A 72,089-nucleotide genomic window follows, 5' to 3' on the forward strand; every position below is an offset into this window, starting at 1 on the left:
CAGATGATGCCCCGCTTGCATATAACGTTATAAAGGGACATAACTCAAGAACGGTTTAAGTGATGCTACCCAAGTTCGAACTTGATCTGTGTTTTGTGGTAATAAGCATTGTGTATAAGATTCATTACATTTGGTTGAGGCAAAATTAACTTAAGTTAGAGAATGGAAATGAAAATTTCAGCAATTTTTTATACGACCACAAAAAGTTTGCATTCGTATAATGCTTTCATGTCGTCGTTGTCGTCCGAAGACCCATTTGGTTTCCGGACAATAACTTTAGTTTAAAGGGGCACTAGCTGTCAAATTCATGTGCACCGATTTGACTCAAATTCTCATATTTGATTAATAACAATGTAAAACATTTATCCAAATTATTAAAAGTCTAAAATAAACAATTTACAGAGCATGGGCTCGATAATATGTAGCTTCGTTTCGTGTGTATCTTAGTCTAGACGTCATCTAATTAACTATCGAGTTTACCTCCGAAAACCCCCGATGGCCATATAAGGTATATACACATAAATATAGATATCAATAGATTAAGCTAACTAGTGCAATTGGATTTTTCTAGGTCTATTTAATTTCATATTATAGATTAAAAATATATGTTAATCATAGTTTTTACCTGTATAAGAATGATTTTTTTGTCGATCGAATCAGTCAATCAAATGATTTACCTTTGTTTCACTTTCAATGTTGACATTCTTTTCCTTTAAATTACTATGTGTCACGCACGATTCATGCGTTATCCATCTCTAGCTATGGGTTAAATTGAAGTTCACATGAATACGGATTCAATGAGGTCAAATTATTCACTTGCAAGTGAATAATTAATCTTCAATGTTTCTTAGCTTATTTTTTCAAAATTGAACCATACTTGCTGCTAAAAGCGAATTATTATTTCACTATTTCACTTTCATTAATGATTGAACAAAAAAAATCCTATTTTAGATTTTTTATATATCTCGTAGCTTGTGCCCCTTTAAGTGAAATTTTACCAGAAGGTTCAATACCACAAAAGGATTTTGGTAACAACAGTTTAGGAATTAGGGGCCAAAAACAAGCATTTTTGTAGTTTTCGGACAATTACTTGTGTGTAAGTGTATGGATCTCTCTGAAATTGTACCACAAGGTTCCATATCACAAAGGGAAGGCTAGGTTTGAGTTTGGGGGTAATTGCCCCAAACCTTCAGGAATTAAGAGCAAAAGAGGGGCCAAAAACAAGCATTTTCTAGTTTCCAGACAATAACTTGTGTTAAAGTTTATGGAACTTTCTGAAATGGTACATTTTTCCTGAAAAGGAAATAATCTTCAAAATTTATTTTTGGGGGTTCATACTTTTTCAAGATTTTTCAAAATTTCAATTTTTTTCAAAATTTTTTTTTTGGGGGGGGGACAAATTTTTTGGGGGGATTTTGGGTTTTTTTTCCCCAAAGTTTTCCATTTTTACAATGGTTATACTGATATGGCAGGAGAATAAATTAATATATATAAGAGATTAAGTAAGATTAACAGTATACAAAACACAACCATCAGTATACAAAACACAACCATCAGTATACAAAACACAACCATCAATATACAAAACAGAACCATCAGTATACAAAATACAACCATTGGTATACAAAACACAACCATCAGTATACAAAACACAACCATCAGTATACAAAATACAACCATCGGTATACAAAACACAACCATCAGTATACAAAATACAACCATCAGTATACAAAACACAACCATCAGTATACAAAACACAACCATCAGTATACAAAATACAAAACACAACCATCAGTATACAAAACACAACCATCAGTATACAAAATACAACCATCAGTATACAAAACACAACCATCAGTATACAAAACACAAAACACAACCATCAGTATACAAAACACAACATAGACAACTATATATAGATTTAGCAACACGAACCGTATCAAAAAACAGAGAGTGATCTCAGATGCTCAGGAAGGGTATACAAATCCGGCTCCACATGTGGCACCCGTCGTGTTGCTCATCAAACATACAAATATTAATAGATTGAAACAATCAGAAATACTATTTTATTAATCATAAACAATATCATAAATAATTTAGTAACATTTATTACAAGTTTCAATTAAATACATTGTTTTCATTGCATTTGTATATTTATTTTTTGTTGTGTTTGCTGTCTCAGAGAAAGAAAGCACACACAACTGTTTTCAGTTTTGGTATTGTGTCACTATCAGAAATAAATCATCAACAGAATCAATTTAATTATTTTTACTAAAACCATCACGATTTGTCTGTAAAAATATTGCATTTTTTTTTTTTTTAATAATTCTCTTTCTGGTTAATAACTAATGCTGTATCTCTTGAGAAACCTCACTTATAAAACTATTTTTATCAATTGATGCCCAAATCTTATAAATAAAACATTGTTTATAACACCTTAATTTATCCCCAAGTATTTAATAATTATTCATTTAATATACCTTGGAGACTAGGACAAAATGTTTAAAAGATGATTGCTTCAAATATTATAATTATATAACATGCATATCATAACATTATACTGTTTAAACAAAAACATCTTAACAACCCTTCATATTTCTAGGTACAAAAGACACAACATATTTTTTCTGTGCCTTTACAAAGATCTATTTACTATGATCATGTAAAATCTAACTATCATGTAGCATCAACTTCATAAAAATTTAATTAAGATGGTACATAATGCTACAGGGAGATAACTCTATAAAAATCAGCTGAACGTTTTAATCACATTCTATTGTTAAGGAAATATTAAGCTTCTCTATGATCAAAACTAGTGTTTGTCAAACTACTATATATCCTATGAAATTTTTCTGATAAAATGTGTGGTTCAAGTTTTTAGAAATTTTTATATTTTTGTTAAAGGGTCAAAGTAAATATTTTGTCAAAATTTTATGAAAATTAAACGAGCCAAATTATTTTTAGTCAAGGTGTTTGGTACCACCTTAATAAATAAAAGAAATATTCTTGTAGCAGTTTTGAACCAACACCACCAAAGATTGACTTACTTGACATATATAATCAAGATAAATAATTAAATATTCATTTTAAAAGTCTAGATGGTCTATGTATTAACAATTAATGTACAAACTATTTTGATTTGAAATGTCATTATTTACACCAAAGAGTATAAGTGTAAATGAGTCTTACAGCAAAATGACTTCTATCTGTCGGACTAGTCTACTCTTTAAGGAGGGTAGTATACCTAACCTAATAATGAATTCACGGTTCAGCTAGCAAGCAAGCTAACTAAAGATATTACCTTTACCTACACACTCAAGTCATTTTGCTGTAATGATGCAAAGACAACCCTTTATTAGACAACATGCAAAATTCTATTTGTCAATTATAAATTTAAATCTGTTATTACACACTTTGAAAACCCTTTGGCAATTGTAAACTGGTCTTTCACTAGACAAAATGGGCCCACGCAAATATATATATAGCTGTCTTAACCAATTTTCAATAAGAAATAAGTATTGATATCAAAAGTTTTAAGCTTAACAAAAGATTAAATGCAGTTAAAAGATTTGAAAAACCTTTTCACACAGATAAATTTGCTCTTCCTGCTAGCTCTTCATTGTCAGTGAAAGTTTATTTCTTTCCCAAGGGAAACAATTGATACAAATGGATCTCTAATTACAAGGTCAATTACAGAATTTGTAAGTAAACTATTATAGTTCAAATTTGTGTGGGTTTTTGTATCATTTAACCTCATATCATGCAGGAAGTATTAGACAAATCTATAATATGCAATTTATTTGACTGAATCCAACTATTGTACTTAAAAACAAAGTAGTTAGATTGCAAAATACAAAGCACCTGGAAATAGCAGAAATCAAACAAAAAGAAAATTTAGTTTGCCTTTACTGATCGTTTTCACTATCTATGTGAGTTTCTACTAAACAATTCATCTAACACTTTTTTTAAAATGATGTTCTTTTTTGGCTTTGTGTTTAAGTTCAATGTCAAAATACTCAATAAGCAATGAATGATTGAAATTGACATCACAAACATCCTAAATATAGAAATACGAATGCGGTGTGATTGTCAAGGAGACAACACTCCACCAAGAGACCAAATGATGTAGAAGTTAACAACTATAGGTCTCTGTACAACCTTCAACAATTAGCAAAACCAATACCGCTTATCAAGCTATATTAGGCCCCTAAATGACAAGTGTAAAACAATCCAAACAAGAAAACTTACAGCCTGATTTATATACAAAACAAAAAACGAAAAACAAATATGATATAAAGCAACAATCGACAACCCCTGACTTTCTAATCCACTGTTTTTGGTGCATTTTGTTATATGAATCTAAATACTTTATGACCAGCCACAGTTTATCTGACTAGGTAGCCCAAATACTTTCATAATATTAACCCTTACTTTTTCATGGTTCATGCGAGCTCAGGCTTAAATTTAGTCAATTATATGGCCAATACTACCAAACAAAGTAAATATCATAAAATCTCCAAATAACTATCTGCTTCTCAAATATGTAAAGAATTCCCAAAAAGATGGGTGGCACTGTATATTATCATATACTAGCGTGAAGGTTTAAATGAATCACTCTATACATAAACACTTACTGCACATCAAAAATATACTATGTATTGGTGGTTTATTGAAAAATACCCACCTTTTAATATCTCTTAACACTTTTTGAGGAACATCCAAGGTTAAAACATCAAAGTAAAACCATGAGCTTATGTCGTGACACTTAAATAAAAATCCTACATTTCCAAATACCGATTTTATCAGCTGTCAGCTACCATATGATTTGAAGTTAACAAGATGCACTTCTTCAACATGATATGATTAATGGACAGACATGTCTGGGACACAGACAAACTTCTAATGCTATGATAAAATGTTTTATAATATTAAAAATGACAGACTGTAAAAGTTTATTGTTTGTAGGGTACCAGTTTTCATGGATATCCTGGTTCCCCCCAACCACTAAATTAGGTACCCATTCAATACAATTTTGAATCTGGAATGTGTTTATCTTTAAACCTTGAACTAAACACTCCAGGAGGCTCAACCATAAAAAAATGGTTGTAAGAATTATAAGAAAAAAGAAAATTTTCTGTTGTGGTTGTTTAGGGTCCAAACACAAGTGCCCCTTTCTGGTTTTAATTTTGGAACAGCCCTGATGCAATCAAATGATATTTTTTTAATTTATTTACTTTGTTGTACTTTTCTTCCAAGTATCTTGGACAAGTTGAATATATGAGGCCCACAAACTTCTCATCATATGATTCCCAACACCACTTCTAATTTTTTACTATTAAAGCTTTAACTGAATATAAGAACTTGTGTGGCTTTCTTGGGCCTGTACAAGCTCTGAATCATTAGACATTCTTGTCGTTAATTGTTTTGTCTGATTCCACAACTATTCATTTCCTTCAAGATTTCAATCTTGACTTTCGTTTTTATCTTCTCCCTCAATAGGCCCCTCCTCTTCCTCCTCAGGTTCCTCCTCTACAACCTCATCCTCATCCTCATCATCAGATATCCCTAATTTGTCTAAAGCAGCAGCACGTTCTTTTTGAGATTTTTCAAAAAAATAGTCAAATGCATATTCTTTTGTTAGTGTCATTTGATGAGCAAGAAGTTCTTCATTTTTCTCCTTTTGGAACCTCTGTACTTGAGCAACAAATTCTAGACCTTCTCCCGGAATGTCTAGACCGGTAATGTCATTAAATAACTCTTCTGGTGTAGGAACTCCATGCACATCTCTGCTTTGGAAAAACTAGCAAAAAAGAAGGTATGAATGATATTAACAACTTCACAAATATAGTGAGACTTAATCATATACACTAGGGGCAGAAGTGTTGAAATCAATTATTGCTTTGATTCTATGATTTCAGTTTTACTAATAATTCATGATTATTCATTGAATACTAATTTTTGTGGATTTCAATAGTTAAACCCAAAATTTAATATTCAACAAGGGACTTGGCACTTGAAACATTTTAAGGATGTTCACTTCTCTTGTCCTCTGGTTTTATCCATGTAGTGCCAATAAAAATTTTGCCCACTAACCTTTACTTTAAATTTTCTTTTCATAATTTTATTTCATACAGTTTAAAAAGCCATTTTTCTAAATCTTATAAAATCAAAGTAATTTTTCATCGTTTTTCAAAGAAAAAAGGTGCCAATGTTAAATGTATGAAAATTCTAGAAAGAATATTTTTCTCAGGGCGGAAGGGTGCTAGTTGTCTGAAAGGGCACTTTAGCGTTATAACCCAGATTTTAAGGGCACTGTTGGACAGTGTATAAATTACCTTGAATATTGCTAGGCTCAGCTGGAGAACATTATATTTAAACCATATTCAGAAATTAATGTGTTCTTGATATTGGTTCCAGTAAGAATTTTTTTTTTTATCAAATTATCATACCATGAAGCAAAGCATATCATTTTGATGTTAATCTAAACAAACTTGTACATTTGGTAAGAAAAATATAATCATCAGAAATTTCAATGTTTTATAACTTATACCAGTCGATAATAAAATGCTCCGCTGGGGCGCAGCTTGATACGACCGCAGAGGTCGAACCCTGAACAGTTGGGGCAAGTATGGACACAACATTCAAGCTTGATACAGCACTGAATTTGGATTGTAATTAAATATTTGACACAGCATAGGTTTCTGACACAGAATTAATGTGGTCTAAGAACTTAAAAAAATTTAATTTACCTATTCAAACCATATCATTATTATTTGCTTTTAAATATAAATCAGAAATAACCAATTTAAAATGGAAAATTTTAAAGAAAAAAAAGGAAAAAAAATCCCCCCCAAAATTTGTTGAACCCCCTTATGATTCATCACCCCCAAACTCAATCCCAGCCTTCCCTTTGTGGTATGGTACCTTGCAGTACAATTTCAGAGAGATCCATACACTTGAACACAAGTTATTGTCTGGAAACTAGAAAAATGCTTGTTTTTTGGCCCCTTTTGGCCCCAAATTCCTAAACGTTTAGGGCAATTACCCCCAAAATCAATCCAAGCCTTCCCTTTGTGGTATGGTACCTTGCAGTACAATTTCAGAGAGATCCATACACTTGAACACAAGTTATTGTCTGGAAACTAGAACAATGCTTATTTTTGGCCCCTTTTTCCTAAATGTTTTGGGCAATTACCCCCAAACTCAATTCCAGCTTTCCCTTTGTGATATGGAACCTTGCAGTACATTTCATAAAGATCCATACACTTACACACAAGTTATTGTCCTGAAACTAGAAAAATGCTTGTTTTTTGCCCCTTTTTTGGCCCCTAATTCCTAAAATTTTGAGGAAATTACCCCCAAAATCAATCCCAGCATTCCCTTTGTGATATGGAACCTTGTGATACAATGTCAGAGAGATCCATAGACTTACACACAAGTTATTGTCATGAAACTAGAAAAATGCTTGTTTTTTGCCCTTTTTGGCCCCTAATTCCTAAAATTTGGAGGCAATTACCCCCAAAATCAATCCTAGCATTCCCTTTGTGATATTGAACCTTGTGGTACAATGTCAGAGAGATCCATACACTTACACACAAGTTATGTCTGGAAGTTACAAAAATGCTTATATTTGGCCACTTTTTGGCCCCTAATTCCTTAACTGTTGGTACCATAACCCCCAAAATCAATCCCTACCTTCCTTTTGTGTTATTGAACCGTATGGTAAAATTTCATTGAGATCCATTCACTTAAACTAAAGTTAGAGTGCGAAAACTAATGTGTCTTCAGACAACGACGACGACGACGCCAACGTCATACCAATATACGACCACAAAAATTTTTTTGCGGTCGTATAAAAATAAACAAGTAGTTTTGAAAGATGGAGTTATACATGCAAAATTGAATGTTTAATGTAATTAAATTATCTACATTTAAATTACTTGTTCAAACATATAGTATATATATATATATATGTTATTGAGAGTTATTTATTATCATTTGAATTGTTACAAAAAAGTATTTTTAAGTGCACACCAAAGTGCTCCTCAGTAAGGAGTTTTATAAATATAACAGGTGAGACAGGAGATGATCATATTATATTGATGCAATAATATATTGCAGAAGGTATAAACAGTTACTTTTTTCTCCATCATTGTTAAAAATAAACTTGTTGAGTGCTCCTATGTCAGGAGGATTATAAAATACAAGAAGTAAAACAGGAAGTGAATCTTGTTACATGTATGTTCAAAGTACAAATTTCTTTGATTCTTTAAATTTCATACTCATGGTTATGAAACAAAACATTTTTTACCAATTAAGTCAAAACTATGTATGCCTTTAAAATTGTTTAAAATTCTATTTTTTATGTTATGCCTACTGAAATAAATTTTTTCAGGTGTACATGCTGTACATAAACATTACAAATGGATAACATGTGGACATTTCAATTTTTATTCTATATTAAATATCTAGTATTTGTTCAATTATCTTAAATCCACTAATTAGCAGTAGACAATCATTAACAAAGGTGATAAAACTGCCAAAGCATTAGGTATTGAACTTAATCCCATTGTCAGTTAATTAGTGTTACACAATCAGGTAACAATTTTACCGCAAACGCCGGTAGGCATGAAATTTGGAAATTTTATTTTTTTGAAAAGGCAGAGGGGTGCATTCTTTTACTTTGGTGGGCAGAAGGGCGGGGGTAAGGGCACCAAGGGCGGGCCGCCCTTCTATTTAGGGCAGGCGGGAACACTGTATATGTTAAAACTTACAGATGTCATAGTTTTACAGTCTCTAAACAGGAATTCTAACGCAGCAGGATGCATTACTTCTACAGCCTGGCTAACATCTATGATCCATATTTTATCCTCATACCATAAAATGTTAAATTCACTAAGATCAGCATGCACTAGTTTACAGTCTCTATGCATGGTCTTCATTATCTGAAATCATATTCAACTAATAACTGATGTGTTCTCTATGATTTGATTTTATAACAATTTTTTGTTTGACATTTGAAAAATAAAATGCTCCGCTGGGCGCAGCTTGATACGACCGCAGAGGTCGAACCCTGAACAGTTGTGGCAAGTATGGACACAACATTCAAGCTTGATACAGCTCTGAATATGGATTGTGATTAAATATTTAACACAGCATAGGTTTCTGACACAGAATGAATGTGGTCTAAGAACTTAAAAAATTTTAATTTACCTATTATGGTCCAATATCCAAAATCTTAATACATGGTTAGATTCAGCATATCAAAGAATCCAAAGAATTCAATTTTTGATGAAATCAAACAAAGTTTAATTTTGGACCCTTTTGACCTCAATGTGGAACAATTTGATAAAGGGCCAAAAAATCAAAATACATGGTTAGATTCAGCATATCAAAGAACCCCATATATTCAATTTTTGTTGAAATCAAATAAAGTTTAATTTTGGACATCAAATTGGACCAACTTGAAAACTGGGCCCATAATCAAAAATCTAAACACATGTTTAGACTCAGCATATCAAAGAACCCCATATATTCAATTTTTGTTAAAATCAAACTAAGTTTAATTTTGGACCCTTTGGACCTTAATGCAGACCAATTCGAAAACTGGACCCAAAATTAAAAATCTAAATACACGGTTAGATTTGGCATATCAAAGAACCCCAATAATTCAATTTTTGATGAAATAAAACAAAGTTTAATTTTGGACCCTTTTGACCTCAATATTAACCAACTTGAAAACTGGGCCCAAAATCAAAAATCTAAATACATGTTTAGATTCAGCATATCAAAGAACCCCATATATTCAATTTTTGTTAAAATCAAACTAAGTTTAATTTTGGACCCTTTGGACCTTAATGTAGACCAATTTGAAAACTGGACCCAAAATTAAAAATCTAAATACACGGTCAGAATTGGCATAACAAATAAATAAATGTGGTCAAAGATTTTACAAATCTAATGTGCCATACTGTGCAATTAAAGATTACTTCTTGAAATTTTTCAATATTTGAAATTTGAAAAAAAAAATAATATTTGAAGAATAATTCTTTTTAATTTCTGAAATCTGAAATGAGAAAAAATTGACCCCCACAATTACTTTTTAACCCCCTCCCCTTTTTCCCCCAAAAAATTCTTTCCCTCAAGATATGGTCATAATCTCAATTCAAATTTCCAATGAATTTGCAACCATAATTACCCATTTAAATTTACCATAGTGCTAACTTAATCTATTTTATAATAGAATTTAAAATATGGTGTCAAATCTTTCATATGGATTTTTTTGTAAAAAAAAAAGATGCAACATTTGCAGATATTTTTACTGGTCTTCCTTTATAATAATGCATTTCTTTAAACATAATTTAAAAGCAGTGTAAGGGAAGTAATCAAAACATTGTATGTGGATTACCTCCCTTACACTGTTTTAAATTGTCTTAATTGTTCATTAACCATTACTTTATACATAATTTAAAAGCAGTGTAAGGGAGGTAATTCAAATGATGTATTTGATTTATCTCCCGTACACTGCTTTAAATTATGTTTTGTACTAAAGTATTTGTCCATATAAAAATGCTTGTTTTTTGCCCGTTTTTTGACCCCTAATTCCTAAAATTTTGAGGCAATTACCCCTAAAATCAATCCCAGCATTCCCTTTGTGATATGGAACCTTGTGGAACAATGTCAGAGAGATCCATAAACTAACACACAAGTTATGTCTGGAAGTTACAACAATGCTTATTTTTGGCCCCTAATTCCTTAACTGTTGGTACCATAACGTGGTAATGTACCTTATGGTAAAATTTCATAGAGATCCATTCACTTAAACTAAAGTTAGAGTGTGAAAACCAATGTGTCTTCGGACGACGACAACGCCAACGTCATACCAATATACGATCGCAAAATTTTTTTGCGGTCGTATAATAAATGGGGAATGTGACCATGGGACACACATGATGCCCCCTGCTTGCATATCATATAAAGTTATAAAGGGACATAACTGAAGAAAGGTAAAAGTGACACTACCCAAATTTGTACTTGATCTAAGTTTTGTGGTAATAAGTATTGGGTATAAGTTTCATAACATTTGGTTGAGGCAAACTAAAGTTAGAGACCGGAACCAAAAATTCAGCAATTTTTCCTTTTGTAAAGGGCCATAACTCTAGAACGGTTAAAGTGACGCCACCAAAATTCAAACTTGATCTGTGTTTTGTGGTAATAAGCATTGTGTATAAGTTTCATACCATTTGGTTGAGGCAAACTAAAGTTAGAGAACGGAAACCAACTTTGGGACGTACGGACGGACAAGGGTAAAACTTAATGCCTCTCCGCTACGGTGGGGGCATAAAAAATTGAGGGCAAGTAAGCATGAGATTATAACAAGCTTTTGTGAATATGAACAAATCACTTTTTAACTTTCGTCACAAATAATTTTCAGACATGAATTTTACTATAGAAACATCTTTCTTTGGCAGGGAAACTGACGATCCTTGTCAATAAATATTAGAGTTGAATGCACCTTGCCATTAGTGAGGTTCAAACTTGCAACTTCACTGTTGATGAACTACTTAGACTATCCAACTCCCTCCCTAAAATTCAGTTTTTGGTAACCTTAGGATTAAAGCTACCTTTATTGTCTGTTCAAATGCATCCTGCATATCTTGTGTTGAGAGTTTGACATTTTTTAGTTTGGGTGCTGGTTGCATATCCTTTCCTATAAAACTCATTACTAAGACATGTTTCTTTAACACTTGGACATGTGGACAGGGAACTCCAAATTTCTTCATTCTGGAAATACAAACATGAATAAATTTTAAGATAATTATTCAAAACTTGATAAAATAACTAAATTTGCAACACATTCATCTTAGGGCTGTCCCAGAACTTTTCTTTTTGGGGGTTGGAATGCACTTCTATTAAAACAATGGGTGTTGATTATTTAAGAAAGACAAATAATTATTGGAAGTATTCAATATAAATTTTAAGCGTAAAATAAAAATTCCTTCTTACAGCTTTCCCTCCTTTAAAATTTACTTCTTGAACAGCCCTGATTATATCAAACCAGTTCTCTCATGTAATTTGGGAGACACTACTATATGTCTGATATTGGAATGAATTGGGTTATATTGCTCCTAATGTATTTTTAAGGATGTTCGCTCCTCTTGCTTTTGAATTTTTGCCAGATATTCTGAATCTTCTGATTTTATCCATGTAGTGCCATTAAAAATTTTGCCAACTAAACCCTACTTTTCTTTCTATAATTTGATTACATATAGTTTAAAATGTCATCTTTGAAATCTTATAATAAAATCCTTGTTATTTTTTCATCGTTTTTCAAAAAAAAGGTGTCAATGTTAAATGTATGAAAAATCTAGAGAGAATCATTTCCCGCCAAATTTTCAGTAGCTTATATCTTGAAAACAAGCACACAGACCCTTCATTTTTTTCTGCTTTTATAGTTCCTTTATTAATATACAACTAATTTATAACAGTCTTTTAAAAAGCTTGTTATTTTGAAACAGAGTAGCGAACATCCTTAACTTTAACTATTAAGTTTTCAGCTCTGGGCATTCCTCAGGACTGTGTCATAAATGCAGTAAATTGGGCAGGGGTTCAAATTAACATTTGGTATTGGAAGGTCCAGGACCTTTGACACTCCAAACTGAAAGGTCCACAACCTAAATTCCAGGTCCGACTTTTACTTGAAATATTTCCTAACATAGTAAGATACAAGTAACAAAATTAATGTGCTGTTGGTGTTAGGTCAACTTGTTTCATTGTCAAAGTCACTGTTGTATAAAATATTTAATAACAATTGTAATTGTCTTGTATATCATAAATTCAGATAATCTTTTTTTGTTGTTATTGAGGAGGGTGTCACCATGGGTGGGTGTGTTGTCTCAACTATTGGTAATTCATTACCACTTATACCATTTTATAAAACAGTTCAAATTCAAAGCTGTTTAAGCAGAGACGTATATACATGTATAAATATGTCTCTGGTTTAAGTGTATCATATCTAGTTGCACTATTATAATGCAGAAGTTCCTCTGTGAAAATAAGATAAGAAACTTACTGGTCCTTTAAAATTGAGAAGACATTACCTCTTGGAATTGTAGTATTACGTTTACACTATACAAAAATCTACATGTAATATCAATATTTATTAATGATAAAGAAAATTACTGTCACATTTTTTTGGATTTTGAGATGAAAATTTATGAACTAAAAGTAATTTTGAGTTTCTGTAAAAAAATATTTCCTACTTTTTCTTTCTTTTCAATATATCTTTTGGTTTTCAATTCTAGTGTTTATATTTTATCATCATACATGTATTTTGTCAACTGCCTGGGATTATCATTTTTTCATTGTATTTGATCGGCAAACCCGGAATTACCCTTATCCGCTCCGGAATCGCATCCGTTTTTTGTTATTTTCTTCATTTCCGGTTTATGGCATCCAATGTTTTTCAATGTTGTTTTGTCAGTCAGATACGATTTTACTCGGATTTACACATTATTAGTTGGCAATTTTCGGTATAAAGGTAGCGGTTGAACAAAATGAACATCGCTGTCATGAATAATAATGATGAAAATAAATTTTGAGATTGTTTGGAAATTTTAGTTTAAAAAGGTCGGCAAAGTTTATTTTATTTTCTTTCAAACCGAAGGTCCGTCCGGCGTAGCTTGTAACCAAAACAAGAGTCCGACTTCAAAAATTGAAGGTCGCGGACCTCTGACCACCGCTAATTTGAACCCCTGTTGGGTTAATTTTTCTTGGATCATGTATTGAAACAAAAGCAAAAGGACAAGACTGACATAATTGTTTATTATTCATTTTTTCTAAGGTTACAACATTCAGCAATGAGTATACAATCTAAAAATTGTACAGATTTTTATAGTTATGGTAGACAAATTTTCACAAAACAAAATCATTGTTTTAATTTAAAACATTCTAAACAAATTGAGTTAATATGACTGGAGTTCACATCCATAATTGCATTTTCTTTTTTGAATTCCTTAATATATCAATCTCACCTATTAAGATTTGCTGTTTCTTTCTCTCCCCAGATTCTGATTATTTTCCGTGGATTTTGTTTCTTATAATCATCTCTTGAAAATCTGTGATCACCATCGACATACTTTCCTCTGTTTTTAAATTCATTCAGTGTTGTCTTATATACCTTTAGTGCACATTCCTTTGGCAGCGTCTCACCATTCAGTCTGAAAATATTATATTTCAAAATTATTCTTCATAATTATTTACAACAAACATACAGCATGCAGAAAAATGATGTATGGTGTAAGGGAGACAACTCTTTTTCACAGTTTGGGGCAAAATTCTGAGAACAAATGCTAGCATTTCAGCTAAGAAACCTGACTTTTTTAGTGCATATGTTTTGAAGAAGCACTATTAAGGTAAGACTGTTTCTCTTCCACAAACCAGTTCAAACTTTCTGAAAAATAAAACTATTTGTTCACCTACAGATCCTTAAACATGTTGGCAGAAACAAAACACAGGAATTATTTTTTTGAAAATATATATTTTGCATGGTATATATATATATATATATATATATAGATTGCCTAACAATGTAATTTTAACACACTATTTAGTATGTAAATATAAGAATGTTTAAAATATTTACAAAATGATGAAAATAAACGCAATATTTCGCTAGACTAACTAGCTTTATCAAGCGTGCATCTATCCAGGTGAAATCGGATGTAGATGATAAGAAACTTTTGCAGCTCAATGTATATGTTGCACTTGAATTTAGCTGCCTTGAAAATAATACATAATTTGGATGAAGTTCAAGATTTTTACAAAATTGGTAGTTGAAGTTAGCAACGTCCATTGGCCAATATTACAGGATAAAAAGGACGATGCTGTGTACTAAATTATTCTTTATCTTTCCTGTATCTTTTCTCATCTTTTTCGTTAAGACCATCAGGTTCTAAAGTGTGGAGTTGGTGGATCCAAAAATTTTCTCTTCTCCTTCTCGCCGTGGTGTCCCACTCGGTGTTGACTTCTATGATTTGGAAGGTAACATTATCAAAAGAATGTTTCGTTGAACGAAGATGTCTTGTGAGAGGACAGTTTTTGTTTGTTTTGTACCATGAACGATGGTTATTGAGCCGAATATTAAATTTGTCCATTGTTTCTCCCACATACTGAATGCCACATGTGTCACATGTTAATATATAAATTGAGTTCTCCGTTTTACAGTTGGAATTTGAGTAGATGGTATAATTTTGTTTAGTAACGGAGCTGATGAAAGAACTGCTTGTAAAATTACAATTTTACAAGCAGTTCTTTCATCAGCTCCGTTACTAAACAAAATTATACCATCTACTCAAATTCCAACTGTAAAACGGAGAACTCAATTTATATATTAACATGTGACACATGTGGCATTCAGTATGTGGGAGAAACAATGGACAAATTTAATATTCGGCTCAATAACCATCGTTCATGGTACAAAACAAACAAAAACTGTCCTCTCACAAGACATCTTCGTTCAACGAAACATTCTTTTGATAATGTTACCTTCCAAATCATAGAAGTCAACACCGAGTGGGACACCACGGCGAGAAGGAGAAGAGAAAATTTTTGGATCCACCAACTCCACACTTTAGAACCTGATGGTCTTAACGAAAAAGATGAGAAAAGATACAGGAAAGATAAAGAATAATTTAGTACACAGCATCGTCCTTTTTATCCTGTAATATTGGCCAATGGACGTTGCTAACTTCAACTACCAATTTTGTAAAAATCTTGAACTTCATCCAAATTATGTATTATTTTCAAGGCAGCTAAATTCAAGTGCAACATATACATTGAGCTGCAAAAGTTTCTTATCATCTACATCCGATTTCACCTGGATAGATGCACGCTTGATAAAGCTAGTTAGTCTAGCGAAATATTGCGTTTATTTTCATCATTTTGTAAATATTTTAAACATTCTTATATTTACATACTAAATAGTGTGTTAAAATTACATTGTTAGGCAATCTATAATTTTATTTGTGTAATTGAATTAATCTCTGTACTGATTAATCCACACTCCCATAGATTTGTATGTCATGTGCTGCTATTTATAGGCACTTATATATATATATATATATATATATATATATGAACATGTGTGAGACCCAAGGAAGGCAACTTGAATTTGCCACTATGGGTGGGTGTAGGCAGGTCTTTAAAATGGCTTTTATAGTGGTTACCCTATTTCTTAAGTGCACTAATATTGTGTGCTAGCCTTTAGTTATGATTTTAGAGAATAGTATGTTGCAATACGATAATGTTAACTTACTCTCCACCATAAGCATGGAATACAACCGACTCTTTCCCTGTACTGATACTACCACTAATAGAGTCTAATACTCCATTGTTTACTAGTTTATACAAAATCAATCTTGTCCTTGCATCCATTACTTGTCCCTGAAAAAAAGATACATACATTACTTTATATAACTTGTCAACATATTTTATAGGAGTAACACATTGGGTATCACTTGTGAAGCAGGATCTGCTAACCCTTCCAGAGCCAGTTTTGGCGGGGTTCCTGTTTCTCAGTGACAGTCTTTATTTTTCTATGCCGTGTTTTGTACACATACTGTTGTTTGTCTTTTTGTTGGTTTTTTTTGCCATGGCGTTGTCAGTTTGTTATTTACTTATAAGTTTGAATATACCTTTGGTATCTTCCGCCTCTTTTTACTAGTGTATGTAATTTTATTTTTCATTATCCATTACTTTGTCCAATGAAAGTTCCTTAACAAAATATTTATTGGGTTTCCATTTAGTACAAAACGAATTTTTTTACTGTTTTATGCCATCTTTTTCCATGCCAAACATAAGTTTAATGAATACATATTTTGTCTGTATTCAAAATTCCAAGATATTGGCGATCCAATTACCGGTAAAATGCGAAATGATTGCAACATAACATAACTTTGTCCTTGTCCCAAACCATACTTACTGCAGTTGAGTGTTCCTTCTTCTCGTGTAGTTTTTGATGTCGTTTATTTTCTGCATCTGAATGACGTTTCAGTTTATTGTAAATTTTATTACTGAGCTGCATGTCCATACTTTCCCCATCACCAGAATGGAACTCTGGGGGAAACTGAAAATAGTAAAATTATCATCAGTATACATGTTTGCACCAAGATGGAGGTTGCAGTCTGTGGCAAACACTTCAATCCTACTAGGCCAAAAGCTCATTTCAAGAAAATATTAATACATGTCTTCCTAATTTTTTTATAATTTACACTAGCCCAAACATTGTTTTACTTATCACAGACTGAGTTACTTAGAGGGATTCACTTAAGTTTCTTTTTACATATAGAAATGGGACCATTCCTTTGGAAAACTATCATTTTGATGTATTTGCTATGTATGTTTAAATTCTGATTTACTTGAAAAATTCTAATTTATCAAGTTTTTTCTCAATACTTTGTTTGACTTAAGATTTTCTTACCATAATGCTAAATATTGCCTTCAAATTATAGATACAACTTCCAAAATCAATAAGTGTACTCCCAAAATAGCCATCTGGCCTTTGTTAGTCTTGTATGTTTTTTAAATTTAGTTCATTTATATGTTTTGGAGTTTAGCATGACGTCCATCTTCACTGAACTAGTACACATTTTTATTTAGGGGCCAGCTGAGGATCACCTCCTGGTGGGGGATTTTCTCGCTGCGTTGAAGACCCATTGGTGGCCTTCAGCTGTTAACTGCTCTTTGTCCGGGTTGTTATCTCTTTGAAATATTCCCTATTTCCATTCTCAATTTAGTATCTACAGTACTTGAATTGATAACTATAAGTATTTACAAGTAGTTTGGTTTTTCTTATTTAGTTTGCAGGGGTCTGTTTCACAAAAAAACTTACGACTAAGATTGACTGTAATTATACTGAATTGTTCACGACTTACGATAAGTTTTTTTGTGAAACCAACTCTAGTATTTAAATCTAAGGAGGTTAAATTCAATTTACTTATGTCAGAAAATCAATTGATTTCAAAATTAGAGGTACCCTTTTTGTAGTAATGGTCATATTTTGTTATTCTGACTACAAACCTTCACAAATTATTTAAAACATATTTAGGAGTCTTCAAATATACCTGACATTTAATGACTGACCACTATATATATGCACAGCAGTTTCCATGTCAGGGCCTCTTATAGCTGACTATACAATATTGGTTTTTCTCATTATTGAAGGCTGTACATGGCCTATAAATGCTTATATCTCTCATTGGCAATCTTACCACATCTCCTTATTTTTTTCTATCAAAGGTATTAGTATGGAATCCAAAATACAAGGGGAGCTAAATAAATAAAAGTGGCCTTAAAAGAATCAACAAATCTATCAACAGGCATCTATTTTGCAAAATGGGAAAATTATCAGATGACGAAATAAATGTTCGCAGATGTTGAAACATGGACTACCAAATAAACTTACATCCATCAATTTAGAAGCATTTTTTCGTCCACATATAACCTTGTCATGTTTTGTTATGATATTTTTACCACTACCAGTTGTTCCGTTCTTTTTAAATGATGGTGATTTCTTGTCTGAAAAATAGATGCATGTGTTTGAAAAAAGACTTCACACCCTTTGAAAATTCCACTGATATTTTATTTGTAATATGTTAACATGTGTGAATATCCACAAAAATCGGTACCCATAAAAATAATTGAACCCACAGTAATATTTACCACAGAACTTAACCAAAAGTTAGTGTGCTACATGTATATTCTACTATATTGCACTACTGCAAATATGGCAAATATATGTTTGGTTGAGTTCTTGTCTTTGACACATTCCCCGTTCCCATTCTCTATTCTACTTCAAATTATCAATGTCATCAGTGACAAATGTATGTTTTAAACAGTTTTTCTGGCTTTTCTATACATTCAAGGGGTGGAACCTAGTGCAATATAAAAATCTTCTGACAATTTTCACCATTAATGATGCAATAACTATATATAATTAGTACATGTACATATTTGTTGATTAAGAGAAGATGAAAATTTAAGTTTAAAGTATTTGGTTTGACTCAACCATGGACTAATCCTACTTCTGTCACCACTTGATGCACTGAAAGCATGCTACCATGAAACCAGAGGTTGTGAGGTGGTGAGATGGCTGGGAAAAAATGATGCAATTTGTGTATCTATCTCATTTTTAAGTATGGCTGTTTAGGTGTACATGTGGAAAAGTGGAAAAAGTCAAACCCTTTCTACCAAATGTTTTTATGCAAATTAGAAAGTCAATCTTAAATCATGTTAGAGTTATCTCCCCTTGACATACCCCATGGTGATTTTGGTGGTTGGTAGTCATCATCCTCTTCTTCTTTATCTTCATCATCTCTGTATGCTGGGTGTACACTTCTGTAGTTCTCAAATGAGATAGAAACTAAAAATAGAAGTTTAAATATTTGAAGACTTAAGTTTATATGATTTAAACTTTCAAATTATTGGTTATTAAAACTGACCACACAACATAAATTACAAACATTCAATATCATAATGAAAATCATTTGTGAACCACTATGAACTATAGTGGTATGTATTACATGCTTTGTCAGGACTATGAAAAAAGTATGTTTTTGTGCTGAGAAATGGGAAGTTGACAATTGGAAACTTGAAATTATCAGATTTGTAATAGATTCTAGTTTGAAGTCGTCTTTCTGTATCTATGGATTTAGTCTTAAACAAATAGCACTGTATCAAATGCAAAGTGTAGCTGTCTCCCATGTCATGATCTTACTTGTAAACATATTTTCTTTACTTATTCATGTAATTCTTATTAATATGTCTACCAAGTATCCTTACATGTATATGTGTAGCAGCCTTGTAGTATACAGTGCACATAGCAATTCAGCAGAAAACTCACTCTAACTGAAATCAGGTGATTGCTATTAATTGATTGATTGCCACTTTCAGCACTATTGGCTGTTTTGAGGCAGTCAGTTTTTATTGGTGGAAGAAGCAGGAGTGCTCGGAGAAAACATGACCTTCAGCAGGAAAAATGACAATCCTTGTCAATTAAGTTTGGAGTCGAGCAACCTGCTTTGTGCTGGGTTCAAACTCACAATCTCAGTGTTGACAGGTTAGTAATACACTAGTTGAACTACTTAGACTACTCGAACACTGAGGCCTGCTATTAATTGAAGATGATAACATTTCGTTAAATGATCAAAATTTTTTAACCTTTATGATGTTTATTCAAGAGTTTTTCCTTTGCTAACAATTCCTCATCGTTCTGTTTATCATATTCCAGCTGTAACATCCTAGCCATAAGTTCATCGTCAGCAGTTTCATCAGCACCAGCGACAGCCATTAATGTATCAATATCCACTCCCTTGTTCTCACTGAAATTAAATTGATAAAAAATGCAGCTAATCAAAAATAGACGCCTACATGTATGACCTTTGAAATATTCCAAAACTACAATGTAAATGAATACATCTATGTTAATAGTCTACATTTTGTACTTTCAATATTAGAATAAGAAGATGTGGTATGATTGTAAATGAAACAACTCTCCACCAGACATTACTTTCCAAAGTAAGTCTCTGATAGCATAGGTTGTCTTATTTTTCTGTTCATGATTGGGATACTGTGCAGAGATATTTTTTGTATGTTTTACTTAAAATCATGATGTTGTTCAGATTTTAGAGCAAACATAGAAATCAGCATTTGTTATATAGCCAATCATCAACAATTGATAATGATGCAAAATTAATGTGGTTGGGTCTTGTTAATACACTAAAATACTATGTTCTTAATCAAAAATGATCATATTGAGGTTGAATAATTGCAATGTTAACCAGGCTGTTACATTTTATGCATAAATAAAATCTTTGTATCATTTATGTTTTTTTTTATTTTAGCTATAACATATTTTTGATTTCACATAATAATCGACAAAAGAATGAAAGAAATTGTTGGTTGTTAGTCATGTTTGAACAAATGTATGATCGATAAAATCATGATTTACTGATGATACATGTACATGTATAATATTCAAAGCTGAGAAAACATATATATCTCCAAATTTAGTTACCCCTAAGTCATTGTAAGTACAGTCATGACCAGTTATGTTGGCTTATTCTGTTTATTTGATAAATTTGTACATATAATGCTTGGAAATTAAAACATACAGACTGATCTGATTAGTCAGACTTGATAAGCGTATTGTTGTAAAAAAAAAATTGTTCCGACATGACATTTTCTCCATAGGAAATATGCTCCAGCGGAATTTATATCACAAAAAATTTATACCTGGAATATATATTATAAGGAAATATGTTCCAGCACTGTGAAATTTGTTACGGAACTAATTTTTTTACTAAATGTGAAATAAGTTCTAGGTATTATAGATTAACATGATGCATTAACTTTATATCAAGCAAAACATTCTATAGTTGTACCTGACAAATTTAAAATACTCATCATTGAAGTCTTTAAACAACACAAGAACATTTAAAATAAAGTAAATCATTTAGAAATTCAAACTAAGTCAGCATATATATTGTACGTAGATAATTTGATTAAAAAAAAAATGCACAACTAAGATTAACAACTGTGATAAATATTTAATACACACTATTTCATTTTTCTACAAACTCTGAGATGAAGTAACATATGTTTAATTGCAACATTCATGATATTCATAAATAAATGATTGATCTATAGAAAAATTCTGAATGATTTTTCTTATTCTTCTCTTTCATTCTTTTCTGTCTCATTAATGTCATTTGGGTAGTTTTTTTTTATCAAGAATGTAATTTAACATTTTGCTATACTCCACAGGATCCATATTGGATGTTTACACTTTTTCTTTCTTACATTATCAATATAATACATGTTTTTATAATGTACTTGAATGAAAACTTTAAACTCACTGATAATGATACTCAGCATAAACGATAACTTGTATAACCAGTGGAACATATTTCACCAGGTAAGGAAAAAATCTCACAAACCCAGAACTTATTTCACTAGGTACATGTATTAGGAACCCAGAATTTTTTTCACCAGGTAAATTGTGGAACTTATTTTATAGAGATGGAACAAATTATTTAGAAACTATCTGTGAAAAAAGTTCTCCCAGAATATATTTCCTGTGATACTTATTGCACTGGAACTTTTTTCACAGGAACAAATTTTGGCTCACATTTACACATCTGGCATTTAGCTGAATTTTGTCTCTGAATGACCCTAGATCTGCTCTGAATAACCTTCGGACGTCACGCAACAATCACTTTTTAATTGTGACGTCAAATTTTTTATTGTGATGTCAAATTTTACGGGAACTTGTGTGATTTTATGTAATAGTAGACCAATTTGCATACAAGTGTAAATACATTTGTAACTCTATTGTATAATTGTACAATTCTTGAATATTCATGATATTTGCTTAAACATTTTTTTCAACTTGAAAATGTCATGAATGTCATGCATGAAATTGATAAGTCCAAATAATTATGAAGTTTTGTAGAGCTTTTTGATATTTATTTTTGGGACGCCTTCTGCTTTGGGAGGGTTAACAGCAAAACTCAAAAATAGCCTTCCTAGACGTCATAAGTATTTGGACTAGAAATTTCATTTTTACTATAATATATACCTTTCAAAAGTGTCAAACACATTTTTCTGTTCCTTTCCAATAAATTCTTCACTCAACTGTTCATTCATTACATCTTGTAGGCAGCTTGGTATTGGAGTTGATTGTTGTGGAGGTTTGCCCCAGGGCGATGGCTTCGGTACACTGTCCATTTTCGTCTGGTTTATCAATGTTGTCTGTTCTTCCATGGGCTTGGGAATGGTATTGCTGTGTCTGTAACTGAAAACAATTACAGGTCCTTCCATGAAGTTTTTATTTCTAGTATAAGCGATTTCTATTTTAGACGAAATAATTATTTAGCTAACTGTAACTTGTAAATGAGATTCTTTAGTTTGTATTTCCAGTACGTTTTATCAGTTTCGGTTTGAATTGAAACACTGCACGTATGAGGTAGCTCTTATATGTTTTAGTTGTTTATTAATAGCAAAATTAAACAATCAATTCAAAAATAGATAAATTTCTAAATGTTGTGAAATACTTGCAATTTCCTCCTACTGGTTATTCCCCTTGTTAACTTCCGTTTTGTAACTATGGGTGCGTTTGGATATCCATCTATAAGGGAGCTATCATTTGATTTCTAGGATGAAAAATTTGGTCCTGCATTTTTTTTATTTGTAATCTCCTTCCTGCCTTTTTATTTTTCACCCTATTCGGTCCTGCCCTTTTTTATTAGTTTATCCTGATTTTTTTTACATAAATTGTCATCCTGCCTTTCAAGTTTTTTGCAAAGTTGCTCATCCTGCCTTTTTTTTATACTCAAAACTCCTGTCCTGCCTTTTTTTTCAAATTCCATCCTATTTAAAGTCAGTACATATAAATTTTAAGTAACAAAAGCTTTGTAGAGCTGTCAACCAAAATACCTAATAAAAATACAATGCATGCACAATAAGGTTAATTACGATTAATTTTGCAAGTGGCAAGTAAGAACACTGTCAGTATATCAACTACAGTAAAGCATAGGTAAAAAACACTAGATTGGGGCGCACATACTCGCCGGGGACACACTTTCGCCGTTTTATGATTTTGAGGTGTAGAAACTTCAAAGGATTGCTGAAATGGAAGAAATATGCCGGTAAATTATATTTTTATAACAAATATGATTATTTTTTAAACTTAGAAAAAATTTCGGCACTTACCGCAAAGGACCGAAAAACGGACAACGATTTTCGGCCAATTTCCTGAATGAAAAAAAAGATTTCAAAGAAGTATTTCTTAGTAATTCTTAGACCGATTGCCCTAAATTTCAGTTCTTTACACCTTTGAAATGTCTGCTATTCATCTATAATGAAATTGATTTGATAAATATTGTTTAAAGCTGCAGTTATTTGGTTTTAAATAGATGTGTAAAAACGGCGAATATGTATCCCCCTATGAGAAAACATCAGAAAATTTCAAATAGCCTTTAATCTAATTTTTAAGATGAATTTTTGTCAGAGAAACACGTTTTCAAGCTAAGAATATTTTGCTTTTGATGTTATCTTCATGTAAAAATATCAGTATACTTCAAAAACTTAAAAGTCTGAACCTAAACTGCAGAAAACATGGAAAGTTATGGCGAAAATGAGCACCCTACTCTATATAAGCACTTAAATCAATACTTGTTGAGGTGACTAAATCAAACTCTTTTCTTTAAGATTTCCACAGCCAATCACATGGTTCTTAAATGAAATAAACCACTTTATAAGTTTCATGCATCAGAAGCGTTTTTTTATGGATTTAAATTACTTTCATAACCAAGAACACTCGGACCTAAACATTTGAAAGCAACAAAAGGGCTTACGCAGTATGCCAAATTCATCTATATTTTTGTAATTAGGGAGCGGCCATTTGACTTTTTTGGGGGTGGGGGGCTAGGATGAAAATTTTTGTCCTGCATTTTTTTTTAGTTGTAATCTCTGTCCTGCCTTTTTATTTTTCACTCTATTCGGTCCTGTTTTTTTGTTTTTTTTTTTGTTTATCCTGACTTTTTTTACATAAATTGTCATCCTGCCCTTTTTTTTTTGGCAAAGTGTCTCATCCTGCCTTTTTTTTACTCAAAACTCCTGTCCTGCCTATTTTTTTCAAATTTCATTCTAGCCCCCCCCCCCCCCCCCCCCCCCCATAAAAATCAAATGGTAGCTCCCTTATAAACTTTGCATGCTGATAATATTCGTGTCATTTTTCAGTGCGCATGGGATCTTTAGACTATACACGATACATGGACATCGAAGACACACTTTTCCTGTGAAAATGTATCTATCTCTATATGGTAAGGTATAGTAAGTTGGAAAACGAACCGTTAATTAAAACTTTTAAAACTTTTACATGATTTCGTATATATACATTCCTTTTGTTTTCAAACAAATAATTGACAAATTAAGCTGGCTAAATGTTTTCCGTTGTAGAAGTACTAGTGGTGTATTATTTCTTTTTTCGAAAGCAAAAAATCAATTTGATCATGCGGTATAGATATTTTAGTCAAATTCCGGTTTAGAGATTATTATGAACAGCGGGAAAACACTATAGCCGAATTCAAAAAAATAATTTCTTTTAATAAAAATATGATCTGTGTATGAGTCCTCGATCTCATTTAACAATAATTTTAATATTAAAGATTGCTTTCTTCATTTTATCCATTTTCGTTCGATAGATATACTCTTATTATTTGCTTTCCATCGTGTAAAATGAAAGACAAAAAAACATTTGAGATGTAAACTAAGAAAGAATTGACAAGACATGGCGGTATCAGGAAAGTATTGCTATATATTGGAAAAAAGTATTAAAAAAACAACAAAAGAATGAAAAAGAAAATAAAAAAGCATTCGTCCATTATGTGTCTTCTACATGCTGCAAAAAACCCTATTACATTTCTGAACAAATAGTTCGCCATAAAAGTTAAACGATCAATTTGAATCTTATACTTAAATGCGGACAGCTGCAGGAATGATTTGATATAATTTATATACGTTATATGTGTGTTACTTGGTTTTGAATTCGAATGGAAGCATTTTGGACTGTCACTTAATTTATCGTCATGACATATGTTGAAATCACATTTTTGAAATGATAATAGACATGATACAGTTATATATATAAAGAAAAACTAATGTAGACTATGTATGTTCTATTTTTGGTTAAAATTAAGGAATTTGCATCATATTAAAACTTCATCACCGATTCGAAGCTGGCCAATTTCCTTCAATAATTTTTATTGAACACTAGATTTAAAAATGAATTTCAAGCTTTTCATTAATCATTGTCCCCAGCATTGTCCTTGTAGCCCAACGCTAATGTGAATTTACGGACAACTAGCGAGACAAATCACGAGTTCGAACCTCACAGTCGGAAGGGGTGATATGCACTATATTGAATATAGCTTAGCTTAACTTTTAAAAAAGTTAACTAAATACATGCGAAAATAATATTAATCATGTTAACGGAAGTTTGTGTTTTTAAATTTTTTGAAATGTTGTTTTCTGTGCCTAACTTCACCAACAACGCCTTTTGCTACATTGCCGCACAATGATATGCATGCTTTCAATGTTTCCCCTACCATAAATCGAAGTTTTGTATTTTAAGTCACAGTAAGTGTTTACTTATAAAAGCGTGTTTTCTAATTTACTCTGTAATTAAATATGCGATGAGAAAGAGTCCTTTTTGTATCCCTTTGTACATAAGGTTGAAAGAAAACGAGCCATGAAAAATTAGCAAAAAGGGGAAAGATTTTTTAGCAGACCCTAATTGCTTCATGACCTATTTATAGGAGTAAACCATCATTTGATTTTGAAAAAGTACAAGGAACATTCATGTTTCATCAATGCTTTATACGATATTCGTGTTATTAGGGAAACTTAGACCAATACAAGTGTCAGTGACCAGTCAATGACTAAGTTAAGATAGGCGAATAGTTTAAAAATGTTTTAACCTCTGTTACTATCTTGACTATGTAATATAGGGTGTCATTATATATATCTCTTTATCTAAGTATTACCTTACAGATATACCAAGATCTTCCGAATATGTAATAGTATAGATTTATGTATCTCGAAACTTTTGATAATAAAAAAACTATGTAACTTGTTTTATTATTTCCCTATGACATATATTTTATATCTATCTTTTTTTTTATAAAATCGATCTAATTTCACCACACACTTAATACTATTACCATAACATCCTATATTGCTCATGATGAATATTTAATGTTATTGTGTGATTTCATTGAAAATTTCAATTCTCACATGTTTTATAAGAACTATCATTTATTAACAATTGTAGTATGATGTAGATGTATCTTGCATGACAAGGGCTCATGATTGGTAAGTAAAAAAGGTCTATTGTCAGATCTAACGCACTCGGAAAGTTAGTATTTGAATTTTTTTAAAAAGTACAAAAGAGTACATACATGTACATAATTAACTAACTCTAGTATTACACCATCTTCGCTAGCCAAAGGTTACGATCCAGAGGAGGAAAGTGGATCGTAACTCTTGGCTAGCGAAGATGGTATTACACTGATAATTCACAAAATTTAACGTTTATTATTACCAAAACATGTGATAAAACTGACAGAATGAAATTCCCCAAGCATAAAAAGGGGAAATAATACAGTCTATAGGTATCTGTGACAGTGCATGCATATCCAGAAAAAAGAACAAATCAAGAATAATATAAATATGGCTATAACGAGAGAAAGGGCTGATAATTATAATTGCCCCTGAAAACCAACATAAACATTGTAACCACCGGTAGTTCCGAACCAATATAAACAAATGATGATGGGATTTGATTGTCAATACGACAAATATCCATCAGAGTCCAAATGACATGGTATAAGCAACTATAGACCACCGTACGACCTTCAACAATTAGCAATCCCATAACATATAGTCAGCTTTAAAGCCTTGATATGACAAAATGTGAAACAATCCAAACGAGAAAACCAACGGCTGGATTTAAAACAACTAAAACAAATAACAAACAACAAATATGACAGACAGTAACCCATGACAACCATTGAACTACAGTCTCTAGACTTGGGACAGGCAATTAAAGAATTTGGTGGGATTAGATAACCGTGTTTTTAGAATAAAAAAATCTTAAATTATCAGAAAGACATTTAACTACATTGACTGCACCATCATCGACAGCATGTTTCATTACAAGAAAAAAAAAGATCGGAGCTTAAAAAAAAAACCAAAAACAAAACAGATGAACTTACATTCCAAAAAATAAACTGTTCGGATTACAAAACTTTAGCTAACCAAGGAAGAACGTTTATCCCTATGTTTAATGTTAAACAAATACTAACATAGAACAGCGTATTCTAGAAATTTTCTACCCTGGGCAAGTTGTAATACACGACCAAGCTATATATTCATGTTATTTACAAGATATTAGTTGATTTATCATGGAAGCGTTTTACATATGATTTCAAACTAACATCCATTATCGCATAGAATGTTTTTCTTAAACGTACAAATTTGATATTTTGTAATTTTTTTATAAATAGAATTTGAGAATAATTGTCAGTATATCTTCTTTAAAATTGTCAATGTAATTTCAGTACGGGACGAAAATTTAGAAACATACCCATTTAGTACCCCTTTACACAGTTGTTACAAGAAATACACGCTTACATTTATATCTCAAGACAGGAAACATGGGGAAAATTTGTATTTATATTTCTATAATTTTAATATTTATGACAAAGGAAATCCGATGTCAATTTAACAAAACCAAAGCTGGACTAGACAAAGAACCAGCCGTTATAATTGAAACAGTAACCAGAGCGCCGTTTTGTGACAAGAATCTTATTTCAAACGATACTGGAATTTTCGATTTCGACATTTTTTACCATACTGAGGATACACTTATACAAAGGTTAGTGCGTTTATTTCATTTTATTATATACTTAGTAGTAAATACAGATAAATTGTATGTGCAATACAATCATTGGCAAGCGTGCTGTATCAGCCACCCGTGATGATATCGATATCAGCACGGTTGCAAAGGCTTTATCACACCTTTAATATGTATGACGTCACGTCATCGATTGCAGTCACTGTTGCAAAGGCTTTATCAAACCCCTAATCTGTATGACGTAATGTCAAACCTATAATCTGTATGACGTCATTTCAAACCTCCTTATCTGTAAGACGTCATGTCACAAAAAAACATCTACGTGAGGGATATATGTATATAATAAAGTGTATATGATAAGGCTTTTTCAATATCACACACCGTATCAACCCTCAACCAATATAATCCCTCGAGCAGAGCTCTTGGGATTATATTGGTGTCTCGGGTTGATACGGATGTGATATTGAAAAAGCCATATGATATTCTCTAGTTATTTTAACACATCTTGAATCTTTTTTTTTATAACACTTGAATTATAAAATTGCAATATAGACGAAATCTCACCAATGCACATAAGCGTGATGTTGATCGTACCATGCACTTAGGAGATAACTGTATCGCATTTGACAATTTGCGGGCATCAATTGATGATTTGATGTTCGCAAATTGAGTTTACTGGCGACGCGTTATCAGTAACTGCATTAGAATCACATATGACTTTTAATACATGTCAATACGTTTCTCATTGATATTTATAAATACCTGAATACTACAGAAACCGAATTCTTCTCAATTTTTTAACCTGTATCGAAAAGGCGTTTGCTTGGTTTCATCACAAAAAGAGTCATTTTCCGGTTGAATCATAACCAGGACAATTGAAATACTTCCCCGTAAAGCAGGAATAAAAAGTTGATTTACACATTTATATATTACATGATATATGAAACAGGGGCAGATCCAGCCATTTTTAAAAGGGGGAGTTCCCAACCCAGGATAAAGGGGGGTTACAACCATATGTCCCCATTCACAAGCATTGGTCGTAAAAGAAAGGGGTGGTTCCAACAAGTACAAGTTATTATTTAGATACTTATTTATGCAAAATTTACAGTCAAATATACACAGGGACTGGTCGTTTTCTTTATTTGGGGGCACTTGGGAGGAAACATTGTAATTTCTCTTATTTCTGTCATGTCTCCACCTTGAAAAAATTGAAGACCCCTTCTAAAGATTTGAAAATTTCATCCCCTTCCCAACGTTTGTCCATACTTTTATTCTTTATAACTAAAATACATGCATACAATTCCTAATTATATCATCATTGTTCAATAAAATATTGCATCAGTAGTGGATTAACTTTAGATGTTCAGGTGGTGGAAGTTGTTTGTGACTTCAGGAAACTTTATTTGGATATATATATAAGGATGAGGGGATGTGGTATGATTGCCAATGAGACATCTATCCAACAGAATTGAAATGAAGTGGTAGTAGGCAATTGTATGCCTTCAACACTAAGAAAACCTCATACTGTACAGTCGGCTGTAAAAGGCCCCGACATGAAAATTGCTAAACAATTCAAACGAAATTAACGAAAAACAAATATGACAAACCTGGACCAACGACAATCATTGCAATACAGGCTCCTGACTTGAGACAGGCACTTGCAGAATGTTGCGGTGTTAAACATGTTTGTGAGAGCTCAACCCTTCCCTAACCTGACTACGGTGTTACAACACAACATAAGAACAAACAGTAAAAATCAATTGCAATTTGCTTAACTCAAAAGATCAGTTCGAGACACAAAAACAACTAACACAAAAACAAAAGACACTAAGCACCGAACAAAAGAGTACTCACTCAAAGCCAATACAACTAATAAATAAATAATGTTTTCCCAGACATTTAGTCCATTGTGATAAATTTTTAATGTAACCCCGTGATTTTACGATTGATTTTAATGAGACTTAATGAAAGTTGAGTATCTGAAAGAAATTCATGATAGACCAAACTTTTCGAGTAATATGTAGGCAAATGTTCGAAGAATACTTAAAAGGAGAAATTGTATTTTCATTCCAAAAGGGGTAAATGGGGGTTATGAATATGATTTGTTGCGTTTCTTTTTGCACTCAGTATACAGTGTATATAAAGTGCGAATCCAGTTAGTTCATTTTCACCGTTGTATGCGAGTATGTCTATTGTAGAATAAAGGATGATGGGAAAAACTGCGTTTGTTTACTTTTTGAAAATAAAAAATAATTGATTTGAATGTATGTTTTAACACAATTTCATTAGAATATAACTTTTTAATGTATAATAACAGGATTAAAGTCCAAAAAAGTGTAAATAAAGCAGTAGAATCCATAATATTAATTACTTAATGCGATTCATTTTAACTATAGATGCGATGAATTATCACTGTAAGTGCAATCATTTCTGATGTGGAATTTTTTTAGGTGCGATGAGTTTTCATTGTTATTTTATGTTAACTAGACATGCAACATCTGAAAATAGTTTTTAAATGACTTTGATGATATTTACAATTTGACATGCAAGCTAGTCGTAGCAGTATACACGGGTACAACTACGCTCATATCATGCATATTCAAATATAGTTGGTGAGTTTGCTATTAGCTTGTCTTGGATCCGAAAGTTTACTGGAGCAGAACATCCATGAATATAAAGTATTTCTACGGCGAATTTTCCTTTAACGTTTAGAACTCGCTTAAAAAAGCTTTGAAATTTTGTCACGCCGTGACATACATATTTCTACCATATTGATAGGCTTTTGAACAACGAATAGTACAAGAATGTACAACGAACGGTGCAAAAGAAAGTACACAAACTACAAAGAGAATGAATCGTACAGTGTCAAAATTCCGAAGTCAGTTTTTCAGGCCAATGTCTTCAAAAATAATTAAAAATACGGGTTTCTCATTCGCATTATGTATTTTAACAACAACAAATCACAAAATACACGGTCGCATTTAGTGAAAAAGCCAGCCAACTATGCTATATTTGTAGTTTAATTAAGTTTGAGTTACACAGAGTGTTTGTTTCGCGATGTTTACCATAAATTCACAGACCTGTCTATTAAAAATAGTCATATGGTGTTCATGTAATATAAATGATATACAATGCTGCCAGGATCAGTAAACTTGGTTTTCGTTAACATTGAATACTTAACTGAACAGTGCATCAATTAGTCTTTTCTGAAAATATAAGAACGGTCTATCTACCAACATCTCGAAAATTAATTCCGGAATCAACTGTACTTGGTATAGAACCAGTTAAACATGTAACAATAAACAGTTTTCAATATTTCCTTGTAATCTTACAATTGCGTATTTGCTTATTTGTAAAACCGACTTATTAGAAATTAAAACATAAATTAATGTGACTCGACTGTTGCTCGAACTTTTTTTTTACTTTATCCGATGTATCACAATACACAATAGCATGATAAATATCAATTAGCCAGTCATCCAAGTGTCAATTGTTTGTGCAAGATGAAAACGCTTCCACTCATTCAATCGTGAAATGAAGATCGTTTTGTGAATGTTTTTTTTAATCTAAAATCATCAATTAGGGCGATTTTCCTAATGCTTGTAGTTTAAAGGTTTGGGTGGCTTGCTTGCGTTGTTTGTATAAATGTTTGCTCAATCTTAATTACAATGCTTAAGCAAACATTTAAACAAACAAAGCAAGCAAGCAAATCATACCTTTTAACTACAAGCATTAGGAAAATAGCTCTAATAACGTTTAATTTATTAGTATGCGATGTAGATTTAGACCGAAACAGAAACTTTGCTTTTTCGGTGACGTTGATTGGCTTAACTGTCCAAGATATATGTATTTAATGATGGCGTATCATAGGAATAGATACATTTTATCCTACATATTGATCTGGATCTGGACAAATTATTAGAGAGAATAGAATTGACTATATTAACAATAAATGCAATTTTTAAGGAATATATTGATAAATTACCACAGACTTTCACTCACTAAGTATGTATATATAATCAATCCTTCTGACACCATAAATTTTGTTAGAGAGTCGGCTGAATTATGACTTTATATAATGCAAAATTAATTAATTTCCTTCTGTGAAAAATGCATCGCATGTACAATAAAAATGTATCACCCATATAGTGAAAATGAAAGTCTAGTATCATTATTCGACAGGAAACATGAATCGCATAACGAAAACAGCATAGTGGAATTTGATTCAATATCAACAAGCTGAATAACAAAACCTGTTTTAAGTCATACAACATTAATAATTATGTTAAAAGGAACATTTTTCTGCAAATGAAACTTAACTGCTAATTTTAAATATCTTGCACTATCTGTTCGTGAACTATTCTTAACATTTATCTATTTGTTTATCAAATTTGCACCTGGATGGCTGTAGACGCGATGAAAACCCGTCCGCATCTCATACCTATATCATGAATTTATAAAAACAGTACACATTATACATTTTTTATTATTTTATTAAAAAAGCATGACTTTGTCGTCTGTTTATTTATCATTCTACATCAGAAATTCATCACGGATACAGTAAAAAAAATGACATTTCAGGATTCGCACATTACATACACTGGTATATTATATAAAATGTGTTTTACCTTTGAGAAGGTAAGATAACGACAACCTGTGAGTCACAATTAAAGTTTAGAGCAATAATGATAAAAGATAACAAACGACTGAGAATCAGCTAGATGAACAATAAGCCCAGATGTTATTCAAAACAGACAATGTATGAAATCCATGTGGAAATTTATTTTGGGCATGCGTGAAATGAGGTTTAAAAACTTTTGTCGCAGGTTTGAGATATAGTATAAGTTAAAAAAAATCATTTGCATATTCTACCATATAACGACAGTATAAGAACTGTAATAACATGCACATCTTCGATCATAATGGATATACAATAAGATCGGTTACAAGAAACATGTGACCATTGTGTGGTTAAGAAAGGAATAATATTATAAACGGCGATGAGTTGGCCTTAATCTCAATGTTTGACGGATATTAACATAAAAGGCATAAAAACAAGAACAATTATTAAATAATACATCGTCTTAATCAGTGAAATAATGCATTATTGAGTTAACTTTCTCACTTAGTAAAACAGGTAAAGAGAGGGAACCAATGACTATTCGTCTGGGAAAAAATCAAATACTGAAAGCATTAGAGAACGCCATGATTGGGATGTGCCCTGGAGAGTATCGGAAAATAACTGTACCCGCTAACCATGCCTACGGCAATACAGTGATCAAGATTCCTGATGGTCAGTACATTTTATACAGATTAATTCATGGCCTTTTCCATATCGCCCCCGGTATCATCCCGAGACCCCTATATCAGCCTGAGACGTTCAGTGGCGGATCCAGAAATTTTCATAAGGGGGGGCCCACTGACTGCCATAAGAGGGGGCCCGCTTAGTCATGCTTCAGTAATTCCCTAAATAATCAACCAAATTTTTCCCACGAAAGGGGAGCCCCGGGCACCCTGCCCCTCTAAATCCGCCTCTGACGTTATGGATGATACCCGGGCCGATATGGAAAAGAGAGTGTAAAATATTTTTTTATCATATACTACCGATGTACAAACGCCCCTAGCTTGTAACCCCTTTTCATATGAGTCCAAAACATAGTGACCAGAAGGAGTGAGTAGTTAGCACAAAAATGAAAGACCGACTGTTGGTTAAAACATCAATCCACCAAACTCAAAGCATATAGGTATAGCTCATTGATTTATCGTCATTTTCAGATAGAAGGATTTCCTCTGTTTAAGCAATTGCAATACCGATAATTACCTCGTTGAATGAATATTCGAAATTTGAAATATTCACAAAGCAGCAATACATTTGATATGATTATGTGTAGCTCATAGTTTAAGTTTAAAGATTCAGACTCCCAGTACTGTACCACCTCTAAGGTATAAACAACAACCTAACGACACAAAAAAGTAGCACTTATACAAATTTAAATATAAAGTAGACGGTTGTATGCCTCAGTAACATGACTGTGTAGTTCAAGTAATACTTGTACAAATTTAAATATATAGTAGACGGTTGCATGCCTTATAGTAACGTGTGTATCTCATGTAACACTTATACAAATTTGAATATAAAGTAGACAGTCGAAGGCCTCAGTAACACGTGTAACTCAAGTAACACCTATACAAATTTAAATATAAAGCAGACGGTTTCATGCCTCAGTAACACGTGTAGCTCAAGTAACACTTACACAAATTTAAATATAAAGTAGACGATTGCATGCCTCAGTAACATGATTGTGTAGCTCAAGTAACACGTATGCAAATTTAAATATACAGTAGACGGCTGCATGCCTCAGTAACACGTGTACCTCAAGTAACACTTATACAAATTTAAATATAAAGCAGACGGTTTCATGCCTCAGTAACACGTGTATCTCATGCAACACTTATATAAATTTAGATATAAAGTAGACGATTGCATGCCTCAGTAACATGATTGTGGAGCTCAAGTAACACTTATAAAAATTTAAATGTACAGTAGACGATTGCATGCTTCAGTAACATGGTTGTGTAGCTCAAGTAACACTTATAATACAAATTTAGATAGAAATTATACAGCAGACGGTTGCATGCCTCATTAATACGTGTAGCTCAAGTAACACTTATACATTTAATGGCCTATATCTGTACTCGACCAGTCTGAATTGGTCTGAAATTTACTTGATATTACTCGACTGTAGTCTGACCTGTACTTAACAGTCTGAACTTGTGCTCGACCTTTACTCGACCAGTACTTAACCATTTTATACGAGTCTGAACCATACTCGACTTAGTCTTAACCATTCTCCACCAAGTCTGAACCATGCTCGACCTAGTCTGAACCATACTCGACCAAGTCTTAACCAACTTAGACCTGTTTTTGTATCTATCTATTGTATTTCATCAATTTAGGAACTGTTATACATACATATATATATACAATGTATATCACATTTAAAATAAAAATAAAACAAGATGATCAAAGGAAGTAATTTCTGGTTGGATTAAAAAATATCATGTAATAAATTAAGTTTTCGTTAAACGAATTTTTATATAAATGATATCATGTTCACATTGCTTTATGTACATAAAAAATACTAGAACTTTCAACCATTATTCAAATATCTCAAATGTTATTCAATTTTTTTTTTTATCAAAATATATATAAAATAGTATATAAAGCAACTTAATAAATGTTAACATTGACACCTTTGTTTTGTAAAAACCAAGAATTTAATATAATAATAATGATAAAACTTTCGTAGCAATCCTTGATAACCTTTTAAAAAAGGAAATGTATTCCAAAGTTGCAGTAGAAATTTAAATTAATTAAATTTAAATACATTTTTTAAAAATTAAAGACTTGGCATACAAGAAGCACTTAAATCCGGTTTAATTACCTTAGTACAGGTGTGTTTTACAGGTAAAAAGAAACTAATGTTTTTCTTAAACTTGTGTATTACTTATCTAGTGATTCAGAATTCAAAAGGCCTTGTGATTTCAGTTTTACAGGATGTTGTAATTTTCAATGGATGTTATTTAAAAAAAATTACTCTCTGACCAGATGTGATCTTTTTAATCAATGTGACCCAAGCAGGTGTATTACTTTATAATTTAACCCTAATCAGAAGAAAAAAATTATTCATTATTTTAATTTTTTATCCCTTTTTAAAATATATATATATATCTCAAATTATAATGAGAATAGATATATTTTTGATATAAAGTTAAACATTGTCAGTGATTTTGTTGGCTGTTGTTACCTCATTAAATAGATAGTTTTAACTATTGTATGTAACCATGAAACCTATGTAGTTTTTATTAAGGAATTTAGGAAAATCAAGTTTTGTTTAAAAAAAAAACACATGCCAAACAAAAAAACACCTGAACAAGGTTTTATTACCCTCAGTATAGGTGTGGTTTTCAGATAAAAAAAAAAGTCTTTTTATTTAACAAGACTCAGTCTTTAAAATTAGATAATTTAACTACATTTTTGTATCTCGATTTGATAAATCTGAGAATAATGTAAGGATGTAAAAATCTTTTTATATATTATATATCTTTATTTTATTGTGGCTGTTGTCATATCAGTTAAAAAGAAAGTTATTTTAACAATCAAAATTATAAAAAGTAGAGGTTTTTTGATCGAGTATAGTTCAGACTGGTCGAGTACTGTTCAGATCTTTGGTCGAGTATGGTTCAGACTGAAAAAATAGGTCGAGAGCTAGTCAAGTATTGGTCGAGTACAGGTCGAGAACGGGTTAAGACTGTTTCAGACCGGTACGTCTAAAAACCGCTCAGGACCTTCTGAGTGCACTCAGGACATAAAAAGTGCTATCAGAACATGAACTAGATGTTTTAGTGAGCGTTGAGGGTATGCTTTCGATAGTTTAATTTTTGATCTTGTAATTTTTGTTTTGATAAAATTAATTCAATATTTGAGAAGTTATTTAAGTTTTTCTCGGCACGATCCGTTATTTGGGATATGTTATGCATGACCGATGATCATATTCAATACCAGTTATCATGTTGATTAGGTCCTTTGATCTTAAATAATTAGGAGTGATTAATGATGGTAATAATCACATACAAATAAACTTGGCAAACAAACGAAAATTCTTTCCTTTAAAAAAAAAACATAAACATATATTGTTTTTGCAAAAATGTTGAAACCAATTGAGAAATTTTCTCAAAGTCGGGAAATTTTCATCAATTCATTTCATTTGAAAACGTTATAAAATATAGATCGAATTCATTGCAAAATGTGGCGTCCTTGGGGATCAAACCCCCTTTTAACAGCGTTTGTTTACTTATTTGTCCATTGCGGAACATTTTTAAACACAATGAAACTCGTCTCCAACATCACCGGAATTACATAAAATATAAATACAAATTTACAAAAGTAGGCTTCGAAAATTAGACTGGTTTTTGCATAGTCTCTACTCATTTTTCCATAAATTTCTTGAAACTCCTGATACAGTTCAACATTATTAAAAGACAGCTTCTTTAAAAAAAATATTTCGCCATTAAAACTCATTCTTGTCCATTAATAAATTTCTTGAACGAGTATGGCAATGTATTGGTTGCAAAAATTTGATATTTTTCATTTAAATGCAATATTTCCTATTTAATTGGTATATTTCTTCGTTTAAATGCAATATTTTTTTATTTGAATGGTATATTTTTTTCATTTAAAGGCAATATTTTTTATTCAGATGGTATAATTTTTCATTCAATGGTATAATTTTTCATTCAAATGGTATAATTTTCGTTCAAATGCAATATTTTTTATTCAATTGGTATAAAATGTCATTTGAATGCAATATTTTTTATTCAATTGGTATAGTAGTTTTTTTTATTTATATGCAATAATTGCATTATGGGAAATTCTTTGACGTCATAAGGTCAAATTTGCAACAACGTTTGTGATTGGTCGGTAATTGTTTGGATTTCTCCCCTTTCTTTCTAAATTTGAGTGACCAAGAATTAAAAAACGCGTCAGAATATGGCCCCTCTAACTAAATTTGGCGTTCGTGCGAATTCGTGCACTGGCTGTTAATGCCAATAATGGCCAGGACGAGCAAAAAATGCGAGTGACAAGTAATAATAATTAATTTGACACACAACTTGTTCATCGATAGAAACAGATGCCTGCGTGCATGGCAAAAACACCTCCAGTGAAAATCTTTTCTGAAGAAACTCCTATAGTCTACACATTGAAATAAAAAAAAAATACATAGCTAGCCCCCCTCCCCCTTCTAAGTCCAGATACATGTAATCATGACGTTCTTTAGTGCTATATCATTTTTTACTTTTCTTGATCCTCAGAGACGTTGCAGGAAGGCACACATGAAAAAAGAATAAAAAGCATCCAGGACGTTACAATTATTTGGACTAAGCTCCCTCTTTTTTACTACATGTAGAAAAAAAATCACCTAATTACGACAGCAGAACCAGAAACCCACAAGTAGAGACATAAGCTGTAAAATATAAATACTCCGGAACTAATTCTTTAATAAAGACAATTCAGGATAAATTGGAACCAGTTACTAACCCATGTTACAAGAATAGTCCTATGACATAGGACTTCACTATATGAGGCGTGAACTTCATATTTAATACTATCTATAATATGTGCTCTCATGTCTTATGCTGCAAATCATTTTACATTTAGGATTCGTTGCTGAGCTTTTTTTTTTACTGTTCTCGTCTCCAAATCCCTTAAATAGATTTTTTTTCAAGCCCCACAGTAGTTCAATAATTACTATATGTCTTTGCATAAATAAGTATGCAGGGCATATTTCAAAACATATTTTATCTTCAGGACTTTTAAATGATTTACTTTTCAATACTGCATTGGGAAGGGGGGTATGCAAGTTTATTTTGTGACACGTTATATAATATAATTAGGTATCCAACAAATTATATGATTGTACGTTTAGCTATTATCTAGACCCGTACAAAATGTATATAATTAGACACATTTAACAGGGGCGGATCCAAAACCTCGGTGTCTAGAGGAGGGGGGGGGGTAGGTTCAAATTTAGATATAGAGATGTATATATGTGAGTATTGGCAGTAATGGTTATGGTGTGTGTGTGAGGGTAGGGGTTTCAGATCAAAGATCGTTTCTATAATTCTATATCTTTTAGTTTTTACCATTTCACTCTATTCTTTATCCTTTGATCTCTATTATATTTGTCCTAAACATGCGTGACATATTTGCCACTGGACATAAGGCAACCAAAAGTCAATCAACGTATTCTGTATATTTCATCATTTCTTTATTATGTTATCTATAGGTTTGGTCCCGCCCCTTATCTATTTTTTTGCACATTAGGGACGACATCAAAAGTTCAATGTAGGATAAAAAAAAACTTAATTCATATAGTTTTTTTTCACTGACCCCCTACTCCCCCCCCCCCCCCCCCCACCCATCTTAACTTAATTTGGGAAAAATTGATTGACCAATAAGGATATATATAAAATCGATGTTAATTAAACAAAACTTGCAGCAATTTTGACCCTTCCGAAAACTATTTGAATTAAGTTTTTTATCCTTCATTGATTTTCTGATGTCGTTCCTTATCCTCTCTATGTAAACCCAATTCATGTCCTGATAAATGGTGACTCATGCATAGCATCATATGTGGTTATTAAAACAAGAAACATATTCATATTATAATAATTAATGTATGCTAGGACTTATAGATAGATGTCATTAGTCCCAGGTCATGTAATAAAGTAGGGCTTATAAAAATACAATACCATTTTAATTTTGATGATTATATATATGTTTATATATTTAATAATGCCATTTTGTTTGGAAAAAAGGGTGCAAGGCGTTTTTAAAACATACCAATGGGGCGCGTTTTTTTTTTTTGTTCTTCGGAAGTGAGCCAGAAGAAGTCCATTTCTGTTTTTTTTTTGCATTGGGAAGATCTTCTCGCTCTCTTCCACCTCTTCTTTTTTGATAGGTTGACGGCAGAGGCATATAACAAACATGGCGTCGTTTAGTCTAAATGAAATTAATATATTTATGAATGCAGATATATTAGAATGTGAGCTGTTTTATACACGTTTTTATGGTATGACAGCCTTAGTAGGACATCCCTGTAGGAAGATAAGCTGGATGAATATAAGAACTACACGGACAATAACAGTTAAGGGACGATTATTTGATATTCTAGGGAAGGGATTTTGATTGATTGGTGTTTGACGCTACTTTCAACACTATTGGGCTATTCCGTGGTGGTCAGTTTAAATTTATAGATGAAGGATGGGGAAGGGAAGAGAGGGCATTATCATTCATTTCAATTTGTCGCTAATAATGCCTATTTTTCAGCTCTTACCAGACAACCATATTCATATATGAAATCCTTCTGTCCCCCACCCCAACAAATAAATAAATATCAAATGGTTTTCCTCTTATTTAACACAAGTTTAAATTGATTGATTGTTTGTTGCTAATTTTAACGCCCAGTGAAAATTATTTCATGCTTTTTCAGGAAAACACGAGTTTAGAAGTCACGTATCTATAATACTAAAATAACGAGGTCCAATTTGTTAGCCGGCATGACGTGAAAACGACGAATCAAAGAATTTAACTTTATATATAACTAATATAGGACAATGGTGGTGATTAAAACTTACACCATTCAAGGCCCTTTTGATTTCCACATAATTAAAATAACCGATAATTAATAAGTTCCGGGTCGAATCCGATACCGATACCGATACCAATTGTATATGTCACCTGTTACCTAATCTGTACGTTCCGCCCCTGTCAGGCGCACCACCCAACAGTGTATATGGGATTTGCTATATATACGGGTCATAACCACATATGAACTTCGTCAATATACAGGGATTAATACTACTAAATTCAATCATTGTCACATGAAGTTTCCGGTTGTGGTAAGAAAACCAGGACGGGTTCAAACAGAAAGATTTTGAAATCAGAAATTTAAACTATGCACCTTATAATCAGCACGACTTTATCAGATGACAATACGAATACGGTACTAAAATCCAGGCTTAAAATAAGGCGTAGGTACTTTAATTCAGTCACGGATCCGCGATGTCGCGGGTGTGTTCTAGTATAATATAACTAGAGGCTCTCAAGAGCCTGTGTCGCTCACCTGATTCTACTTTGGTTTTGGAAATCATGTAAAAATAGATTAAAATCATAACAGATACCCTAATAATGAGTGAGGCCAAATTTGGTTTAATATTGGTCCTGTAATTTAATAAAAAATCCTGGTGGCCATCTTGAACAGTAAATCGGAAACAAAGTAGCAACACTTAATCAGCACCTCATAAGAAACATTTATGCCATGTTTTGGTTTCATTCCATTCAGTGCACATCTAGAAGAAGCATTTGTATGTATTTCCCATAGGGTCTTATGTTAAAGGAAGTCCCCCCATTGGCGGCCATCATGGATGAAGGATCAGCTTCAAAGTAACAAAACTTAGTCAGCACCTCATAAGGAACATTGATGCCATGTTTGGTTTCAATCCATTCAGTATGTGGTTCTCTAAAAGAAGACATTTGTATGTATTTCTCATAGGGTCCCATGTTAAACTAAGTCCCCTGCTGGCGGCCATCTTGGATTATGGATCGGCTTCAAAGTAACAACACTCGGTCAGCACCTCATAAGAAACATTCATGCCATGTTTGGTTTCATTCCATTCAGTGGTTCTCTAAAAGAAGACATTTGTATGTATTTCCCATAGGGTCCAATGTTAAAATAAGTCCCCTGCTGGCGGCCATCTTGGATTATGGATCGGCTTCATAGTAACAACACTTGGTCAGGACCTCATAAGGAACATTCATACCATGTTTGGTTTCATTCCATTCAGTGGTTCTCTAAAAGAAGACATTTGTATGTATTTCCCATAGGGTCCTATGTTAAACTAAGTCCCCCGCTGGCGGCCATCATGGATTATCGATCGGCTTCAACGTTACAACACTTGGCCAGCACCTCATAAGGAACATTCATGTCATGTTTGGTTTCATTGCATTCAGTGGTTCTCTAAAAGAAGACATTTGTATGTATTTCCAATAGGGTCCAATGTTAAACTAAGTCCTCTGCTGGCGGCCATCTTAGATTATGGATCGGCTTCATAGAAACAACACTTGGCCAGCACCTCATAAGGAACATTCATGTCATGTTTGGTTTCATTGCATTCAGTGGTTCTCTAAAAGAAGACATTTGTATGTATTTCCAATAGGGTCCAATGTTAAATTAAGTCCCCTGCTGGCGGCCATCTTGGATGATGGATCAGCTTCAAAGTAACAACACTTGGTCAGCACCTCATAAGGAACATTCTTGCCATGTTTGGTTTCATTCCATTCAGTAGTTCTCTAAAAGAAGACGTTTGTAAGTATTTCCGATAGGGTCCCATGTTAAACTAAGTCCCCCGCTGGCGGCCATCTTGTATTATGGATCAGCTTCAAAGTAACAACACTCGGTCAGCACCTCATAAGGAACATTCATACCATGTTTGGTTTCATTCCATTCAGTGGTTCTCTAAAAGAAAACATTTGTATGTATTTCCCATAGGGTCCTATGTTAAACTAAGTCCCCCGCTGGCGGCCATCTTGGATAATGGATCGGCTTCAAAGTAACAACACTTGGTCAGCACCTCATAAGAAACATTCATGCCATGTTTGGTTTCATTCCAATCAGTGGTTCTCTAAAAGAAGACATTTGTATGTATTTCCCATAGGGTCCTATGTTAAACTAAGTCCTCCGCTGGCGGCCATCTTGGATGATGGATCCGCTACAAAGTAACAACACTTGGTCAGCACCTCATAAGAAACATTCATGCCATGTTTCGTTTCATTCCATTCAGTGGTTCTCTAGAAGAAGTTCAAAATGTAAAAAGTTAACGACGACGACGGACGACGACGGACGACGCCGGACGACGACGGACGACGACGGACGACGGACGCCAAGTGATGAGAAAAGCTCACTTGGCCCTTCGGGCCAGGTGAGCTAAAAATGAAGAGATGGAATATGATTGCTAATATGGCAACTATCCACCGGAGTTCAAATATGAAGTGGATGTAAGCAATTATAGATAAGATAAGATAAGATAAGAAAAATTTATTTTAAGTCGGGTTACATGAAATACTACAAACATAAGCTCTGTAGAGCTTTTTGCCGTCATGTACACAAATGCTTTTTGTAGAAAATCATAAGGCCTTCAACAATGACAAAAACCTGATACTGTAGACATGAAAAGTGTGAACAATTCAAACGAAAAAACTATCAGCCTAATTATACATAACAAAACAATTTACAAAATATCAAATATGAGTCGAGACAGGAACCAACGACAACCACTAAACTACAGGCTCCATCCCTGGGACAGGCACATAAAGAATATGGCAGGGTGGACATAAAAACGAAGATGTGGTATGATTGCAAATGAGACAACTCTCCACAAGAGATCAAATGACACAGAAATCAACAGCTATAAGTCACCGTACGGCCTTCGACAATAAGCAAAGCCTACACCGCATAGTCAGCTATAAAAGGCCCCGAAATCAAAAATGTAAAACAATTCAATCGAGAAAACTAACGGCCGAATTAATGTACAAAAAAATGAACGAAACACAATATGTATAACAAAGCAACAAACGGCAACCACTGAATTACAGGCTCCTGACTTGGGACAAGCACATACATACAGAATGTGGCGGGGTTAAACATGTTAGCGGGATCCCAATGCTCCCCCTAATCTGGGACAGCGATGTAACAATACAACAACATGTTTGTGAGCAACCCATCCCGAAGCAGTGGGACAGTGGTTTAACATTTCAATAAAATAACAACCTGCACAAATCAGCAAATTAACTCAAAAGATCGGTACGAGACACACAAAAAAAACTAATATTAAGACAATAGACACAAAGCACCGACATAAGAGTATTTGCAATTACTGGATGTTTGCTCAAACCTAATTACAACTGGTACTGAAATAAATCTTGTTCTCCCAGACTGAGTTATCAATCAGTACACAACGCGCGGCAAAGGATTTATTAAAAAAAGAAAACAGTCTGAGAAACGTCTGGTTTACGTTGTATATAGATAGAAGAAGATGTGGTATGAGTGCCGATGAGACAACTCTATGGCGTACGGAAAGGGTCAAAAGTAAATTATTTCGCATATGCTACAGTTAATACAGCATATGCTATATAAACTACACCGTAAGCTATAATTTATGTACCCTATGCTGTAATTAATGTCGCTTAGGCTATAATTCCTGCACAGTGCTTGGTTGCAGGTTTTAATCAGGTTAACCATGGTACAGCAACCTATAAATCAATAGGTAGACCTTTGTATAATAAAATGATCTCTAAACTTCAAGAAAAAATAAAAAATAAGGAGTTTATTGATATGTCAGACATCCTAGTTGACCACCATCCTGTTGAACTAAATTTTCATTTAGAAAATCTGAAGTGACAAATGCCAAAGTAAATATCTGTCAAATTTGAACTTTTTATCTTAAATATATCGAGAATATAAAAATGATTTCCTTCAACAATAATGAACGAATATAAAACAAAAATACTTTTAATCAATACTGCAGTTTCGAAATGGACTTTAAATAAATAAAATATCTTAAACTTATTCCTTTTTGCTGAAAACTAAATTTTCACAAAAATATAAAATGAGGTCTAAAATGACTCTATGACACTATTGTCTTGTTATTCCGTTCGCATGTACTGTTTGTTTGGGGTCTGTAACTACTTGTATTTGTCTTTTGGATTTCGAAGATATTGCAAACCACTTTCAATATATTCGACATGAAGTTTTGTCCTTTGTCTGTCAGGATCGCATCAGGCGCTGAATAACGGCATATCCACTGATTATAAAAAAGGTCAGCTACATCTTTCGCGCCTGTATTTTTCATAGGGAGTATTTCCATAAATTTTGTGAATGAATCGACTATTAGTAGAACGTGTGTGTAGTCGCCGGAACTTTTTCTAAATGGTCCTAAGATGTCCATGTGTACTCTTCTAAATACGTCCAGCACAGGAAGTGGCTGCAGTGGTGTTGGGCGCTTATGGGCGTCCGGTTTAGCTCTTTGACACTGCATACACGTCTGTACGTACTGTTGAATGTCGTTGTACATACCAGGCCAATAGTACTTATATCGTATTGTATGGTAAGTACGTTCAATGCCATTGTGTCCACCGAGTAAGCTGTCATGGTATGACTTCAGGATATCGTCTCTTAGGGTTGATGGTACTGCCAATCGTTTAACTATCCTATCCGCTCTGTGACCTTTTCCCTTCGGGTAGTATAAATGAAATAATACGTCATCGTCTATAATATAATCCTGGGATTCAATAACAGTTTTTCTCGCTTGTCTGGTCTTGTCGGGTAGTTCTTTATCTAATATGTATTTAATGACATCTTTGAAATGTTCATCTGTCCGTTGATCATTTACGACTTTTTCTTTTGGACTTGTGGTTATTTCGCAAATGGACGCATATGGGTCTAACTCGATGAAAGTGGCTTCTGTCTGTGTTGAGGATTCGACTGTAGCTGTTGTAATAGTAACTATTTCGGTGCCATATGGTCTTCTACTTAACGCGTCAGCGTTACCATTAGCCGTTCCCTTTTTGTAGATTATTTCATAATCATAGCTTTGTAGGAACATAGCCCATCTTGCAAGTCGGCCTGTGCTTTTCTCCTTCGTAAGCTTCTGGATGTGTAGAAGTGCTTCGTGATCTGTATATATTCTAAATTTTCGGCTAGCCAAATAAACATGATATTGCTTTACTCCTTCAACTAAAGCTAAATATTCCCTGATACAATAGTTCTTTTCGGCTCCTCGTAATGATCGTCCCCCATAAGCAATGACTTGTTCTCTGCCTGTATGATCTTTTTGTCCAAGTATGTAACCAATAGCGATCTGTGAAGCGTCCGTATAGAGGATAAAATCTTTTGAAAAGTCTGGAAACGCGAGTATTGGAGCTGAGATTAAAAGTGTCTTTATTTCATCAAATGAATTTTGACAATCATTGTCCCATATAAATTTGGCCCCTTTAACAAGTTGTCTGTGTAATGGGCTAGCTATTTTGGAAAAACCTTTCACGAATTTTCTGTAATAGTTTGCGAGTCCTAAAAATGCTCGGACGTCTGTTATATTTTGTGGAACTGGAAATGTTTTTACAGCATCTATCTTTGTTGTGTCGACTGCTATGCCATCTTTTGACAGGACATGTCCCAAAAACTTAACTTCTTTTGCGGCGAAAGTGCATTTTGTTGGTTTCAATTTAAGGTTGACTTCCCGTAGTTTTTGAAATAAAATTGTTAAGTGATGTAGATGTTCTTCGAAAGTTTTTGAAAATATTAATACATCATCCATATATACCAGTGCGCTTTTCCAGTTTATACCGCGTAAGGCTTCAGACATTACTAATTGAAAAGTATGAGGACTATTTGACAGACCAAACGGTAATCTGTTAAACTCAAAGACTCCTTCATGACAGGTGAAAGCTGTTTTATGTTTAGTTTCTGGATCAAGCTTTATTTGATGGTATCATCCGAAATGAATTTTGTTGGTTGCGCCGAAAAATGTTTTTGTTTTGATCTACACATTTTTGCTTTGTGGCCTATGGATTTGCATTTATTACACTTTATTCTAATAAAGCGACATTGAGATGGAATATGGTCACACTCACCGCATCTGTAGCATGGGTTACGTCTGCGTTGTCGTCTTGGCGTTCTGGTTCGCTGTTGAACTTTGGTCTTGCAATCCTCATCCGAATTAAGAAGTGGATACATCATTGTAGGGCTGATTGTAAGTTGTTTTATTGCATTGCTGTTAACGGCACTGATTTGTTGAAACATCCTATCTATTTTAGGTTTCAGGTCTGACATGATTATGTTTGCCGTATCTTTCTTCTCACTTTTTTCTAAATAGTGAAAGTTTGCTTCTACGGAACGCAAGCGCACTTCTGCCTCGTCAACTGTCTCCGGCCATTTACCTAGGAACATAAGTCTAACAAGTTCTGGTTTACATCTATATTGCAGTTTCGTCAATTTGAATTCTTGTCCCACATCTTGGTCCTCAGACAAAGCGTTAACTCGGTTTATATATTCTGCAACAGATTCTGTTTCGTGTTGTCTTAAGTCCATAAATTCCGTAAGTTTTTGAAAGTTCTGTCCGTGTGAAATTTGATACTTCTTCAAAAATTCGCTTTTTAAATTTTCACGAGTGTTTGTTATTTCATCCGGTAATCCATTAAACCATATTTGAGCATTTTCTTCAAGAAATAGGGGGAAAGCATTGCATAATTTGGATTCTTCGTAATATAAAGAAACGAAGTTTTCGAAAATAACTTCCACCAACGACTTGGGTTTTCTGTAAAATCACCTTTGAATTTCGCTAATATTTTCGTAGGGTCCATTTTGAAATTAGTTGTATAGATCTAGATTATATAATTAAAAGTTTAGCATAGTTATATTAAGAATAAAATTATGTCCAAAGTAAACGAATAACACATTTTTCTCTTCTTCCGTCGTTTCATTTCTCTCGCTGTAATTTTGTCCTATAGCACTTATAACGAAATACTGTTAATATTTAAAGTACATTTTGTCACTCGCTTGGCTTTTGAGGTACTCTTCTGAGAACACGGGTCGTAATCCACCACATATGACCCGGTTGTTGGTCACCTCTGTCATATTAATTAGTTTCGGGGGAAACTAGCGGTAGTTTAGATAAAGTCCAAGTCGCTGGAAAGTTTACATATTTATTTCGCATCCATATATTTCAATCATAAAAACATAACTGAATAACAACATAAAAACATATATAAAATACAATTTCAAAAGACTGATTGACATGCGTAAAATGAACCAATCAAAATATCTTTTTATAAAATATTATAAATCGCGTTTTGCCGAAAGCGGGGATTACGGATTAAAAACATGTTTCGTATAAGTTTGTGAAGAATGGCTTTCGGCAGTTATCACTTAGTGTCAATTTATCTATATTCTTCGTTACACAATCTTTTATCATAAAGACGGATATAAATCTTTGATAATTAATTTAAATGAAAGGATTATAGTTAAGTGTAAATTACAAGTAACTTTTGAATAGTGTACTATACAATGAACTATTGAATTATTAAAAACCAATGACGACTCGGAATGATAATAAAAAGCATGAATTATAAAAATATACAAAATCCTAAAAGTGAACTTTGAACGAACAATTGTCGGGTCATATTACCATAATACACAGATCATGTGCTAATTTGGATGGCGTCACTTTTATCGATTTTGAGTAATGACCCTTTATAATGCTATATATATGCAAGCGGGCCATTATTTATGTCCCATGGACACATTCTCTATTTTATTCATTTGGTTAGATTCAGAAGTTTACAGAAGCTCTGAGTAAAATCAGACATTTAAGATATCTACGTCGAAATAAAACAGTTGGATTTGTAGGCAATGTGGTTAGTCCTCCAGAATGTCAGGTTAATAGCTGTGAAGTACCTTGAAAAGGGCGTAGAAGACGAACAAAAAGTCGTAGACAGCAACGTGCGCCAAAGAATCTAGGTGAGACAGAGGTTGACACGACGACAGCTGTATGGGCAAATGAAAGACTTGCAGGAGTTCAACAAAGAAGACCCCAAATGTTTATAAAATAGTCCTCAAAGTAGAGTAGGAAGCTGATATGTTATGGTAGCTTTCGTTGCTCTTTTCTTGAAAATGACATCATGAAATGAGATTTGTCCTCATATTGGTACTTATGTTAGATAACAATATACATAAATTTTACCAGCCCTTTTTCTTTCCTTTCTTACAAATTAAGCCTACTGTTTGTGTCATATTTGTGTATATGTATGTAATCAGTATTTTGTATAGATTTGATATCCAGAAGTTGAAAGGTTAAAGCCTTAATGTATTTTTGACGTATCCATGGCACAAACCTACATGTTTTTGCTAAAAGTGGTGTAAAGGTGTCACACATTTCCTCAAAATTTGGTCAAAAGTTGAAATTTCAATCCCTTGGAGTGATACCTTTTCTCAAACTGTTGACATATATCCATCAAGAGATCAAATAAAAATCATTTGACTTTCGTCTCATTTTTTTTGTAAAGTTGCGTCAAAAAGATCGTGTGAAAAATAAATTTTGTAAACATTTGGCCCCGCTGCATGTTTGTGCCTCTCCCAAGTCAGGGGCCTCTTCAATGAATTAGTACACATTTTCTTTTAGGGGCCAGATGTAGCCCGCCACCGGGTGCGAAATTTTCTCCCCGTGTTGAAACATATACATTTTGTACTCGGAAATTTCTGGATCTAAGGAAAATACGGACTGTCAAAAAGAAAATAACCCATAAAACGAGTGAAAAATAATCTTGATGTTCATATAAACAAACTTTGAAGGCTTTCTAAAAAAGAATGTTTTTGCACAATTACTTTCATATTTGAAAAAAAAAATCCTCCGTGGCCAAAATGCAGGATCTAATTTCCTTTCGGTGCATCTGAGATCATCCCAGTTTTTAAATGGGTTTCGTGTTGCTAAGTTTTTTGTTTTCTATGCTGTGATATGTTGGCTGCTGTTTGTCTTCTCGTCGGTTTTCGTTTTTCGCCATGGCTGTGTCGGTTTGTTTTCGACCTTTGAATTTGATTGTTCCTTTGGTATCGTTTGCCTCTCTTTTTAAATATTAACCCTCCTTGTAGAAGTACAAACAAGTACTGTACTTGGAGTAATGTTTGCGTAGTTAATCATTTGTTTAGTTCAAATTATTGGACAATGACAAAATATTTTTGCAGTAGCAAAGTTATGAAAGTTAATCAGATCTGCATATCTAGATTAAATTATAGATTCGTTTCGTCTAGCAAATAATTATAACTCCTTATTAAAGTTCACTTATGAAATCTCAAACGATAAAATGTCGTTCTTAGATGTTGATGTAATCAAAGGTCAAAGATTTACTACACATGGCATGCTTGACCTTGACTACATTTTAAAGAAACCAATTCTTATCTGTTTCTGCACAGATATAGCTGTCACTCACAGCATGTATTCAGAGGATTTATTAAAGGTGAAGCAATACGGCAAATTAGAAACACAAGTGACCATAAGAAATTAATAAACAATCTAACTAATTTCAAAGTGAAATTATTAGATAGGGGTTATGATAACGTGGAAATAGATGATAGTATTACTAATGCTTTATCAATTGACACTACTGAATTACTACAACAAAACAAATCAAAAGAAAAACAAAATATTCCATTAGTTTTAATAACTAAATATAATCCATATATACGTAAAATAAAGAAACGTATTATGAAACACGGGCATTTATTACAGTTAGACGAAGATTGTGTACAAATATTCAATACAGCACCAATTGTTGCGTATAGCAAACACAAGAGTGTTGGAGATATGCTTAGTAGATCAAAGTTAAAGACTTTAACATAAAATTGACAGTTGGACCCCTGATGATGGCAGATCTGTCATAATAACTAGATCTATTGAAGAAGAATTAAAATATAAATATATCAATATATATGTTGTGTACAAGTTGTAATGTTGTACAAATTATAATTTGTACAGATTTTTTGTACAAGTTATCAGTGTTTTATAATCCGCTTAATACAAATGGATGATGCAAGCACACAGTCTTTTGTTTCGCATATTTCTGTCATATTTCCACAACTACATAATACAGTCTAATACTGAGCATTAATACAAAAACATTATAAGAACACAAAAAGACTTTTTATGGATATGATTTTGGTATAAGGAGAAAAATAAAATTAGAATTTAAACCATTCAGGTATCCTCATTTCCAGTTTGAAGACAAAGAGAATAGCACTAAATGTTAGGTTGAAGTATATAAATTTGAATTTAAGACAAACACTAAATAAAAGTAGTGTCGGGTCCTATCATGCAATATGGGATACGTGGTTGCATGGGTGTTTTATTATAACAAAACATACACGAACTTTTTCACTTATGAGATATATTAATTTTTCCCCATGTTTCTGGATTCTGTCCGGCTAAAAACTTCAAAATTGTGTAATATAGAATTATGACCTCTTGCTCTCGCTCAAAAGCTGAAATTCTGTTTTATTGCTCGTGCTGATTTTCAAGGAAATAGTTAATTCATTCTGTTCTGGTTTTTTGTGTTCTTTATTTGTCTATGGATGTTACAGAGAGCTCTGAATATTTCCAAAAACTATAGAATTATGTATGATAAAACGTAGATTTTGGTATCATTTCAAAAAAGAAAGTAAGTTTCCTGGATGCAATTTTTCTAGAATTAATTTAAGGAATAGCTCGTTAAGACTCTTTTCTATATTTCTTGTTCAAATTAAGAACTTGGCGTCGGCAGCTGAAGAGTAGTCCCCAAAATGTTCCTGTAAATGTCTTATTAAGAGCAGTACTATAGCCAGTGAATATTTTTAAAAACTTAAAAAAATGTTTTATGAAATTATGAACTTAGTCCCACTTTAAAGCTGAAATCAAATTCTCCTGCTGCATGTACGTACTTTTTTGTCACTGGCATATCTGTTCGTGTTTCGGCCTGAGCCAAAAGTTCAAGGATTATTTGGACAATGTCTTCAACAGTCTTGATAATTTTATTATCAGGTTTTGAAAATTTTATTTAAGAATTGAATGCTTCTTTGTGTAAATTCAAAGGGTTGACCGAATAACATTTTGTATGAAGCGCGGTCAACGCTAATACATGTACAACCCTATGAAATTACTTAAAGAAGCATTCATTACTATACTTAAACCTATTGATCTGAACATTTACTAAATGATACTGCAGGTACTTAAGGGCATACGTTACAGTTACAGGGGAGGTAATGACGTTGCTAACGTAAAATGTTATTTTCGCGATGTCAAACTGTGACATATCGGGAAGGATGCATTTTTCGACTGATTTTTATCATTCAAACTGATTTAACTTTTAAACGAGTTCATGGACCCCTCTTTTTTAAAATGACATTCGGTCTGATTACGTATTAAGATTATTTGTACCAAATTTCATGAAAAAGTCAATGATGCAATTTTTTTAAATTTGATAAATAATACAGCAAAAAATTATGTTTTTTTCTACATTCATGAACCTTTGGTATATGTACAAAATGGCCCGTTTCTGTTATTCATTATTTTTGTTGTTTTAATACTATTGCAGTTTGAAAATTTCGTAATTCACATGGCTTCAGAAGGGGTCATAAACCTTAATAAGTCCACTGTTTAAATACAAATAGATAAAAAAAAATTCCAATTTTTTCCAAGTTTGAAATATTAAATACTTATAATCACATTTCTCTATTGTAGTTAATTTGAGAATATCAAATATTCATCTTTTAAAACAACATGCACATTTAGGTGCACATTTTCGCTGGGTTAGTCATTTTCTCACCCAGCGCTAAACTCGTGAGACAAACGTCGCCTCGGTTGTCTTGTGGAGGCGTCTTCACCTCGAGTGTCAGATGTCGTGGGTTCTGACCCCGGCCGGGTCAAACCAAAGACTTTAAAATTGGTATTTGCTGATTTTCCGTATCACGTTACATTAAGGGGCAAGATCAAAGACTAGTTGGGTCGGAGTCAGAATATATAGTGTCCAGTTAGGGTGATATGTCAGCACATTAAAAATAGTGACACAAACAACCCATGCATTAACACGATGTCCAGTAGTCAGCACTTCTGTGTAAACATGAATTCTCATTGATATGGTCAAATTAATAAATAAACTGTTGAGTAAAACTTTGAATTGATTGACAAACTACGAATTTTATATTCAGGAATAGATAACCTGATCTGTATTTGGCAAAACGTTCCGGAATCTTGGGCTTTTTATGATCTAATGACTTTTTTAATCGACCTTTTGTACAAAAACATCTCCGGTCCGCAGTTCGTTTAAATATTTCGATGATTCAATGAAAACTGACGATTTTTTTTCACCTTTTTTTAATTTTTAACTATGAGCGTACCTACGGCCCACTAAGATATTTGAACTGCATCAACATTTATAATCAAGGAATGTTAGGTTTAAATATTATCGTGGGCCGTAGGTACGCTCATAGTTTAAAATGCAGATAAAGATTTGGAAACTGCCATTTATCTGCCGTTTTCGCGAATCTTGAGGTGTTTACAGCAACAAAGCATGAATAATATCAGCTCAAGTTGACAAATCTATTGATGTTTACAAAAATATAGGTTTTAAACTTTAAAAATATAGTACTATAATTTATGGCATATCACTTTTAATTGGAATCGAAATCGGGGGCCGTTCTTTGATGCTTATCGTACCTAGCTTGTCCTTTTAGTTATTTCTAAACAAAATATTTCATAAATTTATAGGATACTGATATAAAAGAGAACTTATAAATAATTTAACAAAAAAACAGCTTGTGTTTATCTGTTTATCTTTTAAAACAAAAAAGTTATGCACATCTGTCGGGAGGAAAAATACGTCCACAAATCCAAATTTTGAGCAAATATCTGAAATTTTGACCTCATTTTACTCAAAAAGTAGCACATGAAGGTATATTTTTTATTACATATTTGATTTAAGCAGGTAAAAAATAGTCTATATATCTTAAAGGGAAAAATTCTCACCGTCAGAAATAAACTGTTGGATATGCCCTTAATTGCCACGGCAGGGACGTACATGTGAATATTTGTTAGCGAAAAGGCTCTGCTGGGTACATAATTAATACATCACCCGAGACAGAGATGATATAAGAAAATTATTGTTCATGTATGCCGCGTTTCCATTCCACTTGTTTTAAAGTTACCCCGCGGAGCCAGTGTGATAAAATCCACTAATATACCAGGCAAAACATATGAATATATAAAATGTAATAATATTAAAAAATGATTTGTTTTTCAATAAACTCGGATCATTAAAAAAGTTTGTTTTTTTTTTTTTCAAATTATCGCATTATACATTTCATTTCTATAAGTACTGATAAAAAAGGGCGGAGACTTTAGTGATGATAATTGACTAGATTCGTTAAACACGCCTTCCAACAGTAAGATATACAGTCTAATCAAAATAAATTATACAGCCTATGCTACTTTCGAGTTTTGACCCTTTAATGATGTGTTTGAAATAGTACAGCATATGCTACAATTTAAAAATATTGCATAGTCAATGTTTGTGATATAGCATATGCGAAAAAAATGCAGCATAACCAGACAAATATATATTGACCCTTTTGGGACGTCAAATATAGCTTATGCTACAAAGCAGCATAAGCTATATTTTATAGCTTATGCACCTCTTTTTACTTTTGACCTTTTCCGTACGCCATACAACTCTCCATCCAATTCATAATTTGTAAATGTAAACCATTAACGGTCAACGTACGGTCTTCAACACGGAGCCTTGGCGCAAACCGAACAGCAAGCTATAAAGGGCCCCCAAAAAATTAGTAGTGTAAAACCATTCAAACGGGAAAACCAACGGTGTATAATCTTTTTAAAAAAACTATATACTTGCATATAAATCCATATACAATGAAACGGTTTTTGAAAAGTGGACCGAACGTTTTGACCATCGAAATTTTGCAATAGAAATACTAGTTATGACCACAAGATTTTAACAGCCAGTGCAGTACTCGCACGAACGTTAGATTTAGTTAGAGGGGCGATATTCTGACGCGTTTTTTAATTCTTGGTCACCCATGTTTAGAAAGAAAGGGGAGAAATCCAAACAATTTCCGACCAATCACAAACGTTGTGGCAAATTTGACCTTATGACGTCAAAGAATTTCCCATAATGCAATTATTGTATATAAATAAAAAACTACTATACCAATTGAATAAAAAATATTGCATTCAAATGACATTTTATACCAATTGAATGAAAAATATTGCATTTGAATGAAAAGTATACCATTTGAATGAAAAATTATACCATTTGAATAAAAAATTATACCATTTGAATAAAAAATATTGCATTTAAATGAAAAAATATACCATTCAAATAATAAAATATTGCATTTAAATGAAGAAATATACCAATTAAATAAGAAATATTGCATTTAAATGAAAAATATCAAATTTTTGCAACCAATACCATGCCATAAACGAGCGGAATTCTTAATCTGAACTAATTATTTTATAAAGCTTTATCTGTATTGCGATAGCCTGTTTGTGAAAAAAATATACGATCTAATTTCAAATTTCATTTAGTAAGATTTATTCCCCCATTTGAAATACATTTGTTCTTGTAAAGTAATAAATTCGTCGAACGAGTTTGAAAAGGGTAATACAATTTGAAGAATGAATGTATCATCAACATTTCCCTTCATATAATTTTCACGAAGCAAGATTTAATTTGAGATCGACCAGTTCTTATATGTACATGTAGCTGTTGCTGTACATATCAAAATACGGTTTTCTTTCAAATAAGCAAATCTCATATATACATGGAGTATAAGATTTTTTTTCTTATTAGAATTGTTCTTGTCCAGTATTACAAGCCTGGGAGAGATTTCAATATGAAAATAAATTCTGAAAAATGAATTTATCACCGTTTTCCTCTCAGTTTCTGTCATTTGTCATATTTGGGCGTTTTTCAAAATAAGTTTTTTGTATCACATTTTCGTATCACACTCTGTACAGTGCGATACGAGAAATATCTCTACATGCAAGAAATATATAACAGGCCACGATCATAAGAGAGACTGTATAAAAATGCGTTAAAAAGGAGTTTTTTTCTCTCTCCATAATGGTAAAAATGCACTACGCATAAAAGTAAATTTAATAACATGAAACCGAATTCCGAAACAACTTAAATACATCTTATAACATGATATTCATAAGCAATAAGGATAATCCAATCAATTTTGTTGATTGGATAATTCACGGATGAGTAGTTGTGTAATCAGTGACACGTGCCCTTATTTTATAAAAATGATAAATATCTCTATAACTTCGTTTTCAAAATCTACCAAAATTTACCAATAAAACAAACAGTGTGCAAAGAATACACAAAACCGTCCTGTGTGCATATACGATAACTACAAAGAGTCCCGAGTGCACCTTTTAAGTCCTGAGTGCACTCAGGAGGTCCTGAGCAGTGTTTAGACGTACCCGTTTCAGACTGGTCGAGTAATAGTTCAGACTATTTCCAATAGCAAAGATAAAGGTCAAGTACAAATCAGTACAGTCGAGTATGGTTAAGACGGGGTCGAGTAATATTAAGTAAAATTCAGACCAATTCAGACTGGTCGAGTAAAAATCAGTACAGTCGAGTACAGATATAGGCCATTTCAGACTTTTAGTGGTTTGTAGTGCACTGATACAAATTCAAATATATAAAGTAGAAGATTGCATGCCTTAGTAACATTTGTAGCTCAAGTAACACTAATTCAAATTTGAATACAAAGCAGACGGCTACATGCCTTTATAACATGATTGTGTAGCTCAGGTAATACGTATACAAATTTGGAATATACAGTAGACGACTGCATGCCTCTGTAACACGTGTAGCTCAAGTAACACGTATACAAATTTAAAAATACAGTAGAAGATTGCATGGATTAGTAACATGAGTAGCCTAAGTAACACTTATACAAATTCAAATATATAGTACACGTTTGCATGCCTCAGTAACGTGATTGTGTAGCCCAAGTAACACTTATACAAATTTTAAATATATATACAATAGACGTTTGCATGCACCAGTAACACTTGTAGCTCAAGTAACAGTTGATACAAATGATTATTGTAGGTAGGCATTTGAAACCCCCAGTAACAATTATTGTCCATGCCACACTGATACAGATATTCAGACAAACACAGAAAGAAATAGATTCTGCCTTTGATATTTGGGATACTGATGGTGATGACCGTCTTAGCGAAAAAGAGGTACCATGTGTTTCATTATTGTCATACATAATTGTATGACTTCAGTCGTCTAGAAAATAAATATCTTCGTAATCACAAAAATATTAATTTTTTAACTTTTATTTGAAAGCAACAACATATTTCATAAAAAATGCAGCAAAAATAAAGCTAAAACATGTAATAATATGTATTGCACTAGAGCAAATAGACCTTAAAATTAGTGACGTCACAAGTGACGAAAAAATGTTTTGAACAGTTTTCTCAAGCGAAAGGTTATTGCATGACTATTGGTGAGTATTATCCATCGAAGACTAATATATTGCAAGTGCATGCTCGTGCAATAAAAGATCTACTCAGGATAATACTCAACAAATTTCATGCAATAAACTACACCAAAACTCCAAGGAAAATTTAAATCGGAAAGTCCTTTATCAAATGGCAAAATCAAAAGCTCAAACACATCAACCGAATGGAAAACAACTGTCATAATCCTGACTTGCACAGGCTTTTTCTCATGTAGAAAATGGTGGATTAAACCTGGTTTTATAACTAGCTAAACCTCCAACTTGTATGACAGTCGCATAAAATTCCATTATATTGACAACAATGTGCGAACAAAAAAAACAGACATAATAGGTAAAAATGTCAAAAATCGGGGTACAGCAGTCAACATAGTGTTATAATCTTAATCACTATAAAAACAAACAAATATGTCAACAAAGAAAAACAAAATGGCATATAGACAAAGCACATAAGCAAAACTGAAAGAAAAGCATACAAAAAATTACCACAGCACAACAACACAATGGCGGGATGCATATGGTGTTTAGGATTACAAAAAAAATCAAATTAGGACAGGCAATATAAATGACTAAAAGATTAAAAGAAGTTGATTCACAAAACAAAAGTTAAATTTGAGCAAAACGAATGATACAAGAACCAGGCATATAAACATATATAATATTTGAAACCATAATATAAGAGGTCCTGGATGGGGTTTACAAAATCGAAAATAATAGTAAAAACGTGCAGAATGATGGACAAACATAATAAAGAATAGAGAGAAATAGACAAGAGACATTGAATAGAGAAAGATGGGCTGCTAGAAAATGATCAATAGAGAATAATAGATCATGAAAATAAATAAAAAATAGAGGATAGAGAAAAATGATATAAAAAAAATTAACCATATGACGGTCCCCATCCAGACCCTCATATATGTAAGTGATTTACCTTTCCTAATAATTTTTCAGCTTTTGAATATATTTGAAGCATTTACACAAATAGCAGGAAAAGACCGTATTGGAAAAATAGACAAAATGCTTGATCAGTGGTTTGGTTTGCTCGATGGTGATCGTAATGGTTTTATAACCAAAGACGAATTTGTTAAAGCAGAAAGTACAGAAGCTGATCCCATATCTTCGGAGATGTTTCAAAATTTGGCAAAACGATACATATCCATGCTTAAAACAAGATCTTCTACAAGGGACAAGAAAATAAAGGACGAATTATAAAAAAATATTTTTTATTAAAATTCATTTTTGTGTCAGTAATATAACGTGATAAGTAGTGGTTCATCTATTGTAATACATTATTTTTGGTAATCAGACAGGTTTTGCAGTAAGACCCGACTTGTTTTAATTGGTTGTTTTTAGCAAAACGTTAACTTTACAACTCTATCCAATCGTTCAATGCTTTTGATAGATGAATAATTTAATTTTGGATGTAACACGTCTTCTGATTGGCTGAAAGCTTTTTGTCTATCAGCTCATAGATATAACTTTGTCATGTGACCGTGACGTCATTAACATTTTTTCTTGATTTACTCCTTAAAATGGAATTTAGAATTAAATCTTAAGGAATGACACTGTACTGTAAATTTTTTAATGTCTATTCGAAATAACCCAAAAAATGTGGTGCACACTTTAAAATAACCCGCTACACTGATTATTCAGTGTGCACCACATTTTTGATGTTATTCGTCATAGACAGAAAAAATATTACAGTCATTCCTTAAATGGATTAATGTTTAACTGCCGGTAGCAAAATTTAATATTAAATGCATATCAGGACGAGAACATGTTGACATACATTTAATGAATGCATGGCTATTATTTATTTTGAGTTTATTGAACCATAAAATTAATTTTTGACTCTTCACATATTAAATAATCCGCGAAGCCATTCAATATAAATAAATTTCTATCAAAAATAAGGCTCAAAGAGCTTTTTATATTATTTATATTAACAATAACAACGTACACACATGTTGGCGTATGAATACACAACGTCAGAGTGGGCGTGTCGCCATAAAAATTGACAACATTGAAAATAAAGGTAATACTTTTAACCAATCAGAAGACAGTAAATGCACCAAATTAATTTATTGTAATATGAATGTAAAACTAGCTTGCTTTGTACATGACCGACTTGCTGAAACCAATTTTAAAAGGTACACAATTAATATAAACCGTCAACAGGAAGACATATCATCCTTATCAGACACATTGTTTTGAGTCGAAGTCAACCTGCTCTTACTCCTAAATGCCACGTGTTTAGCAAAGAAACAGAAAATGCCAATTAATTTTCAAGTCTTTGGTCTGCCCCGACCGGGAATCGAACCCACAAACACCCGCAAGAAGCCTTCCGCGTGATAGCTAAAGGAAGTTCAATGCTTTGAAAAGGAAATATAAGAAATATAGACACAATTTAAAATTTTCTGGATGCATCGAATTCAGGAATCATAAGTCCGCACACCTGGACACGTTCACGCACTATACATGTAGACATCGTGTTAGGTTTGAAATTTGTTTAAATGTGCTCTCTCTCGTTGGGCACAATCCCGTCATCTTTGGTGGTAGTGGGGATTTTTTTCTCAGTAAAATTGTTTTAAAATTTAAATAAAGACATTTTGTCAATAACACACAGCAACATAAATTTCTTTTTTTTTTTAACAAATCTGTTTTATGTATTTAAAAAAAAAAACAAGCCAAAACCCCACACCATCCCATGCAAACACGCAAAAGACGAAATGTCGGTGATTTATGTTACTATGGTTCTGTTCCAAATACTATCTTTTCTTATACCTAAACCAAACCAATTGCTAAACCAAAAAATTCAATTACAAACAAGTGTTGCAGGATCTCAATATTGATGACTTCAAGTCTCAACCTCCTGATTGCTAGTTCCCCATTCATATTTAACCCGGCTGACCACGTTATTCAAATCGGCACTTAAAGTTAACCAGCGAGGGACGTTAACCACCGAGGGTAGTAATGAATATTCATCTTTACTGGATGATTGACATCGATGTAAATAAAAACATGAGTGTAATTGCCGATATTACAGTAACACTTGACATTAATGTGTACGTCCAATTGGAAATACGGTAGCGGAATACTAAGATAAGCATATGTTGATGTCGATGTCATGGTATGTCTACTTCCGAAATATTCGATACAAAAAATGTCTCTAATAACTTTTAAAGCGCACCAACTACTCTAGTTCGGAGACCACTGGCAGTTTTTTTTCCTTTCTTCTTTTTATTAAGAGAGATAGAGAACTCCCCAACCACGTCAAGTCGTATGCCAAAAACATGAAATATTATGCATTGAGATTTATGTTCAATCATCATCCTCATCGTAGCAAACTTCTCAAACAGTGTGATGAGAAAAATGGTTTCTACAATCATCACTCTCTGACAACAACAAATGCTTGTGCACGATAAATTCTCTTCTTTGCATACGCAAGATTCATTTCAAACAGGTTTGCCTGTTCATGTGCAAACAACGACCTTTAAAAAGTCACAGGACATTGGAGCTTCAAAATTTACTGGCACTATGGAGCTATTCCTCATTTTACATCCATATTCAAAAGGTGATATGGGTGGTGGTTTGAGGACATCAGTATTTATCCAGACGTACACTTGGAGTGAAACTCAAAGAATGTGTTGTCTGAATGATGCCTCTGAAGGAGGTAGTCTCACTAAGAATTCATCCCTAGATAGCGCTTACTTCACTCTGAGTTTATTGAGATCACAATGTACTGATTGAGCCCTGCCTCTGGGGGTCATATAGATCAGCGATGAATTGTGGTCCCAACGCAACAGCTGATGTTTCAATATCAAAACCAGCTAGATTTGACAAACTTTGATGCTTGTTTGAATTTTGATTCAACGCCTTATAAACCGTCTATTTGCCAACAAAGTGATCGGAGCACTACCCAAGCCATATCAGACACGTCATTTCTGCTGGTTGAACACAATTCAATTTGGCTGTATGGATCTGTGCATCTAGGCTGGCAAAATCTTTCGTTAGGCTTACAAAAAGGCAAACAAGACATGAGCACATTAGTTTTCTCGTCCAGAGCGAGGGATCTTTCTTTCTTCACTGAGCTTTATTTAGACTGTATGTAGGTCTGTCTGAAAAGTCGGTTGGTTGACAACCTGAAACACTGTTCGAGCCCTAGAATGGAATGTGTTTTTGCCGTCAATAGTTTCTGTATTAATAGAGATTTCCAATAAAATGACTTTACTCGACATAACCGACCTAACTCAACGTATTTCGTCCTATTGCATTGAAACATGACGGAGGAGAGCATACACTGCATGTACTTTTTGCTTTTTGAACACGCATTTTTTTGCTGATATAGACTTAATGTAAAAATCAATCCCAACTTCTTTTTTTAATCTTTAAATATTTTGTTATTAAATTTTGAATGATTTTATTGACAAAAATATTTTAATGGAATACTTAAGATATCAACTTGTAATCAAATACACCCATCATTTCTTGTCATTTCACTTGACCCATATTTCAGTTCTTCTCAAAATGTGAATTTTAAAAACTACCAAATAAAAATTTAGCATGAAAATATTAAAATAATGAAATCCGAAGCGAGAAGTTTATTTTTTTTTATTTTTTTATAAGTTTTAACGTTTAAAAAGTAGATTCCAACACACCCGAATGTAAAAGGTGTACGCGACTAACTTTAAAAAAAAATTCTATAATTTAATTCAAGATAATTTGACAGAAATTTATATCATTGATACATTTATCAAATAGTATTTTTTTAGTCTTCAACTATAATAATGCATTGGACGAGATTTTTGGTCCATGTATACCTAAACGTGCACTCGCAAATACATTTCCACGTTATCTATACACATGTTTAGTATAAAATCGTCTAATTTGTTTTTCTGCGTTGCTCCGCTCGGCAGTATAAATGCAATTATCGGGAACTATGCCCTCTTTCAAATATCTTGGATCCGGCCATAATCACAAATTGTATGGCACCAAAAAGAAATTAAACGATTGTCGTTTGACTTTGATAAATACGTTTTAAAAACAACAATGTTTGAACATTATTTTAGACATCTCGCACGAGATTTAAAAGTTTAAGACTACAAACTGAATTGGATTATTTCCTGGATTTAGAGCTCACTTAACACGGAAATGTGATACTGGCGTGTAATCTAATGGACACATATTCTCGTTTCTGATGTTTCTTTTAATATAAATATCCATTTATTTATCTATATATAATTCCACTAACAAATAATCATGTATCTTTTACTGATAAATTATCATCACATTTTATAAAAACTACATATAATCTGCTGTACAGTTATGAACCATTATAGTTCTACAGACACTCTGTGCTTTTGACATGACATAAGGTCTTGCTTTTCTAGAGTGTTATGTACTTTTTTACTTAATTTGTGATATGTACAAAAAAAAAAGAAGATGTAGTATGATTGCCAATTCGACAACTCTTCACAAGAGACCAAATGACAGAGAAATTAACAACTATAGGCAACCGTACGACCTTCAACAATGAGCAAAGCCCATACCGAATAGTCAGCTATAAGAGGCCACAAAATGACAAATGTAGAACAACTACAACTATAAAACTAATGGAGTTTATTTGGAAATACTATTAATTGCTGTTTTTGTGCTTCGTTTTAGTCGGACGAGTCAATCCCTTTCTTACTGTTTTAATTGTGAGGAGACATGATCATTTGATAAACATACTTCTATGATCTCTATTAGCTTTAACTTGTACATTTATAAAAACTATGTAGAAAAGAGATGCATGCGTAAAATAAGTTCTCGACATAAATTGGCTAAAATATCAGATAAGAATTTAGCCTCAAGCTATGATACTTACAAGCTATAATAAATACGACGAATATTTAGCCTCAAGCTATAATACTTATGACGATGATAATACTGATGTTTGTCTTATATCCAGCGACAAATATTACATATAAATTAAGGATGATGAAATGATAATGATAAATGATTATACCTTTTTGTACATGACCAACACTTGCAGTCGCATTTTTATATCCTAGGTAAATTAGCGTACCCGATACAAAGACACACTTGTCTTTCTTCGATTAAAACCAACACCTGCCCTTACTCGTGAATGCATCATGCTTGGTGGTGAAGCCAACAAATCCAGTCTTAAAATCATTCGATCAGGGGGTCCAACAAAGTAATTGAACCCGTAATCGAGGCTAACCTGCTACCAGTCAATCCCATATATAATAACAAGAGTGCACACGCTGAAATGTCTCGCCTTCTTTACTAATCATTGATATTATGTTGATAGTCCTAAATATAAAGCTTTATTAAAACTGTCACATAAACTTAACATTAACCAAGAAAACTAAACATTGACCAATGAACCATGAAAATGAGGTCAAGGTCAGATGAACCGTGCCAGGCAGACATGTACAGTTAACAATTCTTCCATAAAACAAATATAGTTGACCTATTGCTTATAGTTTAAGAAAAACAGACCAAAACACAAAAACTTAACACTGAGCAATGAACCGTGAAAATGAGGTCAAGGTCATATAAAACCTGCGTGACTGACATATAGATCATAAAATATTTCCATACACCAAATATAGTTGACCTATGGCATATAGTATTAGAAAAAAAGACCAAAACTCAAAAACTTAACTTTGACCACTGAACCATGAAAACGAGGTCAAGGTCAGATGACACCTGCCAGCTAGACATGTACACCTTACAATCATTCCATACACCAAATATAGTAGACCTATTGCATACAGTATAAGAAAAACAGACCAAAACACAAAAACTAAACTATAACCACTGAACCATGAAAATGAGGTCAAGGTCATATGACACCTGCCAGTTGGACATGTACACCTTACAGTCCTTCCATACGCCGAATATACTAGACCTATTGCTTATAGTATCTGAGATATGGACTTGACCACCAAAACTTAACCTTGTTCACTGATCCATGAAATGAGGTCGAGGTCAAGTGAAAACTGTCTGACGGTATGAGGACCTTGCAAGGTACGCACATACCAAATATAGTTATCCTACTACTTATAATAAGAGAGAATTTAACATTACAAAAAATGTTAACTTTTTTTTCAAATAGTCACTGAACCATGAAAATGAGGTCAAGGACATTGGACATGTGACTGACGGAAACTTCATAACATGAGGCATCCATATACAAAGTATGAAGCATCCAGGTCATCCACCTTCTAAAATATAAAGCTTTTAAGAAGTTAGCTAACGCCGCCGCCGCCGGATCACTATCCCTATGTCGAGCTTTCTGCGACAAAAGTCGCAGGCTCGACAAAAACCTGTTTATATATTTTATGCTTTATGTGCATATATTACTATTCTAGCAACACTTGTTTTGATGCATAATTTATTTGGTTTTTCTCCTTGTTTCTTTGTATCAAAAAGCTTAGTTTTTATTGTAAAATGGTGTTTCACAGCTTCCATTATCCTTGTGACTTGCTATTGTATTAATATCCAGAAGGCATGCAATTATTATTCTAAATAGTATAAAATATTTTTTAACAAGTAAAGATTACCCCGTGTTGATCCAGACTTCCTTACCACTAGCATTTAAGATACATACACTGATAAAATATTGTACCGGCACTCATATTGTAGTCACTCTGTCTGTCCGTCCGCCAGTCTGCCCCGGTTTCAACAAATATTTTCAATTTTCTCTTCAAAAGCATTAGTATGCTAAGCATGCATTCTTTTTTCGATTTATTCCTTACACTCCGACATGTATATACCTGCATCCGTTTGGAGCGTCCAACTTTCAAACAGAGTCCAAATGGCGTGAATTACGACTACAGTGGCTCGTGCTGTCGTCAATAATAAGCAAATACTCATACCGTATTATCAGATACTATAGTATATAAGGCATTGACTGTGAAAAATGTAAACAGTTCAAACAAAAAATAAACATTTTTACAAGAGTAAAATTAACCCACAAATGACAGAAAGTAACCAACGACATCCACTGAGTTGAAAGCTCCTGACTTGGGAAAGCCAATATTGAATTTAGCCGGATTAAACGCGTTTACCAGCGCTCAACACTCTGGTGTAACAGCACAATATAAGAAGAAAAACAAAAACCTGTAAAATTCAGTTGGAAACAGCTCAACTAATCAATATTGAATGAAGCCCAAAACAATTACATTTTTATAATGAAAGACAAAGAGTACCGATCTTAAAGTACCCACAGGTACTGAAAGCTAATTCTTACATGTTAAATTACCTGCGAATATTAAACGTATTTAGTTAAAAAAAAATAAAAAAAAGTTAGGAGATATGGTATGATTGCCAATAAGAAATGAAGTGGATGTAAGCAATGATAGGCAACCGTTCGGCCTTCATCAATGAGAAAAATCCATACCGTATAGTCGACTATAAAAGGAACCAACTTGAAAAATATGAAACAATTCAATTGAGAAAACTACCGGCCTGATTTAAAACTAAACAATTTACGGAAAACAAAAATATAACAGATATGAACCAACGTCAACAAGTGAACCACAGGCTCCTGACATGGGACAGGCACATAAGGAATGAGTGTTCAACTCCCTCCCCCTAAGCCTGGGACAGTGGTGCAACAGCACGACATAAGAACAACCTGGAAAAACCTTCCTTCACAGAGCTTGGTTTACAAATGGAATTTTTGGTCCTCAATGCTCTTCAATCTTATACTTGTTTGGCTTTCTAACTCTGATCTGAGCGTCACTGATGAGTCTTATGTAGACGAAACGCGCGTCTGGCGAATCAAATTATAAGCCTGGTACCTTTGATAACTATATACATATTTAAAGTAATTATTAATATAAAATGTGTTTTCAGCCGTGTATCACCTTCACTGGTCATCCTATGTGTGGATATGTCGTAGAGTTTAACTTTTATATATAAATATATACCTCTAAGGCGAGACAAAAATTGAAACAAAATTTTTTTGCTTAACTTAATCAATGTGTGATAGTTTTAGAATCCACTTTTTATTGGATTAGTAAGAGTTGTCTTAATCCAAAAACAACTATGACAATATCAAGCCTTACTAATTAAAAGTAAATTTTAAATTTTAAAAAGAAAATTACCGTAAAGACTGAAGTGGCATTATAGTTGCCTTAAAAATGTAACAAGTATATAAATTGGCATTCTCGTCTACTTTTAATCAGAGATACTCGGGGACAGGACATTTTGTTAGCCAATTACTATGTACTATGTACTATAAATTAATTTATTACTATCCACAGCGGTCAATGTTTATATGCAGATTAGTCATCAATTGCTATAATCAAGTACACCTTCCAAATTACAATCTATATAACGAATTGGTGTACACATTTATTTACATATATCATTATTAATGTTGACCTTCATTTGAAAGAAAAGTGTATGTCAACTATCAAAATTTAAAGAAGTACAAGACCTGTATTAATATTTTTTTAAATATACACATCCCTTTGTCGAACGTTTTCCCTGGGAAAAAAATCGGAGATTGTAAAAAAAACAAGATTCACTGCAGAAGAAGAGACCGATTGAAATGATGCTTAATAAAGTATGATGCAATCCCAGTTATCAACTTTAACAGAGACAAATTCTGACTAACACTTTGAATTCGATATTTCTGAAATTGCTAGAAAAATCTCTGTCTAACAATAAATACCCACGGAAATTAAATATTATTAAACATTAAGAGACGAAAGGAAAAATGGACATCAATCTGATAACGAAAAATAAAAGCATGTCAAAAATTAAATAATAAAAGGTTCATTTGCAAAGTATATCGAAAAACAAAGTCATGGTCAAAACCATGATAGACGACTCAAATCAATTGTATGATAGGTAAAGATACGTATATATACGTGGTCTTAAGTTTTGGCGGGAATCTCAATAATCACGTGATATATAAAAGTCATGATTTCTTTCGTTTTTCATCATCTTAGAAATACTTGATATTGATAAAATTTATCATGAATGGGTTTAATAGTTTAGGAATACTTAGTTAAAACTTAAGTGACGCATTTAACAAAATTAATAGGTTAGCAATAACCAGTCCCGTTACGTGCGTACGTCGAGTTAGGTACGTATGTCATTTTATTGGAAATCTCTAATATGCCTCCTGTTGACATTTGAGGATATATTCCATTCTGTGACCTAATGATTTCATGATTTATTTGAGAAAATTGGGTAACATGTAAAGATCGATCTACTAGCATTCAAGAATGGTGGGATGTAACAAAATCAAAGATTAATTTTTTGACGATAGAAATAAGTCAAAAACTAAACCGTTTATCAAAGCAAAAATATATCATAACTTTCGAAAAACAACTTGAAAAATTATTAAACTTCAATCGAATGAATCAAATACATCATCTGACAACATTTTTAAAATAGAAAATAAAATTAAGGAATATTACACAAATGCGACTGTGTCGTGTCTGCAAAAAAATAGATCACGAACGAAATGGGCTGAAGACGGGGAAAAGTCCACTAATTACTTTTTCAATTTGTAAAAAAAATAGACAGAACAAATAATAGCAACGTGTTAAAAAGGATTACGGTGAGTATAAATGTGACATTGATTCTATCTTGAATGAACAAGTAAAATTTTACACTGAACTTTTTGCCACGGAAGGCTGGAACAAAACAGCGGGCGAAAGACTATGTCAGTATATAATAAATAAGGTAAGTAAAAAAGACAAAGAAATGTTAGATAGAGATATAAATATCTGCGAAGTAGTAAAAAGTACTTAAATTACTTAAACAAAACAAATCACCTGGCGAAGATGGTATAATTACAGAAGATTATATACCATACTGGGACTTAATAAAAGACGATTTCTTTACTTTACTGCAAGAAATCTATAATGATATTTTATTGAGTAATTTACAACATAAGGGGGTCTTAACCGTACTACATAAAGGAGGAGAAAGGGAAAATACAAAAAATTGGAGACCGCTTATTTTACTAAATCGTGATTATGAAATAATTGTAAAGATTTTATCTGAAAGGTTATAGCATTACCCAAATTATTCCTACAGATTTGTTGAAGGTAGAAATATAAGCGAGGCTTACCGAATGATTCAGGATATTATAAAATATATTGACAATGAAGATGAAGAAGGAATTATTTTCTTTTTGAATCAACAAAAAGCGTTTGACAGGGTTGAATGGGAATGGATCGATTTTGTACTGGAGAATTTTGACTTTGGGGTCAAATTTGGAGCGTGGATCAAAATGCTATTATGTAATGCTACTTCGTGTATTTAAACAAATGGATTTGTATCAAGATACTTTTCGATTACTCGCTCAGCTAGGCAAGGTTGTCCAATATCGCTCTTTTGTATATCATAAGGCTGAACCTATGGCATGTGTGATTAGGTGTAACATTGAAATAGAATAATTTAAATTACCAGGAGAAAAGGGGGGGGGGGGGGGGGGGGGGCTTTGTAGAAACTAAATTATGTATGTTTGCAGATGACACCCAGGTATTTAATAAGAACGAAAAATCTATAGAAAATTCATTCAAGATTTTGCTTTATATGAAAAAGCTTCGGGTTCCAGAATAAAATATGAAAAAATAAAAAGCTTACTTTTAGGTGCTTATAAAAGAAAAAGACATAAATTTGATAAAATAAAATGAATAACAAGTAATGTTAAAACATTAGGTGTGTGCCATGGTTATGAAATAGATGACGATAATCAATGGAGAAAAATAAATGATACAGTTAAAAATTGTATACACGTATGGAAAAGTTGGAAGCTTACTGTTACAGGTAAACACTTATAGTTAAAAATATGATACTGTTCTTACGAGATTGAAATTCCAGGAATTCTGGATAAATATACAAAAGAGCTGAATTATATAATTTGGAATTGTATATTGGACGGAAAAACTCACCAGGTAGACAGAAATATCTGCTGCTTGCATGACATAAAAGGGGGTGGGTATGGTAAGTAAATATATGTTACATAAAAAGTAAGTAAATAAAACTGTTATATCGCTTAATGAAGGAACCATTGGAAAGCTGGAATGCGATAGGCTAAGGAAATTTGATGAAAAATATAATGATAACTTTTATGTAAATGCTCAAATTTGAATGGTTTCGATATGAACCAATTACCACAATTCTATCAGAAAATAATAAATACTTGGTCAGGTTTTATACAAAATATTGATACACCATTCAATAAAAGAGGATAATACGAGAATATTTGGAAACTCTTCTATTTTGTTCAAAAATAAACTATTGTTATGCGCTTCATTTTTATTAAGAAATATCAAAACTATCAAGGACATTTGAAATTCAGAAACTACTGATTTTGTTAGCTGCAATGAAATTTATAGGAAGCTTATTGATCGGAGAAATTGGATTTCCGAATTTTGTAGAATAAAACAAGCAATACCTAAAAATTTCGTGCAAATTTCGAAATCTTGCGGAAACCAGAATTTGCATAATGAAATGAAATTAAAGATATCAAATGACCTTGAGATGATGAACTCAAACAACCAATTAATAAAACCATCAAAGCTCTATGTGCCTGTCCTAAGTCAGGAGTCTGTAATTCTGTTGTTGTCGTTTTTTGTTGATGTAAATTATATTTGTTTTTCGTTCATTATTTTGTACATTTGTCATTCCGGGTCCTTTTATAGCCGACTATGCGGTATGGGTTTTCTCATTTTTGAAGACCGCACGGTGACATATAGCTGTTAACTTCTATGTCGTTTGGTCTATGGTGGAGAGTTGTCTCATTAGCAACTAAACCACATCTTCTTATGTTTAAATTCAAGAAATACCTATCCAATGAAACATAGGAATAAAATATAAATCAATTGTTTTAAAAACAATTGATAACGGTCTTTCCCCTCCGAAACATGATTGATTGATTGATTGATGGATGGATGGATGGATGGATGGATGGATGGATGGATGGATTGATTGATTGATTGATTGATTGATTGACTTATTACACACGTGAGATAGGGTCGCTTGAAACAAGCAAACACGAAACAAATAAGATCTTGGACCTGTATTAAACACAAGGGACCACACCAAGCATGTAATGGTTGGTTGGTTGGTAGGTAGGTGGTTTGGTTGGTTGGTTAAACACATGGGGCCGATCCACTAGGACAACGCAAAAAGGGAATTGAGAGTCTAGTGCCCGTGTTTAAACACGGAACACGTGAAAAAGGCATTGAGAGCCTAGTGCCCGTGTTTAAACACTCGCGACCTAGCCTATAGGAACACGTGAAAAAGGCATTGAGAGCCTAGTGACCGTTTTTAAACACTTGAGACCTAGCCTCTAGGAACACGTGAAAAAAGCATTGAGAGCCTAGTGCCCGTGTTTAAACACTCGGAGACCTAGCCTATAGGAACACGTGAAAAAGGCATTGAGAGCCTAGTGACCGTTTTTAAACACTTGAGACCTAGCTATAGCCTCTAGGAACACGTGATAAAGGCATTGAGAGCCTAGTGCCCGTGCTTAAACACTTGAGACCTAGCCTCTAGGAACACGTGAAAAAGGCATTGAGAGCCTAGTGCCCGTGTTCAAACACTTGAGACCTAGCCTCTAGGAACACGTGATAAAGGCATTGAGAGCCTAGTGCCCGTGTTTAAACACTTGAGACCTAGCCTCTAGGAACACGTGAAAAAGGCATTGAGAGCCTAGTGCCCGGGTTCAAACACTTGAGACCTAGCCTCTTGGAACACGTGATAAAGGCATTGAGAGCCTAGTGCCCGTTTTTAAACACTTGAGACCTAGCCTCTAGGAACACGTGAAAAAGGCATTGAGAGCCTAGTGCCCGTGTTCAAACACTTGAGACCTAGCCTCTAGGAACACGTGATAAAGGCATTGAGAGCCTAGTGCCCGTGTTTAAACACTTGAGACCTAGCCTCTAGGAACACGTGAAAAAGGCATTGAGAGCCTAGTGCCCGGGTTCAAACACTTGAGACCTAGCCTCTAGGAACACGTGATAAAGGCATTGAGAGCCTAGTGCCCGTTTTTAAACACTTGAGACCTAGCCTGTAGGAACACGTGAAAAAGGCATTGAGAGCCTAGTGCCCGTGTTCAAACACTTGAGACCTAGGCTCTAGGAGCACACGACAACGGGTCCGTGCAACATTTTAGTTATATTCAAGTTATGATATTTGTAGGAACATGCAAGGATTTAAACAGGCCTTGAAAAATATCCTTGCATCTTCCTTTATAATATGATGTTCTTTTTTTTTATAGTGCTTCCCGGAATTAGTGTATTATTTTTTACTTATTGATCTTATTGTGTGTGCATTGTATTCAATTTTGCATTTAAAATGGCTCGACCTGACCTGCGTGGACCTTTTGTATTTAACCTATGTGATTAATTCTTTCCGAAAAGGGGGAAACCCCTATTTTATTTTAGGTAGCAGGCGTTGCACCGGATGGTTGACGTGATTGTGACGTCACCAAGCTGATTGATATACACAGAAAGACTGTTTATTTAATTTAGTTGCAGAGAGAGACGTCGTTCTGACACCTATGTATAAAGAATGTGCAAACGGATTTAATTTTCTTTCATTTACAGGTCATTGTTCAAAGTCTGATCATGCATGCTTTTTTCGTACACATATTTACGGGAACACAGATTGCATTTTAATGCATGTTTAGACATTTGATTTTAGGATTTTACTACTATTTACGAACTTTGTAGGGAATTCTACGTAATTGATTTTAATTTCTCAATCCAGATGGGAACGTTAAGCGGACTGCACGTGATTTATACTGCTAACGGAAAATATATTTTTTCGATTTTTTTTACAGGTAAACTATTGTCCAATCGCTGACCACTGGTCGACTCATTCATTGCATGCACACAAAAATAATGCTGGTGTTATAGTAC

The 72,089-nt window shown here is 33.0% G+C and overlaps 2 protein-coding genes across 6 annotated transcripts; one reads left to right on the plus strand and one right to left on the minus strand.

The window, feature by feature from the left end:
* Nucleotides 1-2,051: 2,051 nt before the first annotated feature.
* LOC127726047 (serine/threonine-protein kinase RIO3-like) lies at nucleotides 2,052-29,308 on the minus strand. 4 transcript variants are annotated; one of them, XM_052233376.1, is made up of 11 exons: nucleotides 29,237-29,308; nucleotides 22,637-22,852; nucleotides 20,218-20,378; nucleotides 19,316-19,420; nucleotides 18,464-18,576; nucleotides 16,982-17,125; nucleotides 16,316-16,443; nucleotides 14,034-14,219; nucleotides 11,625-11,784; nucleotides 8,775-8,945; nucleotides 2,052-5,800 (listed from the first exon to the last, which is right to left on the minus strand). In XM_052233376.1, the coding sequence occupies exons 2-11, from the start codon at nucleotides 22,819-22,821 to the stop codon at nucleotides 5,462-5,464; spliced, it is 1,692 nt and encodes a 563-aa protein (XP_052089336.1). In that variant the 5' UTR covers nucleotides 22,822-22,852; nucleotides 29,237-29,308; the 3' UTR covers nucleotides 2,052-5,461. The 4 variants fall into 4 exon arrangements, with proteins under 4 accessions (XP_052089336.1, XP_052089334.1, XP_052089335.1 ...); XM_052233374.1 differs by lacking the exon at nucleotides 29,237-29,308 and adding an exon at nucleotides 23,116-23,234; XM_052233375.1 differs by lacking the exon at nucleotides 29,237-29,308 and adding an exon at nucleotides 23,112-23,154.
* On the plus strand, nucleotides 28,227-58,436 carry LOC127726049 (peptidyl-prolyl cis-trans isomerase FKBP7-like). Of its 2 annotated transcripts, XM_052233377.1 has the most exons (4): nucleotides 28,227-28,495; nucleotides 33,604-33,767; nucleotides 56,766-56,902; nucleotides 58,135-58,436. In XM_052233377.1, the coding sequence occupies exons 1-4, from the start codon at nucleotides 28,275-28,277 to the stop codon at nucleotides 58,393-58,395; spliced, it is 783 nt and encodes a 260-aa protein (XP_052089337.1). In that variant the 5' UTR covers nucleotides 28,227-28,274; the 3' UTR covers nucleotides 58,396-58,436. The 2 variants fall into 2 exon arrangements, with proteins under 2 accessions (XP_052089337.1, XP_052089338.1); XM_052233378.1 differs by lacking the exon at nucleotides 28,227-28,495 and having other exon boundaries at nucleotides 33,295-33,767; nucleotides 58,135-58,434.
* The last annotated feature ends 13,653 nt before the right edge of the window (nucleotides 58,437-72,089 follow it).

This window comes from Mytilus californianus, unplaced genomic scaffold, assembly GCF_021869535.1.
Source record: "Mytilus californianus isolate M0D057914Y unplaced genomic scaffold, xbMytCali1.0.p SCAF_16, whole genome shotgun sequence".
Lineage (NCBI taxonomy): Eukaryota > Metazoa > Mollusca > Bivalvia > Mytilida > Mytilidae > Mytilus > Mytilus californianus.

What these genes read in the sequence shown, in the direction of transcription:
- LOC127726047 (XM_052233373.1), bottom strand. Translation starts at nt 22,878, where the DNA reads ATGGAAGGACCTGTAATTGTTTTCAGTTACAGACACAGCAATACCATT. An exon ending in GTGTTTGACACTTTTGAAAG is followed by an intron (nt 20,379 to 22,636) that starts GTATATATTATA and finishes ATTTAATTTCAG; the next exon opens with TGAGAACAAGGGAGTGGATA. An exon ending in CTTGAATAAACATCATAAAG is followed by an intron (nt 19,421 to 20,217) that starts GTTAAAAAATTT and finishes TTCTATTTTTAG; the next exon opens with TTTCTATCTCATTTGAGAAC.
- LOC127726049 (XM_052233377.1), top strand. Translation starts at nt 28,275, where the DNA reads ATGGGGAAAATTTGTATTTATATTTCTATAATTTTAATATTTATGACA. An exon ending in GAGGATACACTTATACAAAG is followed by an intron (nt 28,496 to 33,603) that starts GTTAGTGCGTTT and finishes TTTCTCACTTAG; the next exon opens with TAAAACAGGTAAAGAGAGGG. An exon ending in ACCGTCTTAGCGAAAAAGAG is followed by an intron (nt 56,903 to 58,134) that starts GTACCATGTGTT and finishes ATAATTTTTCAG; the next exon opens with CTTTTGAATATATTTGAAGC.